The 53,969-nt window shown below is 42.8% G+C and overlaps 1 protein-coding gene across 5 annotated transcripts; it reads right to left on the minus strand.

Annotated features, from left to right (window-relative positions):
* Window positions 1-13,287: 13,287 nt before the first annotated feature.
* On the minus strand, window positions 13,288-32,797 carry NDP (norrin cystine knot growth factor NDP). 5 transcript variants are annotated; one of them, XM_061453425.1, is made up of 6 exons: window positions 32,452-32,797; window positions 31,434-31,553; window positions 28,922-28,982; window positions 26,505-26,579; window positions 20,492-20,846; window positions 13,288-14,317 (listed from the first exon to the last, which is right to left on the minus strand). In XM_061453425.1, the coding sequence occupies exons 5-6, from the start codon at window positions 20,708-20,710 to the stop codon at window positions 14,090-14,092; spliced, it is 447 nt and encodes a 148-aa protein (XP_061309409.1). In that variant the 5' UTR covers window positions 20,711-20,846; window positions 26,505-26,579; window positions 28,922-28,982; window positions 31,434-31,553; window positions 32,452-32,797; the 3' UTR covers window positions 13,288-14,089. The 5 variants fall into 5 exon arrangements, with proteins under 5 accessions (XP_061309409.1, XP_061309411.1, XP_061309410.1 ...); XM_061453427.1 differs by lacking the exon at window positions 28,922-28,982; XM_061453426.1 differs by lacking the exon at window positions 26,505-26,579.
* Between the last annotated feature and the right edge of the window lie 21,172 nt (window positions 32,798-53,969).

Consider the following 53,969-nt stretch of genomic DNA (forward strand, 5'->3'; position numbering starts at 1 on the left):
AGAATGTTTTTTTTCAGTATGGATACAATGAGTTTAATCCCTGCAGCTGCTTTTTGCATATTTTAATATTTGCAGCCAATTTTTTCTCAGCCTTCTTTAGGTTATACAACCCACTCCTTCAATTCTTTCTTAAAGGCCATGATTTCATGCCCTTTGATTTATTAAAATTTCTCACCTCTACACTTTCTTCAGTTAATGAACTTCTTTCTTGAGCTCAAAATGGATGACACTATTGCAGTTGAAGTTTCACTAACACTGAATAAAGTGGAAGGATTGCTTTGGGTACCTCATGATGCCACCAATTATTGTGTTTAGCTTTCTTATAACAACATGTTGTTATTGACTTATGCTCTGCTGTGACCCACCATAACCCCTGTATCTTCTCCTGGTGAGGGCTTGTATTTGCACAGCTGATTATTCTTTCCTGTCTGCTGCATCTTTCAGATCTGTCTTCTGTTTACGTTGGGCAGTACCTTCACTTTGTCAGGATTGCTTTGAATACTAATTTGTATTTGCAGTCCCTCCTACTTAATGCCATGTGCAAATACAGTAAAATCCTGTCTATTCCATCATCTCATTCATCAGTGAAAAACTAAAGGGCCCCAACTGATGTAATCTCGCATTTTGACACTGTTCACTAGTAGCTATTCTCTGAGACTAGTTGCTTGCTCACATCTCAGAAGAGACCATGCTTCCTCACTTTATTTGTGAGGATATCACTAGAGAGACTATGGTAAGAATGAGCATCCCTGTGACTCCTATTAAACTCTACAGCTGCTGTACCTTGATCTGGGTTCTCTGAGTTAAAATTGTCCTTTTTAGTGTGTGTACAGTATATTGATATGTACATGTGATGTTCTGCTGTAAGAATGATAGTAAATAATAAATTATAGAAAATGGAATTGCTCTCTTTTTTTGAGGAAAGAAATAGCAGGTTGATCAGCTTGCCGATTAACACTGGAGAGGATATGTCTACCTATGCAATAGGTGTCAACCTGCTGTTATAATCCACAGGTATCTAGTCAGGACAGACAGTTGACTCTAGACAGCTACTCAGCTCACCCAGAGGTATACATTAATGTTGAGCCAGGTGAGTTGATTCTAGACCCAGTCATCTCGACTGGATCTCCACTGACTGCATCAGGAAGTTAGACATAGGCTTGTTCTGCATGCCTTGATCTGTAAGCCAAACCCCACCTGCTAAGTTCTGTATAACACACAAGATGATATGCTGTATTCGCTATATTCAGTCATGTTTTGGTACACATTTTTAGAATGTGGAAGAAAACTAGTGAGAAGGGTATTTACCCTACAAATAGGAGTAATGCTACAGCGCTGGAATTTGTTATTGCTGATCTCAGAGCTACTTACTGTAGTGGGTAGTGGTCTGTTGTGTGAAGAGGTGGTGAGTCTTCCTAACCCTGACCTATGAGATCATCTTAAATTGCTCATGTTGCTTGCATTTCTAGTAGTTGGGCTTTATTACATGAAAAAAACAGGGGACTAGGACGGAAAATGAAGTAATAACAGAATGAGAAGCACGCACCAGCAACACTTAAAATTTGGTTTCCCTTATAAACTGATTTCCTATCAAAACTTATCAAATGCATGAAAGGGAGGTTTGGATACTGGTGTGAGAGATCACAAAATGGAGAAGGATTTTTAGTACAGATGTAGTTTCAGCTGGTGAAGTTTTGTCTGGAAAACAGCTCACTGAACTATTAGATATTTTCCAGATATTCACAATCTTCAGAATTTTTGTTTTTTTTCTTTCACAAGTAGAGAAGAAGACCAGGAATTTCTGAGAATCCAATAAAAATAAGCAGGCACTAAAGTAAGAAAGAAGGATAGCTCTGCACGCTGCAGAATTACAAAGTCTGTCTGGTTTGGATTTAAGCTTAGATTTGGTTTTTCTTTTCTTTTGTTTCAAAATGCCTCTTGAACTTCTGGACTTTTTTTTTTTGTCTATAGCATGGCTGCTGACAGTTCTTCCTTAGAGGCATCAGTATACATCTCCTCTTCTACCTGTAGCTGATTCTTGGCTGTAAAGACTTAAATATCATAAAAGTACAAAGTTGAAGCTGTATCACAAAATCTGCTCTTCAAAGGCCTTGGCTGCTAAATGACTATCTGAACTTTGCCTCCCGTTTAGTTGCCCCAGCTTCATAAACTCAGATGCTGTAAGACAGATTCTGCTGTCCGAAGCTGTAGACTGGCAATTTCAGCCTTGTTTGTCCCTGACTAAACTTCATGTCAGCTTACGTTAAGTACAAGAAGGAGCAAGAGCTCATAGTCATGGTATTTCACAAAATGTCATGAAATGACAAAAGCATCAGAGCAACCCTGTTATTAACACACATCACCACTCTGGCAGCAGAGTCAGGAGAAGCTGTCTGCACACTGACCCCACAGCCTAGGTTTGTTCTAATCACCCAGTTTTTTAGTTCAGCCCTGGGGAAGCAAGCCTGGCCAGTTGTTATAACTCTAACCTTTTCATTCACTTCTAGGGTTTCAACAGGGTATTTGGCATCTCCCGATCCCTCTTTGGTATCCAGGCAAGATCGTCACCACCCCACAGCTGGCAACAGGACAGCCTCAATGTAAAGCTGCTTTTGTAAAAGTTTACAGTCCAAATATCTGTCCATCCCAGGAGGCTTGATAGTGTAAAAATATGGTGGGCAAGATTTAGGATGATGTCAGACTCTTCTGTGAATGTGGTGTGATATTGCTGGCAGCTTCATGCATAATAAGACAAGTGGAATGCATTGATTTTGCTTTTTCATGTTTTGCAAGTAAGGAACATTCTTCTGCTGTCTAGAGCTATCCCCTCATTTTCTTCATCCTCCTGGGCTAAGACATGACCTGCTTGTGATGCCTGGTATGACTTTTGCAGTGTGATATAAACAATTTTTACAAGTCTGGCTTTGTTAAACAAAATTGCAAGCCCTCACGTGTAACTTAACTTCAGTCTACTGATTTAGGGTTTGCTACTAGCATGAAGCTTTCTTCCACTTGTTTCTGCCTACTCTCCAGCTTGCCAGATCTCACAGAAGGGATGGGAAGAACTGGAAACCACTCCACAGTTGGTGCAAGCCTGCCAAATTTCCCTGAGCACTAAACTTGCACAGAAGCCTGCTTCTTCATGCTGCTTGTGCAATAGCCCTCTTCCCAGTCATACAGCCTCCACACTGCACTCCCCATCCCACAGTTCAGCACAGCTTTTTGCAGCCATGAAGCAAAATGTGGCCGATGCTTCCACTGTCCTGTGCTTCTGGGCCACACTATGTCTCATTCCGGAGCTGAAGGTCTATGGGGCCATTTAGACTGGGACGTGATGTAGATCTGAAGGGAGCTTCCCCGGCTGTGTAGACCTATATAAAGAGTCTCTGATACCATACTCATCCTGCAATGGTAGCAAGGGGCCCACAAAACCTCCAGCCCTGACAATATAGTCTAGCCAAGGTGGATCCACTAGCCGCCTTATGTCCCTTATATGCACTAATCGACACTGCATGCAAGACAAAAGTAATTTTCAAATGGCTTTTGAAAGAAATCATTTTTCAGCTTGTGAGTAACCTGGTTATTAACAGGAGCTGTGAAAATAAGGAGACTAACTCTGCTTTCCTGGCTATCTCTTGCAGGGCTGGGCCAGTTCAGCTGTATGCAACAGGAGCTGCTGCTCCAGGAGCAGTGAGAAGTGAGCTCCACCTAAACGCTCAGCCCCAGCTCTCTTCCAGGAAGAGAAAAGGTATCCGCAGGGATTTAATCATGACTGAGGCTTATGCTGTGCTCCACCTGCAGGAAAAGCCGTAGGTTACTCAGCAAAATGTAGGAGCAGTCAGTAATGCCCTTTGCTTCCCCCGCAGCCAGGTGTGCTGTTGACTTAGCATAATTTTGTATTTATTACCTTTTATTTTATTGTGTTATTCATCCAGTTATTTTGCAGCAATGGCATTATTGGGGTTTAAATGCATAAAAATATATTTATGAATATATAAGAGTAGATTTTTGTGCGTGTTTGCATGCTTCTCTTTTATAAATCATTGAAAGACTGTAATATAAATCATTTCCCACAAAGCTGTGGGAAAATCAATTATCCAAGTCAAGGCTAGAAACTATAGCCTTTTCCACCCCAAAGTAAATACAGTCTTACCTTCCCTGTCTTTCTATCTCTGACTGTGTGTGTGTGTATGTGTGCACATACACATACACTTGTATCTGTACCTATTATTACAGTTTAAAGGAAAAAAAAAACACAAAGTAGTCAATAGTGAGTTTCCAACACCAGGTCACAGAATAGCCTGATGTTCTGGAGTTTACAGTGCTTGCAAATGAAAAGTCAGAATTAGTACATTATTCAAACTTTGAAACTAGATGCAAGAGAGGAAAGAAGTCTTCAGTTATAGAGGATGATGATGCATAAATTTCCCCCATGAGGTTGTTTCCAAATTGGAGAGTACAAAGGAAGAGAGGTGGAACTGGATCCCCATTGCTCAAGGCCTTAAAGGCAACAGCAAATATAAACAAAGAAACATGGGAGAAATTAGGAAGCACAGGAGTGGGTTCTCCCAGTATAGGGACCCTCTTGCACTTCAAAGGGAATGAAATATGTGAGGCAGTAGTAACTCTAGTCCCTGGAGTGGTAATATTTGAACATATCTAGCTCATACAGAATTAGAATTGGTTTTAAGTCTGCACAGTCTTGCTGCAGAAAGTCACAGGTTTCTCATTCCAGCATCCCATTCCCAGTTACTGGGAATGTTTGGACAAGCCCTGTATGTGACAAAGTGAAGATGTGTCTGACATTAGCAGTGGGATCCCAGCAGCACAACTGATTCCACATGTTAGAGGTGCAGGGTGGGTGAGGAGGAGCCGCACAGGCAGGAGTGATGAAGAAAACTTAAATAGAGCTTCTACAGGAACTACCTGGGAATTTGCATTTGTATAAAATCATTTGGCATAGAGAAAATTCAAGTACAAAGAGGATGTGAATTTTACTCAGTTAAGGGCAGCTGACTTGTGAACATGATGCTGAAGACTGCCCCTGTTCTGAGCAGGTGCCTTGCAGAACTGAGTGCTTTCCCCTCTTTTCCCTCCTTGCCTCCTCCATCACCCTCAGGCAGGAACCTTTGCAGTGCTGGCCAGGGTTGTTCTCACTGAAGTTACTGATTGCTCTCCATCTGTATAAATGAAAGTGGAGGTAAGTCAATACCCAGCACCTCTGAAAAATCCCACTAGAATTAATTTAGTGTTTATTCAATTTTTCAATTAGGTATTAATTATGAGATCTCTTTAAATAGAGAGAATTCTTTACTGTCATTTCATCAAAGTGTAGAGTATGATGTCTTAATTCCCCTGAGCATCCTCTGTTGCATTTCACCTTCTGATGTATTTTTCCTAGAGTTACAGTCTGTAGAAAAGAACTACATTTTAAAATATTATTCCAAGGATGAGGCATGGTATAATTTCTAAACACCATACAGTGATCTTGCTAAAGTGTCAATAATGTATTTGTCAATACTCTAAAGGGATCAAAACAAGAGTTGGGAAGATCTCCAATTTAAAAAAATAAGAGACCCATAGAAACAACAGAGGAAAAAAGTAAATGTAGACGTGCAGCTTCACATGGTATCACTCTGATCCCTTTTATACAAGGAGCATCAGAACTTTATGTTTGGAATACTTATTTGGCTCCAGCAAGTGACCCTTGATGTGAGAGCTGAGAGCTGTATTTGAGCAGTCAGCTGAGGGACTTAGGTGGATTTAGGCGCCTACTGTGATGTCTGACTTCAGAGTGATACAGGTCTCCTACTTACTAAATTTTTCCCATTTTGCAAGCAGTGGTGAAACACAGGTGTTCTTCAAGCAGTGAAAAGGGTCTAGGAGAGGTCTTTGCTCCTCTCCAGCTACCAGGCTCTCAGGGAATGGCAGAAGGCTGCAATGCTGAAAAGAGATGTTTGCGGAATGGAGCTTCTACAGGAGCTACCTGGGAATTTGCATTTGTGCAAAATCATTTGGCATACAGAAAATTCAAGTACAAAGAGGATGTGAATTTTCCTGGCAATGTTGAGAGCATGCTTAGCTCACTCAGACTGTGCTGCATTTACCATCAACTGCTTTGGTGATTTTACCACCTCACTTTTGCACACCTGCAGCAAGAATACATGCTTACCCAAGATAGCAGATTCCAGACCTTCCTTTAAACAGGGGGTTTGATCACCATCTGTTATATAGCTGGGGATTGATGCTTTTAGGTGAGAGTACCTTCTACCTCTCCTCTGAGTATCCCTCATTTTGGAGACCCAACAAGATAAAGTCTAGTGCTTAAGGTAGAGAACTAGGGGAGACTAATCCTGGCGTACCACTCACTGCTGGTTCCAAGATCAATCCTCTTTTTTATACAGTGATTGTCAGCACTACACAACATCAGTACTAACCTCTGTTAGATTTTGTGTTTGAAAAGCCTCAAAAGAATGGAAAATTATGAAGTCTTGAGATCCATGTAGAGCTTGGAATAGCAGTTGCGCCTCCAAATGAAAACAACTCTTAACTCAGCACTTGCTCTTTAACTCTTCCTACAAAAAAGATCAATTTAATGTATATGAATTTCTTGGGAATGTGATTAACTGGTTTTAATATTTCATTTTAATGGAATATACAGTAGTTTAGCATCTAAAGGAAGTATTAACTCTGACTCAGACAAATAATATATAGCCTTTGTCTTTTCATACATGTTTTTGATTCCTAGAGTGCTCCCAAATGGTCTATTAAAAAAAAAAAAAAAGAGAAAGCAAAACATTTTAAAATATGCATTCTTGATGCAGGCCAAACAAGATTACTTGTTCTCATTAGTGAACTCTGATCTTTTGTATCTTGATGTACATAAAGCATCTCCTTGATACCATAGAAACACCAAGAACCATTTTCAGTGTATTAGCCCGCTTACGTAGTTTGCATACCAGTCATTACCTGTCCTCTCTGTTTTGAACCATAAATAAACATTGTGACCCCTTGCTTGTAAAATAAAAGGGATAAACTTACTATTTGGATTTCCAACTATCTTATTTGTATAAATGCAACACAGCAAACTTAACAGAGCTGCTACATTCCAACATAGCCTGCTGTACTTTTGTAAGAGTATCTGTCTCAATACCTGTTAGATATAACATGATCTTAGAAACCTGTCAGTTGCTTTTACCCTGGATATATATATATTTTTCTTTTTCCAAGGCCCTGGTATTTTTAATAACAGAAGAGTCCAATAAAGTAAGGCACACCCTTAATGGAATTTGGATTTCTCAAAAATATTTATGGTCCAAATCAGAGAAAAAAATTCCTTTCTAAGTGGAACTGTGTTTCCTAGAGGGTTTAATCCTGTTTCAGACAAATTGAGTAAGAAATCCTGCCTTTAAACATTTAGGACTAGGCACTGAAAAACCACTCACCCACAGAAGGGAGCTCAGGGGCACTCTTTTCTCACATCAGGTCCTAAGAACTGAGGTTAGATACACAGAGCAGCAGAGCATTGCACTGTTCCTATGAGACAGACCTCTCCTTTTTTATTTCTTGTCTCTTTCACAGAAATATTCTGGCTGAAAGCTACACAGTCTGCCTGAATTTAAGGGCTTTATGGTAGATCTGCAAGGACTTGGTATAGAGGTCTCAACTGAGGCTCAGCTGAAAGCTCAGCACAGACTGTGGTGTGCCATGGATATCAGCAAACTTCAACTTTCCATTATTGCCATGAGCACTGTGACAGTCACTTTCAAAAGCTCCAACAAAGGCCACCAGGAGACAGCCAGCGTTAGGATCTCATGTCTGGTAAGAGTTCTTCAACCTCAGAGGGCAATGTGAGGTGTAAAGAAATTCAACGTGGACATCTCTGAGAAAGCAGAGAGTTCTTCAGTTTGATGATTCATATGAAGCTTGAATCAGCAAACCGCTTAAAGTGCTTAACAGATCCACTGAATCAGGGAGCAGAAAAAGTTTTCAAAGTCATGGGCTCTTTTATTCTGGCCATTATAAGGCTTTTCTTACAAGCAAAGAGTACCAGCAAAGGTCTAGTGTTTCCCTCTGGTCTCCAGGAGTACCAATCCAGCTGAAACATAACACCACCACTGCTGGGATGAGTGGCTTTCAAAAGTAAACCAAGCTGGACTCAGAAACTGAATCAAGAGAAAATAGGGCACAGGGTGGTGACAGTTAAAAGTCTGTATCACATCTCACCTTGAGCAAACCACAGGATGATCACAACTGAACCAGCCTTTCTGTGAGGGAAGATGGGGACTGAAGGGTGAGGCACAGTAAGGTTAAAAAGAACAAAGCCTTCTCATTCTAGTCCTAGCAAGAGGATGCTTTAGCAAATAAAAAGACCCACAGCATTATCTGGACAACTAGACATCTTCCTCCCCATTGTTCAATTTAAGAAACATTTATATGGTAGTCTGACTTGAAAAACAGAGCTTAAGTGTCCAGAGTAGAATCAGGCTAAGAAATCAGGAAGCCATTTCAGACCAAAGAACCATTTAGACTCTTTCTCACCATGGGCCATATCCTGTAGTTTTTACTTGTAGTCTCATTTTCTGTTGCTTCAATATGCCTTCTGAATTTTAACATGGGTAGCACTTGTGTGCTTCATTCAGCACTTAGTTGCCTAAAATACTGATAAAAAAAGTACCAAAATATAACTGACTCCAGGGCATTTGGGTTTGAAGAATAGCTCCTCTTTTCTTAAATGTTAATATCAAGATTGTCTAACAAAGCCAAAAAGGAGAACTTGAAAGTTTGATTCATCATTTAATATCCAGTTGTAGCTATTTGCAAGTATGTTTTGTCTTGTCTCTCGTCATTTCTGTTATATTCCTTCCATGCATTTATTTGAATCAACAGTTAAATTAGATAATGTTCAATTTACCTCAACATTTATGCCTGACAACAGCCTCTATGGTCACAAGGTGATGATTTAATTAGAGGAACCAAGCAAAAGTAGAAGGTATGTGTGGTGTGAGAGAGGAAAAAAACCCTTTTGTTGAAACATGTATTTTTTTCTGTGAGATGGATTTGAGCAATTCTAGCTCTGGCACTGTGATAGTGAGGGGATATGGGAATAAATAACAGTCAAGTTCTTCCCTCATTATAAATACTCTTTTCTGCTAATCAGCTCAGGCATGTCTCTGCTCAAACCCCTCCTCTGTCCTTACCAGAGGACCATGACTTGGGCCACGCTGCTTTGCCACATCCTGTCCAGCCAGCAAAGCCACTTGCAGCCATGCAGGAGTGATGCAGTCGTGACTCAGATTTCATGTTACAGCCCTCAGCATCCCATTTTGCACTGGCAAAGGAGGTCAGTAGTAGCATGACCCTGAGGAGGTGATGCTGAATATAGCAGTTACCCTTCAAATGTTCCCGATTCCTTAGATAACTCCATGGCATTGCTTGTGTGCAGCAGTCTTTATACCCACACTTAGAGTCATGCATATTTTGTAGTATAGTTATTTGGTTATCAAAGGTATGGTAAATGTTTCAGATAAGGACTGGAATTTTCTATATATAGGTAACAGTAGGGGGTGGTGCTTATCTGGATAGTGGGATTTTTAGATGCTGGAGGTTGAAAGAGAGTGGAAAAGGGATGCACATATGATCTTTCATATAAAGTAGTCTGGTGACAATGCCTGGCTCACACTCCCTTCATTCACCCTTTGATGTTCAGACCATGCAACAGATGTGAAAGGAATGATTGACAGTGCCAAAACAACACATGGTGTCTAATGAGGTCACTGGGGCTCATCACTCCCAGTTTTGATATTTTAATCTGAGCTCCTCAGCTTCTAACAGTTTGATTCTCCCTTTTGTTTGCCCACAGCTGTTGCAAACTGGCCATCTTCAAGTCATCCCCGGAAGACAAAGACAGTCTGGCACCTGCAGGTGTACCAGTCTCCAATCTCTTTCCACTACTGACTGTCAACCTGCTGCAGGATTTGGCTTGCAAGGCCAGGGTCTGTCACCGACCTGCCTTCACATCCATACATATTCACCATGAGGAGTCAGTGTAATGGAATTCGGCCTTGCCTGAAAAGTCACAGTAAATCCTGTATAGAACACAGGATGACTGCCCTCCCTGGCAGACCTTGGGGATCCCCTGCGGTATCAGTGTGCATCCTCCAGCTGCTGCATATGGCATTTGCTGAAGACAGACAGTCTGGGTAACACTGAACAAATGAACCAAACACTGGGCTTGGATAGCGCTTCTCCTCCTTACCATGAGGCACTGCCAGGCATTGCTGTGCAGGGGAGATGCCGCAGCCTGTCCCAGAGAATAAATGTGGGACTAAACATGTGTGTGCTACTAAAGAGCAGAAAGTACTCTGTACACTCTGTACACTGATTCCAAATCCTTGCACAGCAAAGATGCTGCCAACAACTTTATGACTTCCATAAAATAAATGGCTCAGCCAGTTCTATGTGAACATTACATATTGCTGACTGCCATTGACTGCCATTTAAGGAGATAAGAACAGTAATATGAAATAAGAAATGTTATGTTTCCTTGCAATTACAAAATACTATGACTGAACGTTCCTAAAACCTCTTGTTAATGGAGGAAGGACAGAGTTTCTCACAGATACCAAATACGATTCCAAAACTTGAAACCCTGTGTGATTTTGAGATCCTTTCACCCTATCAGTCACTGCAATTCATCTAGCTCCTCGAGGCATTTCTTTCTGCAGTGGTGCTGCAGGGGAAAGCAGCTTATGGCCTCACCTGCTTCTTGCAGAGCAGCACTGGCTACCCCTGCTCTGCAGGACCCTGCAGCTCTGATGCTCTGGCTATGGGACCCTGAAGCTCTGATGCCCTGGCTGCGGGTTAGCTTCACCTACAGGTGAGGTCTGGGCTTGCGCTAGCACCACCACAGCCTCCTATGTCCTTGTCTGGAACGCCCTAAGCAGCTGCCAAGCTGAATGATCAGTCAACCAGGACCACAGGTAGCAGGTGAGTCAAGACACAGCCTTAGTGGTCAAGTGGGTAACACGGACTCTGCCTTAAAGTTTGTATGGACATGTCAGTGTGATTACCCTGTGTGGGATTGCCTGTCTTTAAAAGGCAAAATAGTACTTCCTCAGGGGCCTAAGAGGTCATTGGCCGAGGTGAGCAGCTCCAGAGAGGAGCCTTCAACCCCGGAGCGAGGGAGAACCCCGCGTGCAGGAGCTCCGGTTCCGAGCGGCGAGAGCCACCGAGGGAGCCTCGAGCCCTCGCCAGGCCCTGCCCGGGAGCCGCAGCCCCGCTGAGGCGAGCGGGGACTCACAGGGGGCGGGGCCAGGAGGGACGGCCCCGCCCTGAGCGGGGAAAACCCGCCCCGGGGAGCGCGGGAGCAGCGCGTGGCGCGGCGGTTGGCGGCGGCAGCGTTCAGCGGGCAGCGGGCAGCGGGCAGCGGGCGGGATGGGGAGCGCTCGCCTCAGGGCCGGGGCCCGCTCTGGGAGCTCTGCTCTGGCTGCCCCGGCGGTGGCAGCGTCGGCACCAGACAGAGCCGATGAGAGGGGAGGCTGCAGCGCGGAGCTCGGGGTGTAGAGAGTGCCTGCACTGGTCTGGTGAGGGGAGGGTGCGCCATGGGCAGGGCTGCACACGGTGCCCTGGTGGAGGCTCTCCTGCAGCAGGGGCTGAGCTGCGGGGCGCTGTCGGTAGCTGAAAGGTGTCAGGGAAGCTGAGAGGGAGCTGGGCTGCTTGCTCCAGGCCCTAACCGTGCAGGGGCCACAGGCGTCCACCATAGCACATATAGAAAAGGAGGAGGTCAGTAATACAATACAAAACACACACACATACACCAAAAAAAAAAAAAAAAGAGGAAGAGGACAATTAAAAGCAAGGGGCTTCCTCCAAAATCTGATTCCCCCCCCCCCCCCCCAGAACCACTTTGCAGTTCTGCAGGAAGCTAAAAAGGAAAACCACACAGCATCAAATGAGCATCCTGCTGATGTTCCAGTAAAGAGGATCATTACTGGTGCCTCCAGGAAAAAGTGGCAGGTCATACCAGTAGATGGCTCTACTTTGAAGAGCACAGAGGCACCCATCTGTCAGTCTGACCCAATCTCAAGGGAAGTATGTTGCCTACGAGGGGCTCGCATCAGGGATGTTGCGGAGAGACTGCCTGGTCTACTAAGTCTTGCTGACTACCCACTTCTTGTGGTCCATGTGGGTGCTAGTGATACAGCAGTAGCCTGGGAATCATTAAGGACTACAGAGCCCTGGGACAGGTGGTTGGGGGCTCTGGGGCTCAAACAGTTTTTCCATTGATCCTCCAGGTCAAAGGGGAGGGCCTTGAAAAGGACAGGCAGATTGGGCAGGTTAATAAATAGAACAGTGGTGCCATAGTCATGGGTTTGGTTAGTTAGAGCATGGGGCTCGATTTGGGAGGCCAGGTCTACTGGCGGCTACAAGCTGCTCTGGTAGACTTGCCAGGCTGGTCAAGGCAGCTTTAAACTGGATGTATTGGGGGAGGGGACATCGCTCCATCCCAACACTCCCGGTCAGTTGCCAGCACCTCTAATAAATGTTTTGAGTGATGCAGAGCTATTTCAGCTGTTCCAGCCAATGGGTCAGCTTCACTTGGAGCTCAGCTCAGATGCCTCTATAAAAATGCCTGTAGTATGGGCAATAAACAAGAGGAAATAGAGATGTGTACATGACTGCAGGGGTATGATATCATTGGCATTGCAGAAACATGGTGGGATGGCTCCTATGACTGGAGTGTTGGAATGGAAGGTTATAGGCTCTTTAGGAAAGACAGGCCAGTCAGACGGGGAGGGGGAGTAGCTTTTTATGTCAGTGGTAGGCTGGAGAGTATGGAACTCTTGTCTGGGGACAGGTGATCAGTCAACACAGAGTTTGTGGGTCAGGGTCAAAGGGAGAGAGAACAGTGCTGGGGGGTATTACTGTGGGGATCTGTTCCAGACTGCCCAATCAGGAGCTTAGATATAAGGAAGAAGTTCTTTACTGTGAGGGTGGTGAGGCACCGGAAGAGGTTGTCCAAGGAAGTTTTGAATGCTCCATCCCTGGCAGTGTTCAAGACCAGGTAAGATGGACTCTTTGGTGACATGGTTTAGTGTGTGGTATCCCTGCCCATGGCAGGGGGGTTGGAACTAGATGATCTTAAGGTCTTTTCCAACATTAACCATTCTATGATTCTATGAATAGTGTAGAGTATAGATGAAAATAAGTCCTAGGTTTGGTCATTATTTTGGTGGCTCTGTCTCTGTACATCAACAGGTCTACCCAAGTTAAGAAAAGACTCCATTTAGTACATGTTATTTTAATCTTTGATTAGTTTTTAGCATTTGAATAATAGCTTTTGTGACATGTGTGACATGTCACATTTCAGGCTTTTAGTGGGGCATAATGAATATCATGATTTTTCACTTCTCAAGGGTCCCTCAGCCACTGAACTCTGATGCTGCACACTACAAATAATTTCAGCTGGTTAGGGCTGGGTAATCCCAGCGTGACATTTCATATCCAGTTCACTTTTCAATGATTTATTTGTAATTTCTGCTAAACTGCACTTAAAGTTATCCAGGACTTGACTGCTAGATCAGTAACAGGTAACCCTTGCCAACAACACAGTTTGTTTTGAAGGCAAATATAACTAGGAGACTGATAATAAATTGACAGGTTAAGAGATTGTGGGTGGGAACTGATGCTCATCCTCTCTCCGAATGCCAACTTCCAGAGCATTGTGCTGTCATCTGGCTGACCTTCCTCTCTTTTTCTTCTGCTGACTGTGGCCTAAAGTAAGAGCACCTCTGTAGTCAGAGCTGAGCCTGAAAAAGAAGAAACTCACAAAAAATCCTTTCAGAAAAAAAGAAATGCTTCTTAAAAACAAGTCCTCGTGCTTTCACCTTTGTCACAACCCACACTTCAGTAGTGGTACCATCCAGGGCCCCATGACATTATTAGCTCTCAGATACAATCCAGCCTGGTTAGTGCTGTCCTTGCTGCAATTGTACGCTGGGAATATCGGCCTCACCTTGGATTACTTCTTGGGAGCCTTCCCCACCAGCAGCATCCCAGTCCCCTCTCTGCTGTGGTAGGTACATCCCTAAGAGTTGCACTCCTCACAGTGGCAGGAGAGGATGTAGCGATAGGTGGCAGTGAGCCGCATGCCCCCTGAACATCGCAACCGCATGGCCTTCAGCTTGGAGGTCTGCGGCCTGCAGCAGTGGCAGGTGGAGCGGAAAGGCTGCTTCAGAACAGTGCTGAAAGAAACCATCGGTTCTGAGCGGGACATCTGGCTGCAGCGGCCTTCACAGCGAGCCAGCAGTACCATCTGCAAAGGAAAAGAGACAGGTTAGGAAATATGCCCCCATGGCTGCCAGCACATAGCTAACACCAGCAGATAGGTACATCCTTCCAGTCTGGCTGGTCTTTCTCCGCTTGCTGCATCCCCCACACCTCGGCTAGGGCAGCCAGCCCCACGTAGTTCATTGCTCCTGAGCTGTGTCTGGAAGAGGTAACAGCAGAGGAGGTAACATGGGCAGGAGGAAAAGCAAAGCTCCTGAAATCCTTTGCACCAACACAAATAAGGACCAGAGGGGGTCTGAAAGCTGGCATTGGGACACCATGACTTTCCAGGCATAGTGACTGCAGCTGTGACTTGCTGACCCCAGATCTGTGGCAGCCAAGCCCTTAAATCGTCACCCATACTGTTGCTTCAGTTGGATTATTTTCCAGTGTTTTGAGTGTATTTATTGGTGATCAGCAGGACTGGTCCTCAGGGCTAGTGAACATCTCAAATGTTTAGATATATAAACATGTACAGTACAAATATAAATATGATACTGTTTATTGCTTCTAAAGGATAAATTTCTAGCTTTTTTCTTCCTTTTACAAATTTCTTCGTACAAATTTTCTTCTTTCTTTCTTTTACAAATTTTCTTCCTTTTACAAATTTCTTCCTTTTACAAAGATCACCTTGAATATATATTTGAAATTATGTGTGTGTTTATATATATATGTAATTGCATCAGTTGTATCTGTATAAAATGCCCAGCATAGTATAAGATAGTGAAAGTGTAAGGGAGTGAAAATGTAAAAAAGATGAACTCATTGCCAGTACAGGCTGCATGGTTCTGAGTTCAGTAATCCGTGACCAGAACAAGGTAACTTGCACAACAGGAGGCACTAAGAAAGGAAAGCTCATAGGAGTCATCTGCTCCCCTTCTCAACACCTTGTTGAGCAAAGGAGATAGATAGTCCTCTAAGCCCTATAGAAAACATGGAAAGGATCTTCTGAAGCTCTGAAAATTATGTGGAAATTATCAAGGTAGTAATAGCTGTTACACAGTTTGAACAAACTCTTATGCCTTCGTGGGAAATTAAATATTAAGTCCACATTAGCTAATTCTGCTTAACTAACAGAAATGAACTTATATCATCCAAACAAGGTCAAAATTTGACAGAGGTAGGAAAGTAGGCAGTAAAGCAATCATAAATTTATCCTGTAAACAAGGAAGAAAATTGTATTTTAACCATGCTACACATCTCGTGTTTCTTCCAGACAATCTAAATGGGTAACTACGGACGTGACAGCAAATATTTTACTATGTCAAATCTTTTTGAGCTTCTTTCACTGCACATGCTGAATTGACTGCCAATCTCCAAGTCTTGCAAGCACGTATGTCAACTGTTTAGCCACAACCCAGCTTTTTATGAATCAGCTATGTCTAGCTCCTTAATACCTGTGTCTAGTGTACATGAGAACAGGGAAACAGACAATCTTTACAGTGCTAGCAGCACATTACTGATAGATAAAGAGCCACTTTTTTTCCCTTAGGAAACAAAACTCACTTCACATAGTGACATGCAGGCAGCTGGTAAAGAGCTACACAGGTACCTAATCCCACCTGTGTTGCAAAGAGAAGACAGCAGATTGGGACATTCAGAACAGTTAGTTTGCTTCCTAGCATCTGGACAGCTCTTGCTAGGTCCCCCATTTTGACCCGTTCACCAGTGCTGTCTGTCACAGGCCATTCCCAAGCATTTGGCTGAAGAGGAGGGTAAAAAGCACTACAACGACAGCTGGCAACTGCTTGAAGATTGCAAAGACAATGGAGGCAGACACTCCTCAGGGGTGGCAAAAGGGGACATGCAAAGGCCACATATTGTTTTTGGGAGTGTTCAAAGTCCTTTCCAAACAACATTTCTATGATTCTATGATTTCAGCCCAAATAAATCAGCATGCATTGCTATATGGTGGTGATTTCTAATGGTTGATGCTTATGGAGCTGGAACAGTTAGTTATTTCTGGTACCATTATTTTAAGGATTTTTTATGGCACACATCAGCTCCTGAACCTTCAGGTACTTTCAGAAATGCCGGGGTGGGGGTGGGGAACCAAACACAAAACCCCAAAAAACAAACAGCCAAGGGCAGGATTAAGGACTACAGAAGAGTTACAGCAGTGTAATTATAAGGTAGAATTACCTGACATGACAACAACTGTATCTCAATACATTTCTTATAATGCTTTCTAGTAAAAGCTTCCTATAAAAACTTTCTAAAGTAAACCCAGTCAATATTTCTTCAATGTGCAACTACATTTATTGTTTCTTAGCAAGCCTTGTCTTTAAAAACATGTATTAGTCTTTGAAGACTAATTTTAAACTCAATTTTATTAAACTCAAGTTTTATTTTGTTTTCATAAGAGTATGGTCAGTATTCATGTCATGTAAAATTACACACTGTTGAGTTTATGCCCTGTGTTTGGATGACAAATGGCACAGTACCATAGGTATTAATTGAATTTTCCAGGATTAAAAAAAAAAAAAAAATCAGATTTCCCATTTTGATTGATATAGTTTTTAAACTTCTGGACTAACCTGAAGTTCTCCGGAAAATATAACCTCCTCATCCTCGTAAAACCAGAACAGCACCAGCAGATTTTGGCAATTGTGCAAATGAGCTGGAAATAGCATGTACTTTAAAAGCTCTTCTTTGCCATTTAATCAATTGCACCAGCTGCTGATTGCATCGTATACTATAGCACAATAGAGATTATCGCCTAAATAATTAGTAATGCTATGATGGCATAGCACAATAATACAGTGGGTATATAAATAGTAAAAATCTGAGGGAATTTTATAACCTGATATGCATGCCTCTTGGCTCCCCTTATCCTCTGCACATGTGAGCTTGTGTGTGTCACCTTGTGATGCTGGATCCAGAAGCACAGCATGCTACAGCATGAGAGTCATGGGAGTCTAGTTTGTGAGCAGCTAGGGAAGAACATGTTTTCTTACTTAAAGTCATCAGTCTAGGTCGGTATCTGGAAGGTCACAAAAACCAGCAGCTTGAATCTGAGGCAATATTTGACTGATCATTCAAGCTCTATTCTGGAAATTTGGAAGCTGTAAAGTAGTTTGTTATTAATGGTGTTTATAGATTCTTCTCCACATTCTTCAGCAACAAGTTGAGGCCTGAAAGCAGATGGGCTGAGATGTTTGAGAACGGACTTTTGCATATTATCCGTGGCCTGGATGCAAGCAAGCATTACTGAAAATTTCCTGAGCTATCTCATGAATATATCATCAAATATTTGCTAAATCTTTCTTCATCTGCTCCATGTCTGTCTGGGATGGACTCTTCAGTGCAAGGCTGTTAGTGGTAGCACACTTCTGGCACATCTGAAGGAAGCACTTACGACAGCCAATACTGTAATTTAGCAGTCTCTGGTTGCAGTGGCAAGGCAATCCAGCACATCAATGAAGACCAGAAGGTCTCTGTGACAGAGGTCAAGCAGAATCCAATATAGTCAGGAAAGACAATACCTCATCAGCTGATACAAACATTTCCTTGAAGTCAAAGGAAAACACTGTTTTTCAGGAACATATAACCTTCTTCCACCCTTCTTTTGTTATACATTCTGTTACTATAATGGACTACATTTCTGAAGGCTTTGGAAACCTGTTTCCAACATCTGCCTGAGGTCACAAGCAAGAGGGATTTTAATGATTAAATTAAATTGGGTGGATATTTCCAAACGTAACAAAACTACTTCCCATGTGGGTATAATTGGCAGCCTCCACGTAGAAGCACAGTGGACATAATCCTTTTTTAACCAAGACAGACAGCAAACATACTATGTCTTGCAATTTCTGAAGCCATTTTTAACTTCTGTAATTCTATGCTGCGCTAAAAGAGAAAACATATGGAGTGAAAAAGAATGGCTTGGTGGAACCAATGTATAGTGCCAAAAAAGGGCAAAGTCTCTGACATCAGTTGGCAGTCCAAGCTTCACAATGGAAACTCAGTGAAAACAAGAGGTACCACAATTCCCACAGCTACTGCCACAGAATGTTCCTTTATTTAACTTGTTTATATTTTATCACAATATATATAGGGACAGACATTGCATCTAATTTTCATTAGCAAGTCCAATATTGGTCTGTGTTTGTATGCTAGATCCAGAACAGAAGCCATATGTCTACCAGGGTGATTCAGATTCCTGAGACCTCAAAAAAAAAAAAAAAAAGGAGCTTGATTTAACAAACAGATGTTTTCTAGGAAATGTCAAAATTATTTTGCTTTGTATGGAAACTGTTTTCATTTTCCACTTCATAAGAAAGTCCATACAACATACAGTATTGTTAAAAAACTGTTCCTGAAACCATTGTAGAATTTGGCAAGCCAAGATATGTGATAATATTTTTAAACATGATTTCCATTAAAGGCTTGAATTTAAAAAACAATCACTGACATTTTTGCAGTCAGTTACAAATGTTTATGTCAACAGCTTTTTTCTCAAAGCTCAGTTTTGAAATAATGTGGTTTTCATTACAATGCATTCTGTGTTCTCATTTCTATTAGTCCCTATCCTAAAGGCCTGATTGATTTTCAGTGTCACTAGGGATGGTAAGAAATTGAGTTCTTGTTGACTTTCTGTCTCTCTTTTTCTTTCTCTGTCTCTTTTTTTTCTCTTTCTCTCTTTCTTTCTCTCTCTCTTCTCTCTCTCTTTCTTTCTCTCTCTCTCTTTTTCTCTCCTTCCATCCCTCCCTTCCTCTTTTCTTCAGAAAAATAACCCTCTGTCTGATGTCTGTGGGAGCCCAGAGTGCAGAGGGGGATCAAGTAGTACATGAGGTTACTGTTCGAACTCAGAAGCAATAGGGCAAAAGTCTGATTTCCCACCACTGGATCAGACATGGTTATGCCAAACTGGGCAGGCAGCACTGCTGTGAGACCAGTGTAATCAGAGAGGGGCTTTTCCCAGTGCCCCATTTTGAGGCTGTCAGCCCCTCTCTGGAGAGCAGGCACAGGGCAAGCCCCACAGAAGATTCACATTGCACTGAACAGGTCTTATTTTCTGTTGATGCTTCTCTCTGTGCTTTATTTTAATTCTTATGGCCTGCTACTACCTCTGGTATTACCTCACCCCTGTGCTTATCACGGGAAGCAAGTAACTCACTCTGCACACAAAGGCATCTGGGGGTCTTCTCAGCTAGTGCTGCACCCATCTGAACTGCACAGATCCTCCCTCCTTGGAAATCCTCTCAGGATCACCACTGCTGGGGTCTTTTATTAAGTAACCCTTTTGTCCTGAAACCTGTCACATACCTGTCTCCCATTGCTCTCTTACCCAGCACAGGGCTGGCAAAAGCGTTCGTGCTGGCAGTTGATCTCTTTCATTAATCCAGGGGTGTGGGTGCATAAGGCAAAGCTACTTTCTGCAGGACAGAGGAATGGGCCAGTTTGAGGCTGTACATCTGAATGTACAGTATGTGTTACCCCAGCCAGAACAAATTAGGACCAAAAAAAAAAAAAGGGACCAGTAAGGATCTTTCCATTGTTTTTCTCCATTCTTTTCCTTCACACAATGAAATAGATGACTGTAGGGTACATGTGCAGGCTGCTAAACCATTTTGACAGAAAAAAATTCAGGCTTAAAATCTCAAATGAAAGGCAATATTTTATTTCTATCTGCTTCTAACCCTGACAGTAAACATCTGATTGTCATTTTGTGTGAAAACAAAGGCCTTGAAACTAAATAGGGGAAAAAAAGCACTGTTTTTCACATTTTCTTTTCACTACCATTTTACAGCTTGATTCTTTATCTCTGTATTTCACCTTGAAATTTGTAAGTTTACATATTCTAGATTAAAAACTCAGTTGAAGGACAGGGTGGCTGGGATGATCTAAACTTCCAAACTAGCTCATCTCCTTGGCACCAGTGGCTGAGGCCCAGCGTGCTCCTTTGAATATTATTATTTAGCACATTAGCTTTGCCATCATGGTGTGTATCTCCTTTTGAAAAGGTGAAAAGAGAGTCAAGAGCCTTTCTCTCCAGTGCCAGTTCTAATGTACACACTTACATGTCTCTACATCTACATGTCTTTGCAACTAGATTTTGGTAGTAAGGAATTTGTGCAGAGAAAATCACTCCAAATGGCTCATTTTAACAACCCTGTCAATGCAGCACCCTGCTGTGAGGGGGTAAGGGAAGTCTTACCTTCGAGCTACACTTGTAGAGCGGGTGGCTGATGGAGTCAACATAGTGATGCCTCATACAGCGGCTGGGGTCGGGGTCGATCATGAAGGAACTGTCTGTTTTACTGTCTGCATCTCCCATCATTGCCAGGAGTGAAAGCATGGAAATCGAAGCCGCAAGTACGTGATTTCCCATTGTCGAGGAACTTCTCGCTGATAACAGCAGAGGGAGGCAGAGCATTAAAAAAACTCCAAATACTGGAAGCCAGTTCCTTTCCAGGATGGTGAAAAGTCTGGTTTAAGTGTCTTAGCTGTCATTCTTCTTCTCAAGTTGGAGTTTGCTGAAATTGTAATCCGTCAAAGAATCTCCTTCATAGCTGGAATAAAAACAACATCAATCACAATCCTGACCAAAAAGACCTCTGAATTAAAACATATAAATAATACAAAGGCACACAGGATTTTTGCTAGCCAAAATACATGCTCTAAGTGAGCATCATTCCCACAGTAGGCAAGTATATGGCATTAGGGAAAACATGTTAAGGCCCTGTTACCTTAAGCATTGCTCTAACATTTCACCGGGGAGAACCTTTTGACTTTTAACAGCACAAGTGGTGTAATGCTAATCTTTTTCACTGGGTGATATCCATAATGGGTACCCCTCAAAACTGGTGATTTGGATCAACATCTGAGATTTCTGCAAATTGAAAGAACTATGTATCCACTCAAGTCATCCAAGGGGGCAAAGTTAGGGTGCCTCCTGCATTACAGATGGAGATTTCTTTCCTAGGTAACGCATGGGAAGGATGAAGGCAGATTGACCTCTGGCCTTAGGGCCTGTATGTAGGCCTCCTGCAAGGACAAAGGAACCCCCAGGATGGAGGGATGCTGAGGGTCTGAGTCCATACATGAGCAAAGTGTTCCCCAGGAATCTTGCTGAGCACTGACCTGCACTGCGTGGAGCACTACTTACATCTCTGGCTGCCCTGCCCTCCTGACTATCAAACTCAGACACGTGCAGGTGGGCATGCCTTACTTGGTTTCTCATCAGGCTGCACTCGCTCAGTGTCAGTCTTTTCCCCCTTAATTAAATAGCAGCATCTGAAAAATACACTATATTCCATAATATCCAAATATTATGGATTCCATAATATCCAGCTGCCACTTGGGAAAAAAAAAAAACAACATATGCAGGTGGAGTCACATGTATATCCACCCAGACATCCGGATTTTTGGTGCATGTTGGAAACCAGGAGATCCCCCAGAAAACAGGCACAGGACAGCCCCTGAAATGCTGCCTGGAGCTCTGTGCCAGCAGGGAAATGGGGGGTATCTGCTGCATCTGCTTCATCACAGCCCCTTGATCCTTCTCACAAAGCCTGTAATCTCAAATGAGTGGTTTAATTTCTTCTTCTAAAAACAGCCGTAGCTTGAAAAAGCTCTGAATTATTCACCTAAATACAACCTGATGACGCGAAGGATAGTCATAACTAAACTTAAAAGCATGAGAACTTTCTGAAGAAACTTACGATAGAACAGTTCCCTAGTCACAGAGAACTGCTTCCCCAGAGCCTCTTGCCTATTTAAGAGCTGATGTGTGCCTTTATTGCCTTATACAAGCCTCTTTCCAAACTGTTTTCTGGTTTGCTGGCAATACTCTAAACCAACTGATACTCATCTCCCAAACAGCCTGAAATTACAAGGCCTCCCCACCAGAGTGCTTGATGATTTGTGTACTGCTTTATAGCTTGCTCAAACACTGTTGTGAGAGGCGTGCATAGCAGTGAGAAACACTTCAAGAGTTCATCCAAGCTGGGAGTCAGGACTTGTCGGGCTGAAGTGACAGCCTGGTATATTTTCCTCAAGCAAATGTTTTTCAATGTATATGGCATTAAAAAAATGCTATGTCTTTGCAGTATAAGGAGCTTAAAAAACACTAACACTGAGGATCTTGCATACATTTATGCACAGTCTCATGCATGTCCGTAAATATCTCTCCAAACGTTTTAGGCGGGTAAGAAAAATCTCTTGGTCATGGGAACAGGGACTTCTTCCCAGAACTGAACTGTTACTACTCTGGTTCATGCAGATGATGCCCAAGCGTTAGCTAACAGGAGGAGTGATGCACTTTTATTTTTTTATATTTAACCTTTTACCTACATTCCTATTCTTCTTTAGAAAGAGGCTGACCAAAACATGCTGCTTGGCAAGGTCTCTCTCCAACATAGTTAATCAGTATTACACACCCAGTAATTCTTTCTCTGTCCAAATAAATTTGCTTGATATTGGACAGTCTCAGCTCATGTAATAATATGTCTAGGGATCCCCATTTCCCACTCTCTCCGTCCCACTGTTAATTTTGTGCTTCTATATCTTTCTATGGTTCTGATCAGTATGATTTAATACAGTGAGAGAAATCCGGAGTCCTGGCTCGATTTTCAAAGGCTTATCTCTCTAGTTTTCTTCAGGAAATAATTGAATGACATAGAGTCTGCCTCATGAAAACACTTTGAAAAAGCTGGAAAGAAGTGGGGAAAAATGTGAGAAAAGGAAGATGTCTGTACCTTCTTCAGGGTAAGCACAGCACAACACAAAAAGTATTAACACTTTCACAATCTTTTAAAATTTCCCCAGTACCTCCCTGACAAAGAAATGTAGTGGGGTTTAGCAACAAAACTTTGAAAGAAGAAAAAAGTACTATTATCACATATTTGTTAGTAAAAAGAGAGACCATAAAAAGATGTAAATTGGACCCATATTTTGTAAAGAATCTGTGTACAGTTGTTGACAGACATACTGCCAAAGTGCATGTGTAGGTATTGGAAGCAGGACTGCAGACAACACCGGGCTGTTTGCACATGCCAGTATCTCTTAACATACATATATAAAGTATACAAATACATTTTTCAAGTACATAAGCCATGTATAACTGAGATACATGGGAAAAATGTCTCACAGGGACATTTAAACATATAGAAGTTTGCATGTATATTTTCGATTGTGCAAAAAAGTCTAAGTATCTTCACTCGGATACATCACTTTGATGAAGTATGCTGACATGACATTTGTATCTTCCATTTCCAGCTGATACTGTACAATGACATTTCCCTTTAACATTCTGTTGTTTGGGCTTGGGTTTTGTCTTTTGGGGGGTTTCTTTTTTTTTTTTTTTTTTGTTGTTGTTTGTTCTAAACAAGGTTGTATTCTTTTTGAAATGCTGTCTGAAATTATAAAATTCTAAACAGTAGACAGTATCGAGTCATATATGTAGCTTCCAGTTTATTCTTCTGTCTAAAACCAGAAGCAAAAACACCTGTAATCATTAATCACTATAGCTATACTTATAACATTTTGTTTCATTTGAAAAATACATTTTTAAATAAAAATCAACAATAAAAATCAACATAGAACTTTTTTCTTTTATTTGAGCTGGTTTTCCCTTAATTTCTTTTCATGTGAAAAACTAGCAAACAGCTCATTTCCCAGGCTAACAAAAAGGAAGCTAAAATGCTTCCTCTTTACAACATCCATTAAAGAAAAAGATGCAAAGGTGACTTCATGTACTCAGGCTGAAAATTGGCTACAGAAATATTTGGCCTAACTGTGGATGAAAGCCACTACTTTCTGTTTTTTCATAATTCACTGATATGGGCATTACATGTTGTCAGTAATAGGCTTATAGTGTCTTTTCCATATAACTAGTTTTCAGGATTTCATAAAGACATAACATGCTAAAAGCTGTTACAGCTGTTACCTGAAACTGCTACAGCTGTTCCCCAAGAACTTCAGTGAAAGATAGAAGACATCTCAGAGAAAGACCACATGAACATACAATCCAAGACTGTATTACACATGAACATAGGGGTAGAATTAGGGTTATTTTTCCAACTTCATGTTGTTATTAACTGCTTTTGAATGTTGAAATAAAGATTTTTTTTTAATAGTCTTAATACCATTTAGAGAGTGGTGAAGGTTAAGATTTTGTTTTGCTTTAAGGACAGAAGAAAATTCCATCATCTGGAATTATTTAGCCAGTCACTTTGTGAGAACATAAACAGAAATTCCCTTTTTGCTATGTATCTTGGAAAAAATAAAGAGCTGAGCAATTCTCCAAAGGTCTATTGGATCTGTACTGCTTTTACCCTGGAAGGTAGGAAGGGAGCAATGGAAAAGCTCATTTATAGTGTATTTCTACTTAGCTGTTCCCCGCTCCTGAGCCCCCTGAATTAGGCATGCACGTATGTTCAGCTTGGCCTCCATTTGATGTGCATTTTGTCTGCTTGAGACTCCTGCTTGACAATGAGGGTACAATTCAAGTCACTCACTGCCTTTTATGTTTTGGAGGCTGCCAAAATGCCATTGGAGCAGCAGTGTGTATATATAACTAAGCCTGGCCTTGCACGCTGTGCATATTTAGTAAACACAATTACTTGGATCCTACCATGTGGTTCCCTCATTCTGAATTTGTTATGTAAACAGAAGAGTTACAAGACTACTCAGTTTCTCCAAACTCCAGCCCTAGAAAAGTGTTACTAACCATGTATGTGTATACATATGTGTATGTGTGTGTAGTTTGGAGCTGCTGTTTGGAGAAAAAAGCCACAAAGATCTTCATGAGACCAAACCAGATTTCTGAAGAACTTTACCCAGCCTGGAAAAGTTTAGGCCAGAAAGATGAGGGTGTGGGGGTTTTGTGCTCCAAGATCTGGACTGAAGTGGAAGTGACTGTTGGGCAAACTACACTGTCAGGTTATACCAGGGTTTGTTCTGCAGGATTATACTCTCCATGAGGAGGGCCATGAAAGGGATGGGGATGGGAAGGCAAGGAGGAACAATCTTCCTCTGGGCATGGGGTAGTGCTGTCATGTCCCCACTGATGGGGATTTCTGAATAATGGATCTGTGCTTTCAAGGTGCTTGAGGAACCATTGTTTCTGCTCCTGCAATAAGTTGCCAAGACCTCAGCTGGCCTGTCAGCTGGGGGGCCCCTAGAGCTATTCCATGTTCCATCAGAGCTACCAGATGTCAGCAGCAGCTGGACTGCACTATTGCCTGGGCTACCCTTGTGAAGGGGTACCTGTGTCCCAAAGCCATGCATTGTTCTTTATATCTGGAGCTCAAATCTTGCTCTAAAGACACATCTGTGCTGGCACATTAAACCCCCTTGTAGTGGCTCTTCAGCCCTGCAGCCACATGGCATGGAGAGGTCTGTTCTCAAACCTCCTCCAGCCTCCACAGTACTCAGAAGTCTTTGAGCCCCCACAACCACCTGCACCATGCCTGGAAACCTATTGAGAAATACTGTGTGCTATGGGACAAAATTATACGAGTGACTTAGCAATTTAAGAGAACAGTTTATCTGGTAGGAGAGACCACCTACGATGCTATGCCTGATCCTGCTTTCTGTTGAAAACTTAGAGGCTGTATTTTAGCTCCATAAATAAATGTAGCTCTCTTCTCATGTAGTTATTTTACTGTGGTCTTCTCTGTTCCAGCAGTGAAGTGGCTGGCATCCTGTACATGTATCAAAATCCTCTCTCTGCTCTGCCCCTGACTTTCAAAACACCTGACAAAGTCACTGACCAGCCATGTGGTAACTGTGAAGCAGCAGGTGAACACAGGGAACTCTGGTTGTTTGTGAAATGTCTCCATGCAGCATTTGAGCAGGTTCCTTCCCCTCCCAAGACAGGGCAAATACCAAACTAAATATTTTGAGTGAGATCCTTATAGGTGTAAGTAACTGAAAAGCCTGCCCAAGGCCTCATTGTGCCAAATGAGCGTTTGCCCTGCTGACACCCAGCTGTGTTGAAGCTTGTCCCCTCTGACACCAAGGGGAATGTTCTCACCCATTGTACAGGTGCTTCATTTCCCCTTTGCACAGTAGGTTGCAGGGTAGCGTTCACCTGCATGAAAGGTACACAAATAACACACACTCCTGATGCAAGCTGGCAACAGCAGGTGGGCAAGAGGAGAGGGGAAGGAAAAAAGCAGTAGAAAGGAAAACAGGCTCAAAAGAAGGGACTCAAGCCTCTTCACCTTGTGTCTACAGGAGGGGAGCACATCTTCTGGTCCTACCGAGGCTGTGCTATCCTACTGCCTGCCAGCCAGCAGCTGCGGAGTGTTGCCCCATAAAAACCAAGAAGATAAAATAGACACTACCTCTGAGCAGTCAGAAATGTCAAACACGCTGATGGTATTTGAAAGAAACTCTTGTACATCATTTCTCGCTGTGAAGCTTCGCTAGTCTTTTAGTTTTTCAGGAGATGAATATCTGTAACTGCAAGCAGACTGAAAAAACAGAAAGACCATCGTATTTGAAGCATAAAAAATAACATAGTAATTGCAGCAAATGTAATGGAAGAACACGCTGCTGCAAGCAGCCTGGGAGCATGAGCAGGAATGGGATGAGCACGCATGGGACTGGTTCCCTGGGCTTTGATGGGGCGACTTGTGCAAGGCTCTCTTAAGTGTTTACTCAGCAGGGACCCGATGCATGAGGTGGAACAAATTAAGCTGAACAGCACTTGAGCTGGCTGAGTTTCCCTCTCCTTTTGAAGTTTCCAAGAACATTTCCAGTCCTTCAGGTAGCTAGGAGAGGGGGAGCTAACAGCGCCTTCCTGCTCGGTGGTTGAAATAACAAACTCTAGTGGGTACTGCAAGCTGGCGCCCTGCCAGCAGACAGGGCAACATGGAGAAAAGGTTTTTAATATACTTGCAAAGAATAACTACTGGCGGACAAAAGAGCGCTTGTATTTTTGTTCTTTCCTTTTCCTGCTTCCAGGAAACTTTAAATAGATTGATTAAGGGCATGCATGGGATCCCTCTCTAATGAGCTAGTAGAGCCATTTAATGGCGAGGTGATGCCAGCCTTAGGTTCTTTCTTTATTCTTGTGTCTCGCCGAATATCAGAATAGTCATGGTCTTGAGTCTGAGACAGGAATTAAGAGGAATACAGTTTTCCACTTGTTCATCCAGAGAGTGTCGGATGGGATCACTCCTCACTGAAGCACCAGGTGCAGAGCTGAGCTAAGTAAGGTTGACCATCCCTCTCCGGAGGCAAACCAGCAAAGATGGTAGCTGGGTAAAGTGGAAATACTCCCAGCAAAGCATTAGCTATAGGATTTGCTCCAGTAATTACCTCTGCTTTAGTCTTATGACCCAACATGAGGCAAAATGACTCTTGGCCAAATTACAAGTCGCTGAGAGGCCTAGGGCATTCAGGCATGTCCTCTACCTGTTGGAGTGTGTTACAAGCAGGTGGGCAGTTTTTATTCTGTCTTTTGCATATTTTCTAGAGAATGCAAGGGACTGTAGTCATCAGTAGATGCAGCAATAGGAATGGGTTTCTTATTCTTTAAGACTAAGCAAAGACATCCCTGCCACTGGCACCAGCAGACAGTGCTATGCATGCTGGAGATAGCACATCATTGAAGGGCATGTTCCCTCTTTCCTGACCCAAGGGGCAAAATCCTTTCTTCTTTTATACACAGGCAAAATTCACACCACAATCCATATACCTCAGCCTCTGATAATTAGGGAACCTAAATATTTGGCTCATGGTAACAATTTAATGTCTTCTAACAAGGGAAGCAGCATTCTCCTAGGTCCCACTCTCTTTGAGCGTGCTGCTATGACAGTAATGCAATTGTCACTGCCATGGTATGCTTAACCTTTGCCAAATCAGAGCTGAGGCATTAACTCAGATCCTCAATTCACATGTCTTAAAGGGCAACATAACCTGTGCTGCCTCCACACTGCCAGACCGACAGTTTGCAGCTCAGTAATAATAAGCACATAAATGTGACAAGTGTAAGCTGTAACAATGATTGATGCAAGTAGAAAAATAAAAAAGAGAAGCTGAAAATTGGTGATGCAGTGGAATTCCTAGGACCAGTGTCTCCATGGCACCAGCAGCCTGCTACCCGGACACCAGAAGAAAGGCTACACTTCTCTATGCTAGAAAGGAACTCCATGCCATGCAATGAAATTCCAGCAAACAGGACAAGGACTAATGGTGTCTGGAAGTGGTAGTGCCACAGCTACCCAGATAATAGTCTGAATTAGATTATGTGAAAAAAGGAGGAATATATAGACAGCCAGCTGCTCAAAGGCTTACTACAACCTTGCTTTTATTGTTCTGCTAAGTTAGAGGTGGGGCATCAGAGGGATTCCTAACATACCACTACTGAGAAATTTTAATATGTTCCCCTCTGACACATATAAAAAGGAAATAACAGCTGATCATAGTCAGCGGACACTGAAGCATATCTTCATATGCATGGGCAGAAGTGTGAGCAGAGTAGGGTACTCTTGACCAGGCAGACTCAGGCACCCAAGCTAACCTGACCGAATTAAACCTTTCTTCTGCCATTGAACCAAGTTTCAGCGAAAGGGCTGTCGAGCAGGAAGCAAGACAGCAGAAAAAAAAAAGCAATCTGAGCATGGCTACTCACCCCATCCCGAGATACAGGACGTGGAGAAGGGCAGGGGAGCTGAGAGGCTGCACATTTAACACTGATGAAAAGAAACACATGTTTACACAACTGACAATGATCCGGTGGAACAAGATATCACAGAGGGCAAAAGTTTAGCTGGGCTCAGCAAAAGGACCTGTTATGTATGGGAGGGTTACAGTTGCAAGGGTTTTATTTTTAAAGTTTCTGGAAAGGATATAAACTCTTAGGACTCTGAGAGTTCAATTGATAGGGTTAACGAAAAATCCTTCACCATAGCAAGTTACCCTGTAGCTGCCTGCCACAGGGTCTCTAGGTCTTTCTTTGATGTGGCCACTTCCAGCCACACTCAAGAGGTGGATTGTTCAAATAACATGGGACTGTGCACAGTCTCATGTAGCAAAACTTCTCTAAAACTCATAGAGACAACTCTCTCCTTACACTCATTTGAGGCAGAGGAATTTCTAGTATTTGTAATACAACTATCTAGTATTTGTAATTGTAATGACAAGAGTAGTGTTTGGGGAAAAAAAAAAAAAGAGTGGTTTTTTTTCTCTTTTTTTTTTTTTTTTTTTACAGTTAAACAAACAACCCACCAGGCTTGTTGCAAAAACAAAAGTCTCAGTGGCTTCATGCAAGTTTTGCACCACAGATAGTCAACTCACTTCGAGGTCCAAGAACAACCTTGAGCATTTCCTAGTGCATCTGAGAGCAGCCAGGCCAGGAAGGGGACACAGTTGGTCCCAGGGAAAATGAAGCTGATTCCAGGAAGAGTCCCTGCCAAATGAGGCAACAAAGGCATCAATACAAGCCCCTAAGGAGCTAGCTCTCTTTCCTCCCACCAGGGCAAAAAAGACTGCTATCATGGCGACTCAAGCAAGCAAAATGCTGTCACAAGCCTCAATGGCACGTGAGAGGTTATTCTGTTGGGACAGATGGCTTTTGTGGAGATCAGCCATACATAGGAAGCTACCTGGAGTATTGCTACTGTAAACTGTACCCATTCTACCTGGAACAAGTATCCCACTCTGCAAGGGCAAATCATCAGCATACATGCATCTGATCAAAACCAGGTGCTGTACAAACCCAGGAAACCTACATGGGATACCTTCAGGTAAAGATCTGAGCTTTTAAGTAATCAGCAGCAGCCCCTAATTATACCACTTCACTAAATCAAATTGCATTTTATTTTATGTACTTGAAATATCCATTGCTTCCATATTTGCTCTTAAATGGAAAATCTTAAAACATCTTCTTATAATATTAGTATTGCAAATAATATTTAATTAATCCAGCAAGAGCATGTCTATATAAGTCACATTAGGAACCCCTTATTCAAGCTAGCAGCGACTCACCAAATAAATAGTTCTATTTAGGCTGAGGGAATTATTCATGTGTGTAACTGCTCACAGATATGAGTAAGGTCCTACAGCCTGAGCAAAAGTGAACATCATTAGTAATTCTAAGGAGAAGGAGGGAAGGAAAGGAGGAATGAGGGAAGGAAGGAAGGAAGGAAGGAAGGAAGGAAGGAAGGAAGGAGAAAGAAGAAAAAAAGAGAAAGAACGAAAGGAAGGAAAATAGAAAGAGAGAGAGAAAGAGAAAGAAAGAGAGAAAGAAAAGAAAGAAAAAAAGAAAGAAAGAAAGAAAGAAAGAAAGAAAGAAAGAAAGAAAGAAAGAAAGAAAGAAAGAAAGAAAGAAAGAAAGAAAGAAAGAAAGAAAGAAAGAAAGAAAGAAAGAAAGAAAGAAAGAAAGAAAGAAAGAAAGAAAGAAAGAAAAAGAAAGAAAGAAAGAAGAAAGAAAGGGAAGAAAGGGAAGAAAGAAAGAAAAAATGAATGAAAGAAAGAAATACAATCCCAAAATGTCCCAACTGTTCTTTTGAGGAGGGACAAATAACAGCACTGTGCTTATTATGTCCACATTTATTGACCCCATCAGGCAGCTGGGTTGCTTCTATCAGAAAATAGCTTTGCAGTAAGGAGCTGATTTGAAGCAAACCATTGTCAGTTTTAAATAATCATTTGCCTGTCCGTTTCTAACATGCAAAGTTCTCACCACTGGGTGAGCAACTCTAACAGCCACTGGGACAATTACAAAGCTTTAGGAACTGTTAGTAACACTTAGCATACAGGAGGGTTGTTTTTTTTTTGTGCTGCAGAAACCCTAACAAGTTATTTGTCATGCCATCTGTCCCAGGCAGAAATAAATAAGATGTGTTATGGGGAGGCTATGGGAGAAATTTTAATGAACTTGAGGGGTAGGATAAGAAATCTGCCTGACAGTCCCACAAGAGTCAGAACACACACACTGTCTTGCAAATGCAGATTAGCCACAAGAAAAATTACTGCCCCCTCCCCCCCACCCTGTACTCTGTGTGAGCCTGCCTTACTGACACTAAAAGTTAGTTAACATCGAACTGAGATTAGTCTTCACATGGTTCATCTTTGTTACTCTTCTTTTATTTTTTTGCTGCTGGACCTATTCATTTGAACTCTTATAGGATGAATTCACTCACCTGAATCCTAGCAGGGAAACAGGGCTTTTGTCTTCATCAGGCTCTCTCAGGGTAGTGTCCGTTCCTGTGACTTGCAGTTACACTACACTTTATCACTGGGCTCAAACCAGGTAAACTCTTCTGTTATCCCAAAGACAGAGAGAACAGTTACGCTCGTGCCTCTGATGTTGATACACAGTGAAATATCTGCCAGCAAATGAGGAGAGTCTCCCTCTCTCCTTCAGTAGGCGGTCTGGGGTCCTGCAGCATCCTCCTGTGTCAGCTACCGACTGCACAGCCACATTGCATTACAATTTGCACTGACAAGAGTCGGCTTCCTACTAAATATACCCCTCGGCATTACAGCAAAGGCAAACACTGTGGCTTTCCTCATTTTTCAGCCAACCAACAGTGTACGTTAAATCTGTCCTGATCCGTAACCAGTGGTGTCCAGTCCATAGGAAAGGTTTCCAGAAGTTTGGATAAATAATAATGTGCAAATTAAGAGTGCTCCTGCAAAGCATGACACACAAAGCTAGAAATAAATATTGCCTGTTGTTTCAAATTATTCTAAGCACTCTGGCAGATGACTGGCAAGAGAACAGCATGCATAAATAGTGATAAAAGTAAACAGTCCAGCTTTAAACTAGCAGGCTTGACTGTGGTCACAGAGCCCTATTGTAATGGGACAAAGACGGTGCTGGCAATATCGTCGCTCTCTCGAATTCAGAGCAGAGTCCAGCATGTCTATTCACTCCAAAGCCATACAGCTAAGACCAGCTCAGACCTGCAGACGTGATCGCAGCATGCTCATGACAATAGACGTTTAACCAAGTTACTCAGAAGGACACCAGACTACTTATTTGACTGCATACAGTCATTCTTCAGTCAGGAGAGATAAAGATACAATTCCATATCAGCACATTTTAGTTTTAAAAATGGTACAAGGAGTGCATGCATTTGTCAGATAAGGAGATTGAGAGCTCATTTTAAGTCCCTGTAGTACTCAAAACCTGGAGGAATCTATTTGTGTGCTTACCTTTGGAAAATGCACTCCTCCTTCTTCCCCTCAAAATCTTCGGAGAGCTAAAAAGACGTCCTGTTACTTCCAAATGCTTTTGTTCTTCTGTCCCTCTGTCACATGGCTTGCCTTTTATATTTGCAACACACAAAAGTTAGGGCTGTTGTTTAAGAGAGAGAGAGAGAGAGGGAGGGAATGTCAAATGGAAAAGTGCCATTGCAGTCATATATCAATCAGGGCAGCAGCAGCAGCAGCTCGCTGGCAAATGGGAATTCCACAGAAATGTGAAGCTCTTGTTATCTGAGAAATTGCAAAACACCACCAGCCAAGCTCCCCTCTGCAGGGACTTCTTATTATTGGCAAGCCAGGAAATAGAAGGAAATGTAGGTGCTTTTTTTGTTGTTGTTATTGTTTTGGATATGGGGATATGTGTGCTGCAGCATGTGTAAGCCAGTTGAATATAAATCCTGAATCAACTTCCTTCTTAAACAAATGCACTGTGTGCAAGATAAAGCAAACCACTGAGAAGCAAGGTAACAGAGCTAAGTGAAGAATCTGAATGTAACAATTTAAAAAAAATTATATCCGCTGCACTTGGAAAATATCCATTGAGAAACTACCTTTTCCTTGGTTTGCTCACTAAGCTCCTTTTTTCCTGGCAGGTTTTTCTTAACATTTTTCTGACTGCAATTGATCTCAGATACCCTTAATTCAAGCAGTGCTGCTTTACTACAATTGGTCACCTAAATCACCTCTGGCTCTCCAGTTGGGTAGGCAGACAAGCATTTTCTGTGTAAATACTTGTCTGCAAATATGCAATTCTGGTGCTTCAGATAACCTGCCCTGAAATGCTAAAGTTTCTCTCAAATAAATTCAAAAGTTTGCTCACAGAAGCAAACATCACCTTTCTGCTTTACTCACCTTCCTCTGAAGAATGCCGAGTTTGAAAATTGTTATTATTCAAACCTTTTATATAAATACTGTGGGTTTATGCAAATAAAAACAAAAACAAACCGAGGGGCTGAAAGCAGACTCCATCCACTCAAAAATCCCACTTATAACAAGCACATTACAGCTCTGGATGCACCAAATGCTCTTCTCATCTCCACATTTCCCTTTGGAGTGCCCCGTAGCTGTCCTGTGGCATCATGGGAAACACAGACCTTATCTGCTTAATTAAAAAATAGGCAACATAGCTGGTCATTCACAAGCTGGATCTGTTCAGAGGCACTGTCCAGCAGATGGACAGGGTCCTGTGTCAATTGCATTTGAACTCTAAAGGAAAGTTGGTATTTGATGGATGATGTTATTAGCTAAATGTCTTATGTGGTATAAGATCAAAGAACAGATGGAAATTATGCCTTAAAAATAGAATAATCTAAAAGGGGAATGGCTAGTAGATGATTAAGCATCATGGAAACAATAAGGGAGACGTTCTTTGGCTTGCTTTGCTGCAGAGCCAAGGTTGGTGGTGGGATAAACAAATGATTCACTTAGGACCCAGATTCTCAGGATGTGAGTTTTGACAAATATTTTCCCCCTCATATTCAGTGTTTATACTGTTTTGCCTCTTAAGTCAATCCTGGATTTCTCTCACCAACCATATGTATATCCCCTCTCTGCTTCCCTTGAAGATGCTACTACAGCCACCCAGGGTGGATTATGGCAGAGCTCACCAGCATCCTTGCCTTGCTGTAGCTGCAAGCTGAAATGTCTGGCACTACAGTTCCCTTAAACAGACAGACTACACACAGCAATGTTTTTTAATTTAGGAAACACCATCTTTTAAAATTGAAGCTATCGGCCCTTTGCTGATTATACTACCAGGTTGTCTCTCTTTTCCATGGGCAAGAGAGTGGCTCACATATTCTAGTTGCTTTCACTAAAGGCTTGCCATGTGCAAGAGACAAAGGCCTGGCTAAGTAGCTCCTGGATTAAATTATCCAGGAACCAGTAGATATCCTACTCATGGTCCTTACTGAAAATGATGCTTAAGTTTTTTACTGGTGCAGCTTAGGTTTCTTATTGTTGTGTTATCTACAGGTGGCAATATCTGTACTAATTGTTTGCTGGGTGCTAAGCATACTTTAAATAACACTTACCAATAGTACCTCAAACTGTGGTATTTTTGAGAAGTAATGCTCAGCAGTTTGCTGCCACAGCTACAGATTCTTAATAGAGGAAAATCTGCAGATATTAGACTAAAAATAAAAAATTTTAAAAAATGGCTTTCAATTTTGTATCTTCAGCTTCAAAGCCATGTTTAGCAGAAAGTGGAACTTAGTTGGAAGTTAATTGACCTCACAGGCTGGTGAGTTATAAAGTCACACTCTTCTTTGTGGTCTTCTGAATGAACTTACACATTATCACAAGCACAAGAGGAGAAACATCAAATGCAGCCTGCAGCCACCTCAAGAACACTATGGCCCATAACTTTTTCATAGCTGTTCATAGATCTTTAGGCTCTCTCAACCACTATGACTTAATCCCACCCATAAACCCAGTCATTTTAAAGAAACAAATAAAAGTGGAAAGCACAGGAGCTCAGAGCTCAGTTTTCAAAGACGATTAGACATCTGAGGTGACCCCAGATATTAGATAAGGTTTCCAGAAGACCTAAGGTATCCTACTCCCATCAGATCTGATCTGAGTTCCCTTCAGAAGGAGTTTATCTCACTTAACAGTAGTTGCCTGAAAGCTAAGTTTAGGATTTCCCAGCAGCAAATTGACGTTTCCATCCCAAATTATCTTGAGTTCAGACCAGTTTCAGGTCAGCATCAATAATAGTTTTTCTCTCTGTGAACAGCCAGATATTCTGCTGACTCAGCTGGACAAAATATCTATTTTTTTAAATAGATAAAATTAGGTGAGACAAATCCATCCCTCAATGACTCAGGCTGTTTTTTAAGAGGTGAAGAACTCTATGCATCCACCTCTTCATGGAGTTCTACCAACCTGCCTAGTTCCATCCTCATGAAATGCATTGCAGACATGAAACTCTTATTTCCTGGTTTCCTTATTCCACCACTGTATGACCTACAAAACTCATGTTTGTCCTCAGAAAAGCATTGTACTACCATCACCTGCAATTCAGTGGGACCAAATTGTTTGCCTCATTGTCATCATCATACACCCTGTTGCTCCCTCAAAGGAGCAGGATTTCACCTCCATCACGTGCATGTTGTGAAATGCATTCAGACTTCTGCAGCAAAATTAAGCTTCTGTTTTCATCTGCAGGTTTTTCCAGTGCTGCCATTTTTTAGTTTTCCCCAGGCAATTTTTACATTCTGAGACAGTGAGTAACAGACCTCCATGCCATCAAATGTACTGTCAGAAGAGGCATTACCTGGTATCTGTGCTGGTTGTGTCGACGAAGATCACAAATGGAGTATGCATGCAAAGATAATTCTTAAGCATAGATATATGCTCATGCACAGAAAATAACATGCACGCTATTCTTGTCAGCAGTTAGAGGGAGTAGGATTTATAAAAATGCAGTTCAGGGAAGGATGATCCTTTGTGCCATTACTGAATTGTTAAAGGGTGGTTTGTATTTGGGGCTTGGTTATTGGTGTTCTTTCTGTAGTTGGGAATGTAGAAGGAACTGAAAGTGCAATGATGGTCCACAGTAATGAGCATCATACTTTGTGCAGACAAGAGGTACCCGTAATTCTTAGAGGAATTATTTTCTATCACAAAAGTCTGTTTCAACACTCAATGCTTTTCATTTCTTCTTTCTCCCCATTGTGTGATATCTCAGATTCATTTTACAAGGATATTTTATGCTTAAACACATATATTCTTCTGTGACTTAGATGGGCTGCTTCTTTCAATGTTTATATATATCCATGAATGTGTGTTGTTAAGACACAGTATCTGGAAATGTTTATTCAGTGCCTTACACATGCACCTATATTACAGCAAGACTCCCTTCATCTTGGGAATAAGATGGAGAAGGCAGTGAAAATTTGGTCTAAATTATTTACTTATTCATTTTACGACAAAAGTCAAAAAGACATCTTGCCTGTGGACTACACTCTAGACTTCAGATTGACTTGAAAATGTGGATGCAGGAGGACCAGAAGGTGGTGTCCCCCTGGCTCCTTCAGCAAGAAGGAATAGTCGGTCAGGTCGGGCTCCCCTGAGGTGTGCTGCTTACAAGGAATAAATGACATTGGAGTATCGATGCTTAAAAAAGCAAGCTGAAGAGCTTGGAAAGGAAAACAATATACCAATGAGAGATCTTGGACAAACAGTGGCTTGAACATGTCTGTGGGAGAGAGACAGGTGGCAGTCAGGCAGAGGAAGGTTAGCACTGACATCAGGGCAGACAGACAAAAAGGCAACTCAATCCTATGAGAAAATCATAAATAAAAGAGTAAAGATGTCCTTTTTTCTACCTTCAGACTGCTGGTAGGTAGTCTCTTTCTCACAAAGGAGACTGTGGCCACCATGATCCCTGTTCTCATCACCTTTGGAGTGACTGGCTGCACCTCTCTGGTGTCCTTTGCCACTAATTTATACCCAATGGAGAAAAAAGAAAACTACTGTGTTTCTCTGAATCTCACCAATTTGTATCAGCAGTTCTGCAGACACTTGTGAGATTTATCTGCCCTTCCTGAAGCTGAATATCTCAGTCCTAGCTAGGATCCTTTTATTGTCAGTAAAAACCACAAATAGGTACTGCCTGAAGGGATGGAATTGCCTTTTGACAGTGTCTATTTATCTCTATTAATAAGAAAGGGAGCCAAGAGTGAGTAGTTTAGATTTAGTCATCCAGATGTTGAATGACTTGGTTAGGGCAGATGAATTCCACCTTTATGGTTGTTTCAAATTATTTTACAAACATATGTGGTAGATACATAACATACCAGCTATCTATAGTTGTAAGGAGGTCAATGCTACAGATCTTGCTTTTTTGCAAGGCTTCAGGGACAGTTTTGTGTCAAACTGTGGGATAATGACACTTATGTGCAGTATGCAATTTGCAGTGTATTTATTCCACCTGATAGAGGTAGAAAGAGTCTCTCTATGAACACTTGTAATCTGTCAAATGTTTATCTGCATATCAAAGAACAGTTATGATGTGTTCTACAGGATCCCCAAACCACATCTAGAAGCGGTCTGTATTAACTCCAGTCTCTTGTATGAATGACTTACAGTCATGCCCTCCAGGTTTCCAACAAGGAGTTTGGGACCTTGGGATATAGGTTACATGTAGTGTCTCTGGCAATTTCTCCCATGTTTCTCCAGCATTAGCATCTCCTCCTCCCCATGTGGGTGACGTATGGCGCACCTTGGGTACCAGTGTTGGACTCTACCCCACCATGCCAAACGACAAACAATAACGTTTCTGCTGTTTCCTGTCCACCATATTCCTGAAGAGGTCGGAATTTGTCAGAAAGTCCTAGACAGCATCCAGTGCCACAACTGGACTCTGTGCCACTGTTTTTTCTGAGTACAAACTGAGGTTAATGTGTCTAAATGTGGTGTAAAGTAGCTTCCCTGAGCATGGGTCAGATCCTGAGGGCTTCCTTGTAGCTTGTATATCTGTGAGGGTCAAATATAGCTTCATTTCCAGGATGGTTTGCATGAGAGAGAGAAAACACTAAGTTGGCAGGAGTATCTTCACTTACCTGAAAAGGGCATCATTGCCTTCTGCAGTATAATATCAGGTTAGGACTGTGATTTGAATAAAATTTTCATGACAAAAACCTTTCCATAAATTCACTTAGAGCTGCCAAAATGACATGGCAAGGTACAACCGGATACTATAATAATGGCAACCTTATTTTATTGCAGTCTCCTACCGATACCCACATGATGTGAATTTCTGGCAGTAAAAATGCAAAAAAACAAAGTGGAGAAGATGTTTTTCTCCACTGTTTGCCATGAAAAATTAAAGCAAATTTATGTGTCTACCACTCAGGTTTGTAAGGCCAGTCCCTGTGCAAAATCTGATGTTTAAAAAGGAAACATAAAATGAAAATCAGTCTCAGCTAAATAATTTGGTTTAAAATTGCAGGGGAGTTTGCTGTATGCAAAGTTGCTGAAAAGATATGCTATTTAGAGCAGGAAATTGGTGATTCATAATTGACATTAACTTCAGTTACCCTCCAATGTGCATGCTGTACTTCATGTGAAATTATTGTAAGCAAAGAAAGGCCATTCCCTTGAGCAAGTTCAAGTTAATGTTTAGGAAACCATTTAAGTTATTATTAGGACAAAAGTCATTACAGTGGAATGGTCAGATGCTCAGACTGCACCCTCAGCTACAAAACCTGTGCATTTTAATACCTTTTTGCAGATAGCTCTTCAGACATACGGTCATTTTGGCCAATTCACCAAAATCCCGGCTTCATAAATGTCCCCAGTCGAAACTCCCACTTACCAAACCAAGCCAGAAAAAAGTACTTTTTTCAGCTCTCCTTGTGGGCAGCTTTCTAATTGCCCTGAAATCCATGCTGGTCTCTAGTTTTATACACACACAAGTCCCTTTGAACTCAGATGAACTCCTGAAGCCACAGCAGTTGGTGGGAGCAGAGCCACAATGACACGCCTGTACACAGCTGCTTGCGGACCCCAGCTTCTATGCAATCTATGCCTATATTGGCAGATGCCAAAATTGCAGAAGGGAAATTGCAATAATTCAGACTATAGCAAGAGATCCTCAAGGTGGGATCCTCACCTAATGAGAGACAGCAATGATCTGTGGCTTTTGGTGCAACCTGTGACCTTGCACCAAGTGCAGATTTGGTGCCATCACTGCCTGGTCCTTGACAGCTCGGGGCTTTGCCTTCAGTTCTCCACAGCAGAAGGAAAGCTCACTGAATTTCCTTAGAGTATTGCAGTTTATTCAGTCCAAATGAACATATGAACTTAATTATTCCACAATACCATAAGCCTAGAATAGGAATTTAAATAGATCTTATTATGGATTTTGATGTGAGTGAAGTTTTGGCATCTTATGTAAATTTTTATGATATTTTATCCCCCAAAATAAAAGCAAGAACATTTTTCTTATATAGAATATGCCTCGAACTACAAATGTAAATCACAGGCAGATTTCAGGTACAGAAAGAGAGCAAAGACTCATACAGTTACAAATATAAGCACCTTTGAACTTGAGAAAAACACTTTAAATAACGGCTTTATTACTACCTTTACAAAAGAGTGATTTGGATTCCTCTCTACAAAGAGAGAAACTCTGCAGGTCCAATGCTGTGCATGACCAAGGACCCCAAAGGAAATCCAGTCGCTCTCTATAGCTGGTCAAGTTTCTGGGGCTCTGCTGACTGTAGAGGGATGGTCAGGGCACAGAGGGGTGAGAGGTCACAGAAAACCAAGGGGCTCACCGTCCTTCTTGGCCCTAGCTTGGGCTGTGATGAGCAAACCAAGAGGGACTTTTGGGGTCACAAGAGCATCAGTACACAGCCTCAGGAGCAAAATAAATGAAAAAAAAACATTCTGTAAGACCAGAGGTGGCGAAAGACCTGGCAGAGCTGAAACACACTGGAGCTGAATAGGACAACGGAAGAGGTTATAAACTGTGGTGAATTGAGAGCGAGAATAGTAAGGGTAAGAGAGGTTGCCAGCAAAAAACAGGAGAGGCAGGAGAAAGAGCCATTCCTTGGTGTTTCCAAATAATACTCAAATCTGCTGGGCAAAGAAAAAAAAAAAAAAGTAGAAATGTGAGTCCTGTAAGCTAAAAGCTAAAAAAAATAAATTTGAGGTTTTCAGAGAGAGGGTACAAAAAGGAAAGTTTGCCCTCATGTGGCAGAGCCAAAGCTACAGCTTCGGGAGCTTCAGGAGCTGACCCTAGCAAGTACCTCCCTTGCAAATGCTGTTGGGGGCAGAGACTGCAGGCTACTGCAGGAAGCAGAATTAACTCTGGAGAAAGGAATTATGATTTGCCAAGCAAAGGAAGTCAACCGTAACAGAATGAGGCTGGTGTAAGGATGTCAGAGACTCTGAAAAGAGCCCTTAAATGGAATATCTACTGAGCTGGAAGACACTGAAAGACCACGTATGCTGCACATGCCTTGACAAGACACAGCTATGCCCACCATTTGGGAAAAGATGCAAGAATGGCAACAGATTACATTGCCTGAGAAAGCAGCAGCATTAACCTATGGTACACAGCATGGGTAGAGAGGTTGGTGACAGCACCATTAAAGGGAAGGGGCTTACTCACAGGCGCCATGAAAGATGCTGTGCACAAGATAAAAGGACAACCAGCCCGTAGGCAAATGGCAATAACCAATTTTCAGCTGGACAGAGCTGCACAAGCTGATAAGGTGTCTGACAGGGTTATGAGCACTGAAAGAAAAGCTGCGGGCAACATAAGGTAAGGAAAGAAAGGGCTCGGAAGGGCTGTTCCCCACTGAAGGAGATGAAGGCACATGCAAATGACAGAGGAGTTCATAATGGTGTCAGGGATTTTTAAAATGTGACATCCCTTGATCTCGTGGTGAGATCTACAGGTGAATGTACTGGAGTCAAAACGGTAGCAGGAAAGTCTGAGGGACTTCAGAGGGTAGAGATGCTCTCTGCAAACTGCAGAACAGAGCACAAAAGCACCTCACCCTTCTCATCTCTGCACCAGTGTGTGTGTGTGTGTGTGTGTGTGTGTGTGTGTGTGTGTGTGAATGGACCTTTTCATCACCAGTCCTGCAAAGATGGGTACAAGTGCACTGCTCTGAGAATCAGTGGTCCAGGGAAGAAACTCAGCCCTGAAGGCACTCCACATCCATCCACAGGAGGACGCGTCACTTCCTTAACAAATAAGGTAAATGAAGTCAGTATGTGAACAGAGCACATTTTCCTCTCCTCCCAGAGGGGAATGGACTTCAGAAGATAACTGATACCACATACTATACCTGACACACCAGAGAATGCATTCAGCATCCTCATTTCACTGCCTGGTGAGGTAAACTAGAGGTGTTTCTCATGAAAAGAAACCTCTCAAGAAAAGCCACCTTTTGACTATATACAGCTTCCTGGTCTCTATACACAGTCTATATTGTCTGAAGAGAAGAAAGTCTAGAAATCTGAGCTTGGGAAATGGCTCAGCCTCCCAGGGCTGACAACTGACAGCTCCATGCAACAGAAATCACATCCTTGGCAGGGGGAATACACAGTGAGGGTGCAGGCAGATCCTGTTAGAGCTGAAATCATAATATATCCCAGCAGACAAGGACAGGATGCAAAGTATCTTTTGAATGGTGACCTGTACGGGGAGCCTACCTGTAGCACCAGCAAGCTGACAAGGACTGCTCAAGGGCAGCTCAATGTTCACAGTGTATATATTCTGGTAAAGACTTTGTGAAAGAAAAAGAAAGCTTTAAAAAATCCTTGACCCTGCACCACTGTGAGAATAAGCTGAAAACTAAATTTCCCACAGACACCTCCAAGGAGATGAGTGAATCTCCTTCCTGGAGATCAGCATTTTGTGCATTGTGCACTAAATGTGCCTTTCCATAGCACCAAGAGCAAAGGAAAAGACACCTGAATGACATTTTACAGACCATGCACTGTGATTGCCAAAGCCTGTACAGGCTCTCACCCTGCAGTTCAAGATGTTGGCCAGGATGAGGGGACCGGGTTTTCCCATTACCTATGAAGCATTAAAGGGAAAATTTTCAGTCCTAAAAGAAATCTTTGAAGGTTGAAGGACACAGGAAGGGCATTAAGTGTCTGGGCATGCTGTTAACTAGAAGAGGCTGATGCAGTAAGCTTAGGTGTGGTTTCCTGCTGGTCCATGCTACACTCCTTGGCCACCCCAGCTGGCTGCCTCCAAGACAAACCTCACAGAGAAGGAAAAAGGACTTACCAGTGTTACTGTGAGCAACATTAATTGAAAAGCCTTGGAAAATAGATGGAAAGATTTGAGATTTCCCACAGGCGTCATACCTCATCTAAGAATATCTGACAAGGGCAAAGCCTCATGGTGACAAACCAGACCCTGAGGTACGTGTTTGGAAATGCAACTGTTCATCCGTGTAAGCCCCTACCCAATTTGTCCCATTGCAGCAGGCTGGGGGTGAGCTCCAGGACTCCAGAGGTCAGGACAGCCAGTGGGTTTGTTGCTTCCTAACATCGCTGGTGCAGATACCTCAGGCAAAGTCAGCAGCTTCACTCAACAGCCAGAGGCTTTTTCAGAGGCTCAGCAAGCAAGCACCCCTAATTAGTACATTGCCTACGTGGCAGTAATTTCTGTGTTGTTGATTTCTCCTTGTTACTTTTATTGTTTAACCTGGTAGGAAAGAAGCAGGAAACTTGTTTGGGATGCTTTCCTAAAAGCTGATTGGAATTATGGTTGTGAGTTGCATATTTCCTTGCTGGACTAGGCCAACCACTTGGCAACTCAGCCACTGCATGAACGAATAAATGAATGAATGGACAAATTAATTACACAGGTCTTTATCAAATTCCCTGGTTTCTGAACTTCACAGACATGGTGGTGGCTGCCAACAGCTGACTGTGGACTGGCTTAGTCAGAACTGGTCCAAAGCTCATAAAAGCTCCTGTTATTCATCCTCTCCTCAGATCTCTCCCCTTTGAGAAAGGGGGTGAATTGCAGCTTCCAGATCTTCCACAGGAGTGAAGTCATGGTGACAGTTAATTACTGCTGGAGACAGAGTGCTGGCTGAGTGGACATCTGCCTGGTGCAATGCAGACATGCTTAGGGTTCTATGGATGATATAAGAACATATATGTTATAGCTTGACACAACATGGCACAGTAGTTTGCTGAATAAAGTGAAGCAAATAATGAAATCCAAATGAAATGGTTTTGCTTCTTCAGAACAGAACATCTCTAAATTATTAAAATCAAAGCTTCTGACAAAGAAAGCAATATATCATGGTTTCTTGATTTTGTTTGAGATTTTTCTGAGATTGTTAAAATTTTCACAGAACATTTCATTTGCATTTATGTTGTACTTTCTTGGAGAAAATGATGCTGTTAGAAAACAAGAATTATGTCTTCTGGAGCTCTATAATACTAAAATTACAATTGAGATTCTCTGTTGTTTTAAATCAAATTCATTTATTTAAATAGCCTAGTCTACAGAGCTCCAGAGGCCAGCTGGATCTATACAGTCTGTAACTAAGGAGCATCTTTTCTCAGCACAACAGTCTCAGACTGCTCAAACATTGATATCTCTGTACAAGCAGTTCCTTTAATTACCATTGCCAGTTCTGATTTTGCAGGTGAAGGCAGCCCCCTTGCTAAAATGGTGGAATCATTTATCAACTATCGTAAAGCAGAGAGTTTGTTGGTATCCTCCAGTGCAGTGAGACGTGCTTTGAACCTGATAAACCTGCCTGGTAATTCAGATGTGTCCAAGGACCAGAAATCTAAAAATAAGAACTAAGCCCACCAGTCAACTGTTAATTCATTTGCAGGTCTCCAGCTGGTAGAACTCCATCAGCAGCAATACCCCACCACCCTCCCAGATGCACAGAAACAGGCAGGAGCATCATTTGGAGAGACAAGCTCTAGCGCTCACTAATACACATGACCATGTACAAGTCTACCTGATGCTCCAGAGTTGCCATCCAAGTGGTGGTGGGTTCCAAAGGCAAACTGAAATCCTGCTATTCATTAGCAGTTTCTAGATAAGCAGGGGACATCATAAGAAAAGTGGTTGGTACTGTAGCAAGCTGGTGAAAGAGGCTTGGGGTTTGGGGCTGCAGTGGCATGGATGGAGCAGTCTCAGCACCACTTCACAGCCACTTCACTATGTTGGTGCAACTCCTCATAGCAGCCAGAGCATCAGGATCCTGCACTTCCATTCCTTTATAAACACGGTACCTCTGTAGGGCAGTGTTTACCAGACACACACCAAAAGCATTAATTGCAATGACTTGGGGTATTACCTTGTCATCCCTGCTGTGTCCCTCAAATTGCTTGGCTTTGTACCTGGAGTTAGGGGGTGAAGGTCCGTGATAAATAGCAAATCCCTACTCGCCATCATGTACGCTGCAATACTCAAAGCTGAGACACTGCGTGGACTTGTGAACCTCATTTGAAAGTTTTTATTCTTGTCTTTAACTCATGCAAAGGTGGGAGGATGAACAACCACTTCAGCCTTCATGTGGGGAAGTCTGGCTGAAGCATAGTCTGGCATCATGCTTCACCCATATGAAGAAGTGGGGGTGTGACAGGGTCAGTTGGGAGCATTGCTTCCCCATAATTTACCTCCCAGCATCAGCCTTTGTGTGCAGTGCCCTCCTTAGGGACATGAAGTGGGCACTGCCACCCACAAAGCGATGGAGCAATTTTGGCATCTGGGAACTGAAACCCCATGTGGGAAAGCAAAACAGAAGATGGTTAAAGCATCTCTGACTTGTGCTAGGCAGCAGTGGGCTTTCTCAGGAGGGCAGCTGTCCCACAGCCCTACAAGGGAGGTGAGAAAAGGGCTTATGCCACCTGTCCATGGGATGTCTGCATTGTCCAGCCACTTGCTGAGCACCAAAATGGCCGGGACCAGAAAGTTACTGCCTTTGGTGGTTATTGGGTCTTGCTGTTCTGAAACAGCAGGTCATTAATGTATAGGCCTGAAGGGGTGGGTGCAGGGTTGGAAGCTTTCAGGAATCATTGTGTGACTTTTTTAACTTGGTCTATCTGTACCACTCCTTTTCTTGAACAAGCAACAGCCTTTCAATGAAATATGGAGATAGCATAACTTTTTACTTCCTCCTTTGCAGCTGAACTGCAGAGGCTGTACACGCAGTTCAATCCAGTGTACAGTTCTCATTTAGATTCAAGCACAGTGCCAGTAGCTGTTAGCAAGGGTTACTCAACCCTGCAAAGTCTATTTTTTTTCTTATTTGCTTTCCAAATGAAGACTACGTTTGAGTCCATTTTTTGATGGGGAAAAGCAACCCATCTATTGCTCTTTTCTCTTTTTGGTTGGTTGTTTTTTTTTTGCCCTCTCAATAGTAAACCCCAGCCTCAATGCAAGGATTACAAAGAAAGCCAAAGTGATTTTTTCATGTTAAAAGTTTGCCTAGACACTAAACGTGCTTAAATGCTTTCTTCCATTTTCTGTTATGTTCTTATAAATTAAGTTACCCAAATACCATTCTGCACATTTCCTCTCAAGAAAATATAATAGAAAAAAACCCCATCTGGTATATTTCCTTTGTCCCATTTCTTGCTTTCTATTAGAATTCAAAATTTGTTGTTTGAACTTCTTGGAATAGGAACAAAAATCATTCAATCTATTGCTGGGTCAGGAAGCAAAGTGTTGGGTGGGAAAAGGACATGGTGATGGTAAGTAAGAGCAAACAAGGCAAAAAAAAGCTTGCATTTACTGAATCTCTAACTTTCAAGTGTCCAACCTACTACTGGTATTGCCAGCTGAGCCCAACTTTGCTCCATTTTCTTTTGACATTTGAAGATTAAATAGATCATGTTTATGTGCGATAGTACCAGCAGACACTCGGCTCCGATCCCTCCCCACATCTTCAGGACTTGTCACCAAAATGATGCCATGGAAACAGCATCACAGAGATGGCAGGGAATATGCACCCTTGCAGGAGACCACCACTATTAACTCATCTCCTGATTTAAGAGAGCACTGACGTAATATCCAGCCCTACCATATGGAGTGGCTGCTATAGGTCTGCATGGATGTGCAAACCTACCTGTTAGACATGTGCTTGCTATCTCTAGATATGTATTTTATTTGCCCCTTAAAATTTTAGTAAGGATGAAATTAAAGATACCAGTTAATGGCTGCTGTTTGTTTTATAAAGTAAGCATGAAGCAATTGACTGCAAGTATCAAGTCCATAGTGCTCATGGAGGACTAAAAGTCTACGTAAAGGTACTCCACTTTCTAAAGGTTTCTGAAATGTATGAGATTTGCTTGCAAAAGCAGTATATTGACATGGCTTTTATTTCTCATTTAGCTTTTGATCTTGCTTCTTGCGCATACAAGTTCATTTCAGCAACTTTGCTTGATGGTAGGTGAGAACAACATCAAGGTTTTCTTTTTCCTGAGGATTCCCCCCTCCTATATGGCAAAAGGAAACAGATACATGGAAGGTATGGAAGGTATGGGGGGAGGGAGGCAGGGAGGGAGGGAGGAAAGGAAGGAGGGAGGGAGGGAGGGAGGGAGGGAGGGAGGGAGGGAGGGAGGGAGGGAGGGAGGAAGGAAGGAAGGAAGGAAGGAAGGAAGGAAGGAAGGAAGGAAGGAAGGAAGGAAGGAAGGAAGGAAGGAAGGAAGGAAGGAAGGAAGGAAGGAAGGAAGGAAGGAAGGAAGGAAGGAAGGAAGGAAGGAAGGAAGGAAGGAAAAGGAAGGAAGGAAGGGGAGAAGGAAAAGGAAAGAAGGAAGGAGGGAGGGAGGGAGGAAGGAAGGCAGGAAGGAGGAAGGAAGGAAGGGAAGGAAGGGGAGAAGGAAAAGGAAAGAAGGAACAAGAAGAAAGAGACGGAAAGAAGGAAAAGGAAGAAAGTGGGGGAATGGAAAGAAAGAAAAGAAAGTGCAACCTTCTTTATAACCTTGATTTAACATCCAGTCTGAGCCAAACCTGTTTTACAGAATATGTTTCCTTGGGGGCTTATAATGCAGCTACTACAGAGAAACCAGCATGATACAACACAGCAGGACCTATTCAGCAGCCTGCTACAAATACGAGTCATTCACAATGACAGAAGAATCAAACTGTAACTGCCTGGAATGTGAGATTATAAAATGTGAGATTATAAAATATTATGATCCAGATTGAAATTCAATATATTTATTGAAGTTGTCAGCAAAGGCACACAGGCTATTGGAAAATAGTGCATCTTCTACAGTTGCTGACTGTAGCCTCTGAACAAGACAAAAATTTGCAAGTTTCAAATAAAAATAAACTAGGAAAGGGGTTCTGATACCAATCCAAAATATTCAAAAATGGAAAATGTAAGCAAGTAGTGGAAAGCCAGCCCTGGAGGGGGGAACAAAGGCAACCGCAGCCTGTAGCACTGATGTCTTCAAGGCAAAAGGCACATTGCCCTTACCCAGAGGAATCTTCAGAAGGTACTCTGCTGTAAGACTATGCCCTTGCAAAGTCTGTGCTGCCTAGGGGTTGCAGTATGTAAAGGGTTTTGCTATCAGCAGCAGCTCTTAGATTGGGTAATTTTACTTGCATCAAGTTAAATATCAAAGAGAGAACTAGCCAGCCTGCCAGACTAGCCACTAAGGTTAATGAAGGTAAGTAACAGTACAAAAGTATTCCTACTCAGGTAAGCAAACAGTTAAAGAAATGTTTAGACTTAGAACACTGCTTAAGCATTTATTTAATTTAATACACTGGGGCCAAAATTCTGCCACACGAAAGGTTCTCCATACCATAGATATGAAAGCAAATAAGATAAAAGGAAAGATGATTTGCCCTTCTTATCTCTAACACTAATTTCTTATTGATAGCTGAAGGCTGCCATGAGACCTTCACCACTGGCTGTGAACTTCATGTGGGACATGTATGAAGACAGGCTGAGAAAGTTGGGGCTGTTCAGCCTGGAAAAGAGAAGCTGCGTGGAGACCTCATAGCAGCTTTCCAGTATCTGAAGGGGGCCTATAGGGATGCTGGGGAGGGACTCTTCATTAGGAACTGTAGTGACAGGACAAGGGGTAATGCGTTTAAACTTAAACAGGGGAAGTTTAGATTGGATATAAGGAAGAAGTTCTTTATTGTGAGAGTGGTGAGGCACTGGAATGGGTAGCCCAGTGAAATTGTGAATGCTCCATCCCTGGCAGTTTTCAAGGCCAGGTTGGACAGAGCCTTGGGTGATATGGTTTAGTGTGAGGTGTCCCTGCCCATGGCAGGGGGGTTGGAACTAGATGATCTTAAGGTCCTTTCCAACCCTAACCATTCTATGATTCTATGATTCTATGAAATAAAAAAAAGAGGTGCTACTTACCTGTGATACATATTTTGGCTTTTTTACGGAGCCATTTGTAACTGTTCCTAGGCATGCTGTGTATTAAGGCTGGATCACAAATGACACCACCATGCAGCTGTTTCTATCTGGCTCACAAGTATTTGACTGCTGTTTGCCAGAGCTGATCGATGCCTTAGAGGGACCTTTCAAGTCTGACAGGAAGAAAGGGATAGGGTTTCCTATCTCTCTTACCTCCCTATTAAGCTTCCTATTATGAAACACAAGTCAACTTGAACAGAAATTCTGGTTGAAAAACTCTCCTGGTTTTCCTCTAAGGTAGTGAAAAATGCAGTGAGTAAGGTAGTGAATAGATGCAGGAGTACAGGGCTAGCTGACTAGAAATAACAGTATTAACAATACTGCATGGCAATTCAGGTAAAGCCTCCAGCAACAGGAGCTCCAGGCACAGCCTTTGGCAGTAGTGGGATTGCAGAGCATGTTGTTCCGACTCTGTGTCCTGCCCAGGGGCCAGAAATGTGTGCATTACACTAAAAAGCTGTCAAATGCTCCCACGTGCCTGGCAGTGTAGATTGTTCATATACCAAGCAGCCTTCCACACAAGCATTAAAAACCTTCCTGTGTAATGAAGAGGTCAGTGCTTTAGTTCCCCACAGGCTGAGCCTTCAGCCCCATTTTTGAAAGCCTGGTCACCATCATCTGCTCAGAGACCGGATGCTAGGTCTGACACTAGGCAAACCTATCCAAACCTGTCTGGAAAGCAGGACTTCTGCCCACTTGGTAATGTGAAGCTGGTGGAAAACATGGGCTGTGAGGGGGCTGCACCACCACACCTTGCCTGCGTTCTCCCACCCATCATACCATGAGAGGGATGAAAGCTATGGGGCAGGAGGATGCGGAAGGCAGGACAGGAGGAATGAGGAGGAATTCACCCCTTTCACTAACAGCCTGGCATTTTCAGAGCCAAGCAGCCGGGACTTTGGCAGAAGAGTTTTGTTCGAGAGGAACAATGCAACAGACACGGGTGTTACAAAGAGACCTTTGTGAACACGACTGGCCTGTAGTACCGGATAAGGACTTCTTTTCAGGATGGCTGCCTGGAATACTAAAGGAGGACAAACAACTTCCCAAGTCAGGATAACGTGACTGAAAATCCCAGTATATCCCCCTAGCTCCCTGCCTGAGCTACTCCTCAGCCATGCAGCAGCCTCATCCTTCACAGGATTTGAGTGAAAAAGTAGGGCAGACGCAGGAGGTCAGGGAGCCGGCACAACAGGCAGCTCTTTGCATGCGTACACACGTAGCCCTGGCGGCCAGGAGCCCGGCGGCTGGCGGAGCCGGGTCAGCTGCCTGGCTGCAGCGTTTGGGAAGCCCTGCAGCGCACAAAGGTTGTACTGAGACAACAATTCTGAATTCAGCTCTCTTGCTCTCCTGAGCCAACAGCACACAAAAAGCACCCAACTGCTTCCAAGTTTCTTGAACAATTACCACAAAGCAGAGGAACAATCCTCAGCCCTTCCTCGCGCAGAAAGCTGAGGATTTTTTCCATGGGCTGGGTAAAATAATGCACCCCAGATTAGCACCGCTCATGCTACCGCAGCCAAGCTCCACCTACACAACACCATCCGCGGAGAGAGCATTGCAGCCTCTCTTAAGTACCTAAAAAATACAACGTAGTCACAGGTTCCCAGACCAAACACAGCACCGACCTCATCTACTTCATCCCTGATCCCACCAATTATTATAGTTAATAAACTCAGGCTGTAGGCACCCAGTTGTACACCAACTTCTTTATAACCAGCTTGACAGAAGATTTTTCATTTTAAATAACTATGCCACCAATCCTATGCTTCAACCAACATTCAGAAATCACATGGTCACCATCTGGATTAGAAGCCTGTACTCTGTTTTCTGTTCCCATAGCAAATTCACTAATCAGCAATGCCATCAAACTGTCTCTGAAATATTCTTACACCTCTGCCATCTTTGTAGGCACTGTCATTACCCAAGTGACACATTAAGTCTCCCATGCACAAGCATGCCTGCAAGTCAACATGTGCGTTTACACTGTGCTTGGAACCATCCAAAACAAATTACATTGCTGAGCCTTCGTCCAGACCCTCGGGGACCACAGTGGAGTTCTCCCTGGAAGGAGTTAGCCAGGAGCTGGTAATTACTGCTTGAGGATGGGATGGGCATCAGGGGGTGGTGAGCAACTGCACTGTGCGTCACTTTTCTTTCCTGAATTTTATTTCTCTTTCTCTCTTCTTCCTATTATTACTGTTATTATTTCTTTTACTATTATATTTTACTTTATTTCAGTTATTAAACTGTTCTTATCTCAACCCATGCGTTTTACCTTTTTCCAGTTCTCCTCCCCATCCCACCATGACAGGGGACAGGGAGGAGTGAGCAAGCAGCTGTGTGGTACTTGGTTGCCAGCTGGTGAAATGCGTGTTATTGCACTAACCTTGCATGCACTTGAGCCCTTCACCCCATGACAGGGTATCCAGGGTTGCTGTGGGAAGAAAGTGCCACATGTGTGCCAGGAATGTGCCTCTACCAAGGATTAAGTAAAATAACTGTTATCTGGTTTCATATCTGTTTTCATGTTTGTATATGCATACCCACCACTTGCCCTGTCCAATGCTGAGACCTGCCAACTGCACCCAGTTCTTAGAGAGCATCTCAGTTTTACAGGGTCACTTTACTTTTCAATAGCCTTTTCTTTAGTGGATTGCTACATCTGCCTGCTCACATTCCCTCCCTGAACTCACAAAACACAGGGTTATAGTTCCCTAGAGAGTCACTTCGGGGACCACCCTTGAATTGCAAAGACATAATGATTTAAAAATAGAGTTTGCATCTGAAGAATAACGACTCCTGCAAGACTACCTTGGGTGTGCTAGTGAGATAAGGCTGCCCAAATATTTTTTCTGTGGCACGTAGGTGAGCTGTCTTCTTAGCCATTTCACTCATATTTTCCATGAGTAAATTGTCTTCTCAGCCGTAATAGCACAGCTTCGTTAAATACTGCTTTTCCAAGTAACTTTCGATTAATTTCCAAGCTACTGCTTCACAAACTGGTACAAATTTTCCACTAATTCTCACTGATGTTGCCAGTGGCATCTGCAGGAAGCTGCTGCCCCAGAGTTCAACCTATGATCTTTAGTGAGCCTAACCATGCTAATTGTTAGTAGGCCACATTCTTCCTCTTCCCCCACCCAGAATTTGCAGCCATGACATTTCCTGGGCTTCTGCATAGAAAACTCCTGTTGGCCCTAAGGAAAAAGACCAGCTCTCTTTCTTGGAGAGACAGGGAACTGCAACACACCTCCTTCCCTGCTCATTTTAGCATGCTGCAAGAGAAACCTGGGGGGTTTGTAGTTCCAAAACGAGAGGTCTTCCTCTTCAGTCTTGTTAGCAGAAAATATCGTGCAGGTGGTGCTGCTGCCAAGAGTTTTGTCCTTACAGCCAAGAGCTTGAAGACAAAGCTGTAAGCTTGAGGGGGGCAGCAGCATCCAGTAGAACAAAGTAGAATTAAGCTTTGTCCAACTTTTGCTGGGTGAAAGCAAGCTCATAACTGCCTTCAGTGATGTAACTCCTTCCATTCACCCACTGGTTTTGGGGGTCTTTGACACTCTCTTGGTTTCCGCTGACAGAGACTTTGTCCAGAAAGCATACATTATTTTAAGAATCATGGGTAGCTCTTAAAAACATCTATGGATCCATGGTGTGTCTTGGGCATTTCTGAGAAGACTTCAGAGGCAGCTCCTCTGCAGCTGTTGGAAGCTTCAGGGTGGCTTCATCATGCAGGCAAGCGACAAACTTGTATATCACAGCATGCAGTTATGAGAGAGCTCCCCAGATGCTTTCTGTGGGAGGTGTCTGGCAGTGCTTGGGGCAGGACATTGTAGGTGATGTTGAATGAAATTGTCTGCCATTGTTTCTCATGGGAAAAGGAGGCAAGGAGACAAACTATCTCAGTTTCCAGACTTGAGTAGCAGCTACATGTCACAACTGCCCAGACAACTTAGTCACTTGAAAATAACTAGATTGTCATTTTTTGAATATATATAGACTCTGTGTGTCAGGATCCAGATGGGAGCTGTGTGTGGAGCGCTGAAGATATGAGTCCTAAGTGTGCTGAAGCATTTTTTGGCCCCATCACTCAGCTACTTACTTTGCCAGGAGCCCAAGCAATGGTGCTTCAGGGCAGATTATTGAAAAAACTGGTCCCAGACCTTTGGCTGCTCCTGCAGTGAGGCACTTTCCATGAGTCACATGTGCAAAGAAGACCGTTTGAAGTCCTCTTTACCTGTCTTGCATGAAATTCAGCCAGGGGGACAGCCCGTGGAGATGTTTGCAGCAGTTGTGGAGGTGAGCAGTCCTCAGGATGAGAGCAGAGGGTTTGTTCCCCTTTCCTTCCACTCTGTTCACCACGTCTTCAGTTCTTGGTGATGCATGTCAGGATCGGGAAGAAAACCTTTCCTTGTGAAGAAGCTTGCTAAATGAGCCATGAAGATTTGTACCTGCCAGGACTGCAAGGAGGAAAAATGAAAAATAAAATAATAAAAAAGAAAACACCATCCAGCATGAGAGCTGTGAGAAACACATTGCAGCCCCAGACGGGGAGGGCATTGCCAGGCCAGGCCAGGCACAGTCACTGCTCTTTGGCCATGCACCCAGAAAAGAAAGGATCCCAGTTTCTGACAAACAAGCCATGGGCAGGAGGCCAGCAGCCTGGTTTCTGAGCACTGAGAAGGGGAAAAGGCTGCTCCTCAGAGAAAGGCTGGACCCAGGGTATGAATCGGTCACTGGAAATATTTAACGCTTCCAAGGCTGCTCTTGCAGAGAGTTGCAGGGACAGCAAGTGTGCCCAGGCACGTACCAGAACTCACCAGAATGACAAATCCTAGCTTGCATGAGCTGATGAAGATCACTTTTATCACTCTTTGCCATCAAAGACCTTTACACAGTAGCTTTGGACCAGATAGACAGACATATATTTAACAATATACAGTATGGTACCAAATCAAAGATACATCAGCAATTGCACTATCCCCATGCACTTAGACAAAGGCACTTACCAGATTTCACAGTGTGGTGTTGCAGTCTCCATAAGTCTTGTGCAACAGTGTGAGCAATACTGCCCAACAGTGCTTTTCATCACTCTTTATTCCATTCATCTTGAAAAAAAAAGATCAAGAGACAGCTTGTGTAGTGCTGCCAACTTGCTTTTCCTCTGCAGCCAAATGCAATTGGTGCTTAACTTCAGATGTTAAAGTTTGTTCCCCCCCCCCCCCCCCCCCCACCTAGTTTGTTTGTTTCTCAGATATGTATGGGAATGTTTTTGTTTTCTTACTTCTTTTGTCCATCCACAGACCACCCTTCTGCTGACTTACAGACCAGCACAACGGGTGTACCAGAGACTGAAAATCACTTCTCTCTCCCTTCCATAGCTCTAGAACTACAAAATACCAAGAGTGAAACTACAGCGTTATACTAAGAAAGAGTAACTGTAAAATCCTAACAAATTAACTAGCAGAACACCTGTAACAGGTTATTAAGGAAACAGTAAAAAACAGAGGGGGCAAAAGACTGTTGCCTACTTCAGAGAAAATGCAAAAGAAACTCTTTTCT

This window comes from Pezoporus flaviventris, unplaced genomic scaffold, assembly GCF_033815535.1.
Source record: "Pezoporus flaviventris isolate CSIRO_AGI_PZ_B2104156 unplaced genomic scaffold, CSIRO_AGI_Pfla_v1 ptg000015l, whole genome shotgun sequence".
In the NCBI taxonomy this organism is placed as follows: Eukaryota; Metazoa; Chordata; class Aves; order Psittaciformes; family Psittacidae; genus Pezoporus; species Pezoporus flaviventris.

Excerpts from the sequence above, each read along its gene's own strand:
- NDP (XM_061453428.1), bottom strand. The coding sequence starts at position 20,710 with ATGCTCTGCCTCCCTCTGCTGTTATCAGCGAGAAGTTCCTCGACAATG. Across the intron at positions 14,318-20,491 it reads TCTACAAGTGTAGCTCGAAG|ATGGTACTGCTGGCTCGCTG; the intron begins GTAAGACTTCCC and ends TTTCCTTTGCAG.